This window comes from Cornus florida, unplaced genomic scaffold (genome assembly GCF_030987335.1).
Source record: "Cornus florida cultivar Cherokee Brave unplaced genomic scaffold, ASM3098733v1 CherokeeBrave_3.0.0_Hap2_Chr07, whole genome shotgun sequence".
Lineage (NCBI taxonomy): Eukaryota > Viridiplantae > Streptophyta > Magnoliopsida > Cornales > Cornaceae > Cornus > Cornus florida.
Window position 1 is genome coordinate 21637084 of NW_026775577.1, and position 72089 is coordinate 21709172.

General features: G+C 35.5%; 4 protein-coding genes across 6 annotated transcripts; 3 read left to right on the top strand and 1 right to left on the bottom strand.

The window, feature by feature from the left end:
* Positions 1-4259: 4259 nt before the first annotated feature.
* On the bottom strand, positions 4260-6495 carry LOC132266770 (uncharacterized). Of its 3 annotated transcripts, XR_009468713.1 has the most exons (4): positions 6088-6495; positions 5783-5837; positions 4800-5079; positions 4262-4711 (listed from the first exon to the last, which is right to left on the bottom strand). XR_009468713.1 is itself a non-coding variant. In XM_059767755.1 (3 exons), the coding sequence occupies exons 1-3, from the start codon at positions 6142-6144 to the stop codon at positions 4500-4502; spliced, it is 324 nt and encodes a 107-aa protein (XP_059623738.1). In that variant the 5' UTR covers positions 6145-6495; the 3' UTR covers positions 4264-4499. The 3 variants fall into 3 exon arrangements, 1 of the variants encoding a protein (XP_059623738.1); XR_009468712.1 differs by having other exon boundaries at positions 4260-5079; XM_059767755.1 differs by lacking the exon at positions 4800-5079 and having other exon boundaries at positions 4264-4711.
* Positions 6496-17712: 11217 nt separating this feature from the next.
* On the top strand, positions 17713-18441 carry LOC132316403 (uncharacterized). Its single transcript, XM_059814884.1, has one exon. The coding sequence runs from the start codon at positions 17713-17715 to the stop codon at positions 18439-18441; it is 729 nt and encodes a 242-aa protein (XP_059670867.1).
* Positions 18442-18990: 549 nt separating this feature from the next.
* On the top strand, positions 18991-19491 carry LOC132316404 (uncharacterized). The gene has a single exon (XM_059814885.1). The coding sequence runs from the start codon at positions 18991-18993 to the stop codon at positions 19489-19491; it is 501 nt and encodes a 166-aa protein (XP_059670868.1).
* Positions 19492-23683: 4192 nt separating this feature from the next.
* LOC132316405 (protein FAR1-RELATED SEQUENCE 5-like) lies at positions 23684-30158 on the top strand. The gene is made up of 7 exons (XM_059814886.1): positions 23684-24608; positions 24898-25138; positions 25388-25802; positions 26048-26149; positions 26232-26294; positions 26384-26455; positions 29949-30158. Exons 1-7 carry the CDS (start codon positions 23684-23686, stop codon positions 30156-30158), a joined length of 2028 nt encoding a protein of 675 aa, XP_059670869.1.
* Positions 30159-72089: the final 41931 nt, after the last annotated feature.

The window sequence follows — 72089 nt, forward strand, 5'->3', positions numbered from 1 at the left end:
TAAGTTGATAATCCCAAAGAGCCCTTTCAAGATCTCATTAGGAATCTTGACCTAAGTATTTTAATATCCTTAAAGCACGAGTTTCTACTTTCAAATATGCCTTGGAAACATAATTATTATCAAAAGACCGTAACTTCTATTTCACACTTTTTCTTGAATCTAAGGAGAAATCCAAGGCTCACATTCGAGCAAGTCAACCTATCAGTCTAACCTAATCAACTCCTCAAATATCTAAGATGCATATGAGATTATGAGGTCTCCGTGTTTAATTTATTTACAAATGTTTCTAGGTCAATTTGTTGGAGATTTTATGAAACAAAATGTCAGTCTTTACAGTTTTGAACATTTCGTTGTTGAATTATTCGTTGTTGAATTATCATGATTGTCATCATGACGGCACAATAATTTTCTTTCCCGTTTTCCAAATTTCTCAATTTTGTCGTCTTTAATTTGAAAGTCTCAAACAATGATACATAATATTTCAATGTAGTTATTATTAAATTTCTAGAATGGAGTCATTTGTATTAACGGTGCCGAAAAATAATTAGCTTTTTTTTTTGCACAATGGCCTCATTTAAAATTATAAAATTTTCATTTTAAAGTATTTGTATAATTTGTGAATTTTGTCTTTTATTATCAAGGGTCCTTCAAATAAGCCCTTATGCTATCTGAGGGAGTATGGTGGTTTGAATTTAGGATTGAAGAAAATTTAATTTAAAATTTATACTAAATTTTCTTTAATCTCAAAATCAAATTACGAATTTAATACTTTCAAACGCAAAAGCAACATTAATAAAATTTTGACATAAAAGTTAACAAGAGATGAACAATTAAACATGTTAATAGTGTCTAAAGAAGGAATAGTTGTGTTGACATGACTAGGATTGATTTTTCAACTCTTAAAATTGACCAAAAGAATAAATAATAGGAGCCAAACAAAAATAAAATTAAAATAATCATTCAACTCAAATTCAATGATTCAAAATTGTCATTTATTTTTTGTTAATACATGTTGCACAATTTTGAACTGTTAGTAATATTTTGTATACAAGTGCATGTCTATCTCTATATGAGATAAATATATATATATATATAGATACATCATTGACAACTTGCGAGTGTAGATTGTTAATAATTATGTAGTACCAAGTTGTTGTTGGAAAATAAATTCCCAATAGACTAAAAAACACCGTAAGAAACAAACCATCATAAATCTCACATATGCTCCCAATAACATAGAACCAATGTAGAAGATCATGATTTAAAATATAACGTTAATATAATTTGTAAAACTCTAGTGAGACAAAGATGGAGTTGTCAAGAATGTAGAGAAAGTCTTTACCAAAAAAAAAAAAAAAAAAACTTTACTAAAAAAAGGAATGTAGATATATTGTATGGATTGTACATGAATGGCAATTGTAGTCGGTAGCTCCGCTAGAGCTCCCTCATTTTGGGATCGGCTCATTTCCTGAAATTATTTTACGCTAAAAAAAAAAAGGAGTGTTACATCAAGGTGCCAAACTTTTCCGTCAATGTGAGCACTTGGAAAGATCGGCCTAGTCCTAAAATAACTTTCGACTTCTGATTAATGCAGACGACTATTTTATTTTGGACCGAATATTTTCTGGCCAACAACGTTTTTTCTCGTTAGCTAATGGATTAAAACATTTTTTTTAGTTAGTCTACACATTTTGAAATGAGTTTTTAGACATTATACAGAGGAACAACATTATTTAAAATAAAAGCGCACCTTGTTTCACAAAATATAAAACAATTATTCATACAAAAGAAACTCATTGCTGTTGTACCAAACCAGCAGTTTCTCTTCTAGCTTCTATTTCATTTTCTATATTGCAAGCCATAGAAGTGGGCCTCCTAAAGAAATGAACCTTAAAATTGTTTCAGGCCTCAGCCCATGGGCTTCCTAAAAATTGTTTCAGGCCTCAACCCATGCGTAATTTTGTGGGCATTTTAATTGTTCCATATTACTAGTATGTATGCATATATATTTCATATTTATATCAAACTTTATAGAGAAAACTAAAGTTAATGTGGTACGGTCTATGCTTTCAATATTATCCAATAAATTTGAGAAAAAAGTTAAGAGTGGGTGAGTCACATTGTACTGTTTACATAGATGAGAGTTTAAAAATAAAGTTGTTCCGTCGCGTTTGTACATGCACGTAGAGCCGTCGCAGTTAGTCTCGGTTTGTTTTATCTCACCCTTAATACTTTCTTCTCACCAACAGGCCTGTGGCCTAGACCTGTCAATGGATTGAATTCTGATCCGAATCCGATTCGATTATCCGGATATGAATTGAATAAAATATCCAATAACCCGATAACGATCCGAATCCGATAACCCGTTAACTTAACAAATCAAATATAAATTAGGCTGATCTGATCTGTTAATAATCCAATCCGATTACAATAATATATATTTATATATATATATATATATATCAACACCAGATTTGTACTAGATGTAACGACAAAAAAGGAATCACTTCAGGTACAACATTAGGGTGTTCTGACCCATAGAGTAATAAATCTTATAGTACCTATCACTTATTCAATTGATACCAGACACGAGAGAGAAAATTCGTATTTGGCTTGAAGACTTGAGACAAACAATGAGTGAAAGCAGTGTGATAGTCTGATAGATCGATGGCAAGAAGGAAAAAGGAAGAGCTAGCTATCGATTGTCTAACCTTGCGGAGTAGTTTATTCTATTTTTCTCTTTTATTTTTTCAATTGCAAACCCTAATTTTTCATCTTTCAAAGCAATTCCCCCGCTCAGATCCAACAAGGAATCACGAGGCCAAGAAGCTCAGATCATGCATTATATTTAGTAAGGTGTTATTTACTCATTTTGTAATTCTTTGTTCCATAAACTAAATTATCTTCTCTTTTCTTACCCTAATACTGGATCAATGTGCTTAATCTCTATATCTAAATTGCAAAAGGGTATAACTGATAATCGGATCGAACTTATCGGATCGGACATCCGATAGAGTGGATACCAGATATGGATTGACTAGAATCCGTCAGATTATCGAATTAGATCGGATCGCTTAATATACTTATCAGATTCGAATCGGATTGACTCTGATCCAGTCCAGATCTGATTCGTTGACGGGTTTACTTTGGCCTAGTGGCCTAGTGATACAAGGCTCCTACTTCCCAAATGAAGGTTAGTGGAGACCGTATGTGTGAGTACCAACTAAAAAATAAAATAAATAAATAAATAAAACCTTTCTTCTCATCCAATCAACTTCTGAAAAAATTAATAGAAGAAATTTCACCTGGGCATCCACTGACTCCGCCTCTGTACACACTCTCAGTGGTCAACAGCTATATTATAGTGGTTGCTGCAAACAGCCTTTTCAGTGTGTGTTAAATGAGTTGGTGTTATAAAGATGAAAATAACTTACTCTCTCACCCATAGTTTGAGATATTCTATTTCATAGTACAAGATTTCTTTTTTTGAAAAAATTGTCAATATAGCTCTTTATGAGTTCGTGCCCAATTGGTATTGCTGTTGTAATGATAAAAACGTTTTTGTGAATAGAACTGTCATAAAAATGCTGTTAGTAAAAACATGTTAAGTGTTTAGTGATGCATTATATAAAGTACTTTTTATACTAGTATTGCTTAAAACATTTTTATTAATAATTTTATTGTATTACCTATACAATAATAAAACTGTGCATTAGCCAAATACAATTTCATTCTCTTAAATCAATGGTTCGAAAAATACTTTTATACACTTTTATAGAGAATTCTTAACAAATAAATAAATACAAAATCTTCAAATACTAAGTATGTCTTTGAAAAATCCAAGTTATATATATATATATATATATATATATATATATAATATGTAGGATATGTGTTATTCGATGATAAAGTCTCAACTAAATACTTTTAATTACTTTTAAAAATGAGAAGATTATATTGTAAAAAAAAATTAAATACAAAAAACTCTACTCGAACACAAACGCTCATATTTCCAACCTTATCAACTCGCATTTTTTCATTTTTCATTTTTCAAATTCAACGTACTTTTACAGGCTACAAACATAATCCCAAACAGGCTAGTGTACAGGGGTATTTGAAAGTTGTAATTTCTTGTTGAGAAAGGGCAAGTGTGTAATTTCAATTTTTATTTAGACGGTTTAAATTGTAAATTGCATTTTCCTGGTAAGCAATTATATAATGACACTTGACACCAAATGTCCCGTCCTTGCTACATATTCTCTGCCGCACAGTACCATTATCACGTTATGTATTAGCTGCATATTCTCCCCCACGCAATGGCACCGTGGCACGCGCGACTTTATTATTCAAACAAATTTATATATATATTTTTTTAACTCAAACAATTGAAGACATAAAAATTTAATTATAACTGATTAAAAAGAAGAAAAATAAAATAAAAAAACAAAGAGAAAAATGATAGATTCATGCCTTCAGTGTTCTAATGTTTATTAGTGATTTTAGTGTATCAAGCAAGAACTGAACCTTTTTGCCATTGATAGATCAGAAGAAATTAAAAAGTTATATAAGTAACACACCCCCACACAGCAATAAATAAGTAATATAACTAAAGCATATTCCCACACTTCCCCATACCCCAAATCTCTTCTCAGTCCTCCCTTCTGGTCACTACCATCCATTTTTCTCGTCTTCCATACGCCCCGTCTGCCTCCTGAAGTCCAACCAAAGAAAATTAAAACCAAACACAAATTAAAATTTAATCACACAAAATTTAACGGTTAATGCATTATTGTTCATACAGAAGGTGTCCACGAAACGTGCGTTCCTCCTTACTGTGCCACCCTGCACTACTCCCCACGCCTCGTCGGCGTTGTTGTGGGGTGGGGTGGGGTGGGGTGGGAGGAGGATCTTCCTCATCCAACTCCGGTGAGAAACAACACATGGTTCGCTAATTCAGTCAACGGTAAAATCCATAAATCTAAATCCAAATTCAACAATTTCATCCAGCGGTTCAGAATGAACCGAACAGGTGCGTCTGCGGCTGCGGCGACAGCGAGGGCGGCGGGGACGTCCTAATGACTGTAAGAAAAAAATATAGTTAGTTCACGATAGTGATTAGCTATACTCCATTATCACGTACTGGTGTATACGTATTAGCTGCATATTCTCTCCCACGCACTGGCGCGCGACTTTATTATTCAAACAAATTTATTATTATTATTTTTTTAACTCAAACAATTGAAGACATAAAAATTTAATGATAACAAATTAAAAAGAAGAAAAACAAAATACAAAAACAAAGAGAAAAATGATAGATTCATGCCTTCATTGTTCTAATGTTTTATTAAGAACATTAGTTGTATTCCTAAGCTCTAAGAAAGAGAACACTCACAAAAAAAAAAAAAATCTCATTATTGAAGCTAAATGCTCAGGGCTCAAAAATTTTGTAGCAATAATATAATATTGGGTGCAAATCATTACATCCATAAGTGGAGTCTGTAAAGAAATTCATAAAGAGATAAAAGTCGAAAATTGGGTGGAAACATAGAGGGAAAAGAAATTCAGATGAAAAGCAAGGGAATCAAAAGAAAATAAATGAAGCCCAGAAGACTAGTTTCCACTAACAGCACACAAGTTCATAATGCAATCAGTAACTACTACTTCAGTAAAGGAGTTCCAACCAGAACATTAATTGTATCTCACAAAATTTTAACATAAATTTAAGTAGACATTTTATGAGCAATAAATTCTAATTAAACAAAAAAAAAAATTTATTATATACCTTTACCGATACTGCTCATTCCAATTATTTTCCTCTCACAAGATATAAATCTAATCTGCATTCAAAAAAAACTTCGTCACATAAAAATTTCAGAGCTCACAAATAAATAATCATAAATAAGACAGACTTGAAATACAAAACTTATCAAGGAATACAAATAAGAGATCAACCAATGTACAATAAATGTTAAAGAACCCATTATAAAGAGAGCAAATGCTTGTAATATGGAGTTGTAATAATGTAATAAAATGATTCGAAATAAAAATAAAAATGACTGTAAATAGAATGAGAGAAAAGATACTTACCGGGTCTACCAGATGAAAAGCAGAGAGAGCAAATGAATGCTTGAACAAGTGAACCATGAGGGCATGGAGAGAGATTGAGAATTTTAGAGAGAGAAAATGTGGTAGTGGTGGGTGGGTTTTGTTAATGGGCCTTACCTCCAAATTTTAGAGAGAGAAAGATAATGTGTGAGAGGAAACGGAGAGACAGGTGGAAATACACCGCCGGCGAAGCTGATCGGAATAGACAATCGGAGAGAATACAAACCGGCACCGAGAGATCTGTTCAGAACACAAGGGCATCGGCGAGGCAGGTAGAAAGTTGTGGTCTTTGCTCAAATCTGTGGAGAAGAAACAGAGACAGCTCCTTTCTTTGCTTTACCACCAGTCTTCATTTCCTTGCACCAACCGACGAGAGAGAGGAAAAGGGCAAACAACGGACTTTCTCTAGAAACGAACATATCCATCCATCATATATGGGGTGTGCTTTCTTATTCTTCCGTTGGATTTGGAACTAATCGACGGCTGTGGACGGGTAGATTGGTGATCCGTGTGCTCTGAAATGAACCAATCAGATGAGAGGATGTGAAAAATCATTGAAAATAATGACCCTCCAAAAATGCATTATATGAAGTGTAGTGTACTAGCTCCATTTATTTATTTATTTTCCAATATTAAAAAATAGTGAATAAAGATTGTGATTACAAATACATCATTAAAGTAAGGGTTAAATGCTTGGATACCGGCAAGTTTGCCTTTATTATTTACATATTAAAGTAGTGGAAAAACTAAGCCTAAACCATTACGTTTGGTTAATTTTGCGTGATACCTCTTTAGTTATTGAATAGTTATAAAAGTCAAAAGTCAACTAACTAAAAAAATATAATCTATAAAATAATAAAATAAGATAAAGTTTAGATAGTTATTTTGAAACTTAAATAAAAATATATTTATGACACGTATAGTTAAGCGGGTGTAAACAGATTACACAGGTTGAACTCCTCAACTCAAACATGACGCGATTAATTTAGTTCTCCAGCAAGTGTGGAGAAGGAAAAAAAAAAAATTAGTGTTCTTCAGCAAGCATGGAGAAGAAGAAAAAATATATATACATATTTTTTGGTGTTCTTCATCAAGTGTGAAAAAAAAAAATTCATACCAATTATTTGTTCTAATAGATGTCGCAATTTAACACAATCTTCAGAGGTTATAATCTTACAAGTCCTTCAGAGCCGATTGAAATTGATTTCAAACCCTATGACTTAGGTGATATATATAGGTAAGGAATTTGTATAAATTGGAAAGTAAAAAATCTAATTAAAAAAAAAAAAAAAAAGTTGGATACTTCAAGTCCCACTTGAAAAAGGAGACAAGTTCTGTTGAGCGTGGGACTCGAAGTGGGGGCAATTTGTAGACATTAAAATTTTAGTGGGTTTTAATTTTGACAAATGGATCCATTAATTAATTAAGTTATTTAATTGGACCGAGGCTGGTCCACTTAAATTATTTAATTAGCCCAGCCTAGATGATTAAATGGAAAGATAATTATTCCTAATAAAATATATTTGGAATAATTATTTTTAAGGATAATTATCATAATATAACCGGCCCAGCCCAGTTATGATATTTTTCTTATCAGAAAGGACACGTGTCATCATCCTATGGATCCGAGAAGCTTATAAATAGAAGCCTGGAGGAAGGGAGAAGGAGGACAGAAATCCAGAGTCCAGAAATCTAGAAATTCAGAAATTCAAGAGACACAAATTCAGAGTCTAAAAATCCAGAGACTCAGAAATCCAGAAGGTCCTGAGGGCAAACCTAAAAGCGAAGAATACCATGTACCATGCACATCCAAAATCGTGCCGTTCTTCACCAAATTCGACAAATCCTCTCTGAAGATAAAGCACAACAAGCACATCCAAAGACGTGCCGTTCTTCCTCAAATTCAACAAAGGACACAAATTCAGAAGTCCAGAAATTCAGACACAAAGTCAGAATTCAGAAGTCCAGAAATTCAGACACAAATTCAAAATTCAGAAGTCCAGAAATCCAGAGACTCAGAAGACACAAATTCAGAATCCAAACCCAAAAGCGAAGAACATCAAGCAATCCAACGACGTGTCGTTCTTCATTAAATTCCACGTTAATTAATTAATTTTAAACCAACAAAGTAATTAAGAACAATAAAGCTGTACAAAATCTAAAAAGTAATGTTACATATAAACATAACTCAATTCAACATATCATTTATGTTATTATTTGAAATTAAAAGTGGTAATGTTTCATTTTACAAATGGTTATATTAGGCATTCATTATATAGCCCAAAATCCTAACCCAGTAATGTAAACTGCTACAATAAATTGGTTTCTGTAAGTCTGTTTACATTTCATAGTTCTTATTATTGTCATTCTTAGTATTCTTATTATACTACGACCCTATTACTATTTTGTATATAGGTCCGATAAGGTGGTAGCCAAAATCGAGGACTTCATCGTCAACAAGGTGGTAAGCCCAAATTCCCTCGAATAACCACGAGGGCTCGCCTTGTTGGGATGGCCGGAAGTCGGAAGATTCCGGCGAGAGCAGCAAGACTTCTACGGCAAAAGATCGGAGAGGATGTTACAAAAGAAGGTGAACAGTTATTTCTTTTGATTCATTAAATTCCACGGTGATCAACAACAAGCACATCGAACGACGTACCGTTCTTCATCAAATTCCACGGTGATTCAAGAATGAGCTCGTGCAGCCCTTGGATCCAACGAACTAAAGGAGATCGAATCAGATGACTGTCTTATTTGTAAAGAATATTATTATAGAGGATTGTACTCAAATTTTTTAAATTAATAAATTATTATTTGCTCCATATTTTGTTTCTATTTGCAGACTTACAAAATTTGTGTGTACAGTGTCGTGTTAACGAATTGTGTCAAACTTTTACCACCCTAGGCGTGGCCACCTTCCTAGCTTTAGAGAGCGCTCTCATGCTCTCAATTTGAATTACGTTCTTCCATTAACGGCTAATCTTGCCGTTAATGGTGGTTAACTGGTTACCATCTTGTTTTAGTTTGGGCTTGTCCCTAGGTTGGGCTTTGCCCTTGTTTGCCTAAGGCATGTAATCTTCATTTTTTCAGGCCTAAGGCCATCCATTGTATATCCTAATCCTAATACTTATCTATGGATGTTGCTTAAAGTTTCGATAAAAACAAATATATAAAAAATATATATATATATTTGCAAAAAGTGTCAGACCATACCGCTTTTATTGAATACAATGTCTCTATGACATTGCCAAAAAAATTGGGTTGAAAGAATTACACATAAAAATGAAAAAGGCATAAAATTGATTGCCAATATCTTTCGAGATTTGGCTTTGCTGATGAGCAGGGAAGAGAAAGACAAAAGTGGAGTGATGGTTAACTTGTAACTCAATGGAGGCTCACAGTAGCTGGAGTTGGTTAAAGTGAGCTGGTGTGGTTAGATTACAACTGGAGATGGACCTTTACAGCACTTGTAGCAGTAAAAAGTATTCGTACATGCAAAATAGAGCTTGGTGAGTAATTAATACAGATAGAGTAATTATTTATAAAATCAACAATGAAGATAATTTCTTGTCAGAAAAATTTTAAAAAAAAAATAGAAAAGAGATAAACAATTTTTAATCAAAATACGTATATAGCACACAAATAAACAAATACGAGTAGAAACAAAGGTCAAATTGAAATACGTGTAAATAATTTCAACAAAAATTCACCGACTTCAAATAAACAGGTTAACTTGAATTATCATTTAATTTCAAAATTTTTATTCAATTCAAGTTCTCTAAACATGATCCATATAAATTTAAAAAATGATTAGGGCAAATTGCATAAAACCCTCATCTCCTTTCAATTTTTTGCAGGAAACCCCCTTCCATTTTTTGTTTTTTATTCACATAAAACCACCCCAACTTCTTTGTTTGTTGCAACACTATCCCTTAATGACCAAAATGTCCCTTAATAATATATATCTATAAGAAAATGGTGCCCCTAATCTAAGATTAAAATTAATATAAATAACTCATTCAACATGGTTTTATTAAAAATTATTTTCAAAAAATAAAAATTAATTTGTGCATCTATAAAAATTAAAAAAAAAAAATACCTTGGATTTTTAAATTTTTCTTAATTTTTTTTTCTTTTCAAAATAAAAAAGGAAAAGAAAACTTAAAATGAAAATTATTTTAAAGAGAACCTAAATTTTCTTAAATTTATATTAAGAGGCATTTTTATCATTATTACATCACTTTTATGGTGTGTAATTTTCAAAAAAAAAATAGTAATTTTCGGAGGCCAAAAGTAATATTTCATGGATATATTACTAAAAATAAATAAATTATAAGATTATATTACTAAAAAAAAAAATTAGGAGGGCGGGGGGAAATTAGCCCCACTGACTTCCATGTAACTCCGTCTCTGCCCGTGCTCCACCCATCATCACATATTTGTAGTTTTTTGGTTTTTTCTTTCAGAAATCAATACAGGGTCCTTAATTAGCAGAGAGCAGGTTCTGAAACAGGGGATGGGGTCCATTCTAGGGATGACATATAATCGTTTATAAGGTATATCTGCATTTGTAGTTTATTTTTTTTTTATTTTTTTATTTTTTTTAATACTTGCTTAAAATTCCAAAAAAAAAAAAAAAAAAAAAAATCTGAGAGGGTGTATTTTGTAAATTTACAAAAAAAACACACAATAAAAAATTAAAAATAAAATAAGGAGAAAGAAAGAAAAAAAAAAAGTCAGGGAGCAACTGCCCCAACTTAGCTGCCTCCGTCCCTGAGTTACATTCATCCCGTCTTTAGCTGCCTCGTCTCTAAGTTGCATCTACCGACAGTAATAAGGAAGGGAATATATAGAGAGATTAAAGAGGGAGATTTGGGTAAATAGCAATGGCAAAATTCGATACCATTGTCAACATGACTGAAAATGAAATGAAATTAATTGTGTTTGTGTCGAACTTAATCATGTTGGCATCGTAATCGTTTCATCTCATTTAACCCATTAAATTTTGTTCTTTGTGTACCAACTCCTAATCAAATTGTTCGGTATTCAGAAGTGAATGAATTTTTATACTAACAACCGTCAAGTTGGCTTATTAGTAAATCGAGTGTTTTGGAGCCCAACCCATTTAATTAATTGTATCACCTCAACCTGATCAACTTGTACATTTTTTTTAACCCAATAACCATGGACTATAAAAATATATTTTTTCAATATAAATCCAATATATATGGGTAAAGTACAAAAAACATATTTGTAGTTTGAAAAGTGTGCAAATAACACCCATCCTTCATGTTCAAATTACACCTCTGTATTATGAAAAATGAGTAAATAAGAACTTATTGTCAATTAAATACAGTGAGATCCGCAAAAGTAAAAAAATGCCCCTCAAAATTCTCTTTACAAAAATAATAAAAGATGAGTAGAAGTAGAAATTACTTAAAAGGGCTTACACAAAATTAGAGAGTAAAATCAAATGTAATATAATGTAAATTTTTTTTTTTTTTTTTTTTTTTCCTAGTTAGTACTTACACACACACGTCTTTTCTGAGACTTAAACCCCTGACCTCCTTTTGAGAAGTAAGAGGCCGAATGAATAATATATATATATATATATATATATATATATATATATATATATTTATTTATATTTAAATCAAATAAATAATTTTTATTGTTATCTTTATTTAAAAAATCAAACGAAATATAATATATATATATGAAGTCAAGTGCCAAATCATATTCCTATGAATAATTACTGAATAATAATATAAATAAATATAAAAATATTATATGTTTTTAATAAACTATTTTATTTTATACAAATGACAAACCCTTAATGCTTGACCAAATATCATTTAGGAAAAAAAAAAATGCTTGACCAAATATTTCATTCTTAAAAGAATATATAATGGGTATAGACATTTAGGTATATATGTCTTATTTTTATTGATATTTAATTTTATTCGTTTTTTGATAAATTAATATTTAATTATTTAATCACATGAATATAAAAAAATAAATTACTAGCATGATATGTAAGTCACTTTTATGTTTTTGAAAATATTATTATTTCTATAAAACAAATATTATTCTATATACTACGTATATTGAAAGGTATATTGAAAGGGAGGGTGTTGTGTCTTCACTCTTCATGTTGGAGGTGGTTGTAATCAATCACTCTGCTCAACAACTCAGCAAGAGCAACTGCAATGCTCTCTCATTTGGGCCTTTTAAATTCAAAATATGAGAGTTGGATAAAACAAGACCTCTCCAATGGGCTCTTATTTAAGCTCTCAAAATTTGAGATTCTTAAATTTCTTTTCATATATAGCAGCTGCCAAATTTTTTTGGCAAGTCTCTCATTTTTCCAAACAGTGCCGTTTCTCACCAGTCATCACCCACTCGCATCTCTATATGTATATTATATATTATAATATTTAATATACATATATATTATATATAAATTTTCGAAAAAAAATTATATAAAAAATTAATTCACAAATAGTGGTAAAAAAAATTATAAAAAATTTATTATTATTATTATTTTTAATCCTTTTTTGACTAGATATTTTAGATTTGTACTTATTTTTAATTAGGTTTAATTTTAGTTTCCTTCTAATGTCTATAACTTGACTTAAAATGTGTATAATATTAATATTACTGATGCAAATATGAATGTTAGGAATGGTAGTTGAAAAAGAATAGTGGTTGTGTTAAAAAATAGCATTTTGCGTGAAATGTACCATTAGAGTAGAATTGCTAAAATGTAACATTTTGGTACTGTAGCACCTGTCAAAATATAGATTTGGCATGCGAAAATAGGTTTTAACATTGGAGATACTCTAATCAATGATTCAATTATGGCTTTCGCATTGCTTCGCCGCAATGGAACTGGAACATCATTGTCTAGGAAACCTTACCTAGACTAGAACTGTTTTATAAGGCCTTATGGGCTTGTTAAACTTAAGGCCTTATGGGCTTGTTAAACTTATGGCCTGGGCCATTGTTTGAGGCTTAGGCCGGTTGTAAATTCTTTTTCTATCTATACAATATGTTTACTGTCCCATAAAATAAAAATAAAATTAAAAAGGTAAAAATATTGTTAGCATGAAAATCTTCTATTTTACATGGCTATGGTATGTTTATCTCTGTTTTGTTTCATATAATAACATGCACGTACAACATTCAAATAAGAAAATTATAAGGTAAACACAGAAAACACCTATATATATATTGTGATACCCCTCGATTCTAGAGCCACGGGTGATCAAGTCCGAGCACAGATTCGAGGGATATCAGACAATTAATATGTAAACAAGCAGGAATAAAATTTGAATTAAGAATAAAATAACAAAACACTGAAAGAATTCTAAAATAAAAATCCTCAACTTAAAATAATAAATTAATAACATTTAAATCCTTCAAATCTGTACAACTCGGGAATCCATCTAGTGGACCCCTAAAAATTCCAACTGGTAAAACATTTACAGAATTAAAATCCAAAACCAAAATAAGAAAGAAAATCCTATGTAGTCGGAAGAGTGAGTGACTGTATCTGCATCACCACGATCAAACCCTAAGCCTGGTACTCACGAACACCTGAAAAATAAAGGTGGGTCAGGCCCACATGCAAGTTCCATTCTACTACAATCCGTACATAAACCCGATACGCAGATACATCCTAGATAGCTCGACAATATCTACAATAGTCCATAGATATATAAATACACACTATAGGATGCTCACTAGCCTATAACATAGTTCAGCCTGGGTAGAAGGTGACATATAAAACACGCTTTTCAGCGGCCAAGTACCTAGACCTACCAGGGAACATTAGCTATATCTAGCTACTCAACATTTGCAATATACGCACCCTAACCGTGATCAAGAGACTCAAGCTCGTATCACGGTACCATAAATATATATATAAATTCTTTCCTAATGCAAAAAAATAAAACAAACATCCGTTATGTCGTTCAACTGTTTTAGTTGACAGGACATGCATCCATGTAGGATTTAACTATTTTATTTAATACATTCCGTATATATGAAGAGGTAGGACTTAGCTTTTTGATCTAATCCATCCCTGATATGTCACCGTCCCATACCGGTACATATAATGCAAATGATCCACCAGTGATGTACATTCAAATGAACATCAAATATATCCAGAAACCAGCATAATAGAAAACATATATTATTAAAATCTCATCATGCATCCAGTATATGATTATAATCATAAAACCTCCATTTAAATTGCTAAAGCGTAATCAACAATTTAAATCATCCATATCCACATAATTGAATGAACAGTAATTTTAGCAGTTCCTCAATTAACCTATATAGCATGACATAATAATATTCAGAATTTTAACCTGAACATATTACATTAAATTTCATGACGTCTAATTCATCCTCCAATAATCCCAGAGTATAACATAATGATACACAGAAAATATGAGCTGAGCACATTATATGAAATTCCAGACCAGTCCATTTAGATCACTAAATCCAAACTGGCAACAAAAGTTTCTACAACTCCCGACAGCATGCAACTCAACATCTAAAGTTCATGTGGTCAATAACCATATCCTAAACCAATATTTTTGGTCTTTATTAAGTTATATACATCCGTTATATAACATTAAATAAGAAATTTCACAGTTCGTTTAGGTTGCTAAACAAATTAACAACTTCATCCTTCCTCCTTCTTTAACAGTATGTATAATCACGTGTTTATTTTTCATGATCCACCTTTTAAGGTTAGCACACTAGCTTATACTAACTGGTTTCAAGCTTCAATAGGTTAATTTTAAACCTTTAAAACCTCCCACAACTTTCCCAAAATCACATCCAAGTCCCTGAAACCCAGAAAACCGCCTGAAAACACCCGTAGGTGTTAACAACCAGGGGAGCCGGCTCTGGAAACCCTTGGAGCCGGCTCCTAAGCTTCTAGAGCCAGCTCTTCCTCATGAAGAGCCGGCTCTCTCTTCATGGGAGCCGGCTCCCATCATTAGGGAGCCGGCTCTCTCCCTGAGAGCCGTCTCTGCTTGCCTCTGCTTCGTCCGTTCACCCCCTTCACTTCCGACGAAGGTTCCAGTCACTGTCCCAATTGTTTTTAAACTTCTTAGGGTCTAATTTAAATCTAAACAATACTAGAAACTCCTCACATTCCATTAGGAAAATAATTTACAGAAGTTTAATACATAATCCAAAACAGTTTATGCACGAACCGATTTCAGTTATTTAAAACCGGCAAAATTCCAAGTCTCTGTCTGAATTGTTTTTTTAAACTTCTTAGGTTCTACTTTAGATCCAAACAGTCCTAGAAACTCTTTAAAATCCCTTATGAATTTTTTTGACAAAAGCTTAGCCACAATCGAAATAGTTACAGTTTAAACAAAGGCATACTACAGATTACAATTTGATTTAATCATGCATAACACATCCGTTTTAATGTTTAATTAACTTCCTGTAGACCATTTAGAATGCACAGAACACAAGTTTACAGGAGAGGAATAGACTGAAACTTGCCTTAAGATTCCGGTTTGAAACCTTCATCGCTGTTGCTAAATTCTGCAACGAACTGTAGACTACCTGCAACTCTCCCACTGTTCCAGTTTTATTCCACAAGCCATCGACTCTTTCTTCCTTGATCCCACCTTCAATCCATGGATGTAATCCTAATTGATTCTCTCAATTTCCCTCTGTTTTTCTTTCTCAAGAAACCTCTCTGTTTTTCCTCTCATGAACCCTTACGTGAATTGAGTTTTAATTTCCTCACCCTAGCAAACATATAAGATTTATATATATACGTCCCAACCTTAAGTCAAATTATATAACCGTATATTTATAAGATTTACGTAAAACCTAATTTAAGTCGGCGACTACACGAAAATAAAACCCTAAATCTAAACCATAAATACAACACACCTAAATTATATAAGTTACCAAAAACTACACGTCAATTAAGTCACTAATAATCAAAACTTTAAATTAACCAATAATTAAATTAAAAACAATTACAATGAATTTAAACAAACACAATTATCAATTAAGCAAATAAAAACCCTTAAACACATAGCCAGATAAATCATATTTAAATGCACATAAATCAACTAATCAATAAATCAATAAAATACACATAAAATAAATAAAGAAATTCCAGTTATATCCTTTTAAAAATTAGGGGTATTACATATATATATTTATATATATTTATAGTGTGTATTAAACTTTTTATGTACAAAAAACACCTTTAACATTTTAATTTGTGCAAATAAATTTCTCCTGATACATTTATGCATTTATAAATACATTTTACATATTATTTAAAAATAATTATTTTTTAAAATGACGAAAATGTTCATTTAGCACATGAAGGGTGTGATACGCACTGTAACCATACTATATTGGTGTTTTTTGCACTTAACCCTATATACTATTATTGTATAGAATCTTTTGATCTTAACAATTATGTTTAATTGAGATCGTAATTTAATCGCGATTTAAATAGTCTAATGACAGTATGTGATTGAATAACCATTTGTTAATTTTTCGCTCAATAAAGATTGGACACATATTTGTTGCTATGTAACAAATTATATATGTAGATGTATATCTGTGAAAATTTAGTGCAAATTCTAAAGTTTAAAAATAATTAAATGTATAAATATATATATATATATATATACGTATATATAATAAGTATCTTTAATTTAATTTTTAATTATATATTTAATAAAAACGATAACTATATTAAAATTTAATTGAAAATCATTTTTATTCTTTATAATTATAAACAGAACAAAGGTTTTTATTTCATATGATATGTGCATTAATCTAACAATTGTTACAATAAATAAAATACATATCTCACTCTAACGATATAGATGTACGATTTATAATATTTTTAAACTATCATTTTAACATTGACTTATTTAAATAAGTGCACTAGTTATGAAATACTCCTTATCCTTTTAATAAAAGATAAATTTAAAAATTCACTTTTATTAATTCGATCAACAAAAAGTATTAAAAACCCATGTCATAACAAATTGGATCCCATAAAAAGTTAAAAAATTATGGGAAAGAATATATATATAAATTAGTGACTTAAAAATTACATTACTAAAAAGCTACACCAGCTGTGCTAAAAAACATATTTGGTAAAAAAAGGGGTGAGGGTTCAAGTTCTGGTAGAGATTAAAAAAAAAGGGGGTTCGGGTAATAAAAAAAAAAAAAAAAGTTGAGTATGTTATTTTCATGTCATAATTAAATAATAATAATAAATTTACGAATGCATTTCCAAGCTTCTTGCAAACAAGCTCAGCCTTGTACTCCCATCAATTATCAATCCAGCACATAATGCATTTGTAAAGGACAGACAGATCACTGATAACATATTACTCGCCCATGAACTCCTAAATGGTTACCATAGGTCTAACCATTCACCATGTTGTACAATGAAGATTGACCTTAGGAAGGCCTTTGATACACTACATTGGCAATTCATATTTGATATACTCCATTTATTTGGTTTCCCTCCTCAATTTATACAATGGATTGCCCAATGTATCTCAACACCTTCTTACTCCATATCACTAAATGGGGAACTTTTTGGTTTTTTCAAGGGGAAAAAGGGGGGTTAGACAAGGGGACCCCATCTCTCCTATGCTATTTGTTCTTGCTATGGAGGTACTGTCCTTATCCCTTGGCAATGCAGTTTCCAACAACCCAAGTTTTAAGTTTCATTGGAGGTGCAGTAAGCTTTCCATTACTCACCTTGCCTTTGCTGATGACTTACTACTTTTCTCATTTGGTAATCATATATCTGTCAATGTGTTTCACAATGCATTAACAAGGTTCTTACAATGGTCTGGCCATGTTTTCTTCTCTGGGGTAGATAACCAAACCAAAGCAGCTATACTCTACCTCCTACAATTTAATACTAGTGTATTGCCAATAACTTACCTTGGTTTACCTTTGATTTCATCTGCAATTAGTGCAACAGATTGCCAATCCCTAGTTCAAAAGATCACAGCTAGAATTTGCTTTTGGACTTCAAAATTCCTCTCATACGCAGGTAGAGTTGTATTGATCAAATCCATCATTCACTCCATCCAAACTTATTGGTCTCAAATATTCATCTTACCTCTAAAAGTCATTGAACAAGTCAACCAGATCTTGAGAAAATTCTACTGGTCTAGAGTTGAATTGAGGAAAAGTGGTGCTAAGGTTGCCTGGGCTGCCATTTATAGGCCTAAATACAATGGTGGTTTGGGTTTTGATTGTATTGATTTAGCTAATAGAGTTGCAGGTCTCAAGCATATTTAGAAATTATATACAAAGAAGAACAGTTTTTGGGTGGATTGGACCTACAAGTATCTCATCAAGAATAAGAGCTTTTGGACTATTAAACCAACTTCACTAAGTTCTGGGTTTTAGAGGAAATTATTGAAGTAAAAGGAAATGGCTAGAGGGGTAATCAGGCATAAGATTAGAACAGGACTTGATACTATGATGTGGATTGATTTTTAGCTTCCAAATGGTCCATTTTATTCTCAGCTGGGGCTTTCTGAGGTGGAAATTCTTCAACTTGACACAAGTGTCAAGGTTGATAGCCTAATTTCCAACTCTCAGTGGTCAATTCCAGCCTCTCTTCAATAGATTCCTTTCTTTAATTCCAACTCCTTCAATTCTCAGTTATATAGCTTGCATTCCCCTTCAGCTTCACCTGACTTGATTGAATTGTTACCAAGTTTAACCACTGACTTTTCACAGAGGACCACAATGGATTACTTCTGCCCTCCCTCACTGTCATTTAGTTGGCATAAACTTGTTTGGTTCAGGCACAACATTCCAAAACACGGTCATATTTTCTAGATGGCTATCAAAGAGAGACTTTACACTCTTGATTCAAAGCTTATGCAACATAAACACTACACCAATAGATGCTACCTTTGTATGTCTGGTTGGGAGTCATTGGATCACCTATTCTTCAAGTGCTCATTCAGTAGCTCAGTTTGGGAATTCATACAGAATGTTGCTGGGTTCTACATTAGGCCAAATTGTTGGACTGATCTCATTTCATGGTGTTCATCCAACTGGCAAATGAATCATTTCACACTGCATAAACTCTTGCTCTCGACTGCTTTCTACTTTATCTGGTTTGAAAGAAATGCAAGGGCCTTCAGAAATAAGGCTTCCAGTGCTCAACATATCATTCAACTCATCAAAAGTTGCATCAGATCAAGACTATCATCACTGGTTTTGAAGAAGGAGGCTGAGCTTAACCAAAAACATTCAATGGAGGATATGCAGAAGATGTTCCTTGATGGATGTGCATTTGTTGGCTGCCACACATGGCTTCTTTCAGATGATTAATCAATTCTGGAGGTTGTTTTATAGGTTTTAGAGATGTTCAATCCAAGTTGGTGTTGATGTATACTACTGTTTGGTGATGTTTTTGTTTGTTCATTTTTGGTTTTTGTTTTGCTGTTCACTCCCCAAGTATGGGGGTATCCTGTATATTCTATTCTTTTCTTTCTTAATATATGCTTACCTTTTAACTAAAAAAAAATAATATAAAATTGTCTTTGATTACTAAATATTTTATTTCCTTATATTATTAATTCTAACTAATTGTAGCTAATTCCATATTATAAGGACCTAAGTTACACAATCCGTCCAAAAAGGCCTCGCGAATTTACTTTGTATACCTAAATTTGTTAGAGTCACAGTAATATGCAATACTTATATTACCATATATGCATTTATTACTTATACTATTACTCAATATATACATTAATTACTTAAATTTCATGTGTGCCCCAACTGTATAATTAATATATATATATTAATTATACATGTTTGAAAATATATTACTAAAAAACTTCCCAATTAGAGAATATTACAAATAAATCACCCATCTATTAGTGAGAAAAGTTAGTTTATTTATTACATATATTATTAATGGAATAAATAATAATGAATATATTTGCATATGTATTTAAAAAATAAAAAATATATATATCATGACTTGATATAATTTTATTTAAACCTAATATATAGACGCTCTCAAGACATCTCCGATTTTAAAATATTTAAACTTTGACGCTTCCCGCTCTCGCTTTCGTTCCCGTTATTTGTGACTTAGATAAGGACACTAAAATTATTTCTTCCTTGTTGTTATTATTCTTTTTATTTTTAAAGTAATTTTTTTTTTTTTTTTTTTTTTTCCACGTTTCTATTGAATATATATTTAAGGACTAATAATAAGATTAAAAAAATAACTAATAATTGTGGAAATTAATTTTTAAATAATTTAAAAATTATAAAATAGTGAAAAAAAAAATTATTCACTTAATTCATAATATTAATAAAATGTGTGTCCCCTACTCACAAATAGTTTCATTGAAATAACATTATTAACACAATAAAATGTCACTTTTATAATTTTCGTCCAAGACATCAAATTTTATTAAACCGACCTTACTCCCTTTTCCTATTTTTTCAAAATAAAAAATATAAATAATAAATAATAAAGCTTTCAGAATCTCTGCTCCCGTAATCAAGGTTCATCAACTTCAGGCAGCATATTATGCTGGTGAATGCGCGCGCACACACACATATATAATTTTAAATTTTGTAGTTACTAGTAATTAACATTATTGTGAGATAATTGTCGCATTAAATATAAATTTATTTATTTTTCTTGGCTGAAGGCCCGAGTGTGGTTTCTGGTTGAGTTTCACTTTTCTTTTAATTTTACAAATCACAAGCCATCATAGTTGAGTTTCACTTTCTTTTAATTTTACAAATCACAAGCCATCATATATTTCTCATTAATGTTGATCTTTTTAGAAGTCTTCCCAATGACATCACAGAAATCTTCATCCATCACATCCTCATTTCCATTGAATGATCTTTTGAACGAACATATATGTTAACATCACACCCTGTTATAACCAAATTGCATGATATATCTATATCTATATCTATATATATATATATATATATATGATAATGAAAATTTCACTTTTCTTTAATTTAATTTTACAAATCACAAGCCATCGTATCTTTCTCATTAATGTTGATCTTTTCAGAAGTCTTCCCAATGACATCACAGAAATCTTCATCCATCACATCCTCATTTCCATTGAATGATCTCTTGAACAAACGTATATGTTAACATCACACCCTGTTATAACCAAATTGCATGATATATATATATATATATATATATATATATATATATATATATATATATGATAATGAAAATTTTAGCATCTCATGATGACAAAATTAGAATTACTTATGAAAGCATTTTGTGGATGCATGACTGCATGCACATGGAGGGAAGGAATATCCTTGATCTAGAATCTACTTTAACACATTATTGTAACAATATATATATATACAAACACATAATTTCATGAAATTATAGATTGCTGGTATACACATAATTTACAGGCAATTGCGTGTCTATAATTTGTAAACTATGTGAGAGTTGAAAGTGAAGGATTGTATCCATTTACAATTTGTAAACTATTCAAAAGTTTAAAGTGACTAATGATAAATTATTCCTCATATAATGATTGGTATCATACCATGTGCGACTAACCTCATACCTAATGACAAGTTAATAACTCATATAACATGTGGTTTTCCTAGAAAGACAAAACATTAGACATCTAATCTTGGAATATGACAAAATCAGTCAACTGATCGAAGCTATTTTTGAGCTTGATTACATTCAATAATATCCTCTTGTGCCACCATGAAATTATGGATTTATATCTGAAGTTTTGTATTCATGCATTTTGAGGGATAGAAGCGTTTTCCTAATGAAACTGTAGTGTGTTCCACGTCTCAGATCGATAAAAATCTTTGGTTAGGTCTGCGGTCTGAGTCTCATCAATGCGAGAATTAGGTTTAACTGATGCATGTAATTTGCAAGCAGCTGTGTACATTTAGAATTTGTAAATCATCCGAGAGCCTAAAGCGAGACAATTACATGTATTTGAAATTTGTACCATCTGAAAGTTCAAATGACTAATGGGTGAATTAATTCTTTATTACAACTAAAAAATAGAAAATAAAATATTCAGAAAAATTCAAACATAACTGCTCTATAATGATTGGGATCATACCATGTGCAACTAACCTTATAATTTAATGACTAGTATACCATATGCTTTTTCCCGAAATTTATCCAAAAAACATGTGGTTTTCCTAGAAAGACAAAGCAGTATATATATATATATATATATAAACCTGCAATATGACAAAATCAGTGCAATTCTTCAAGAATATAGGAGTCCACTGAAGCTATTATTGAGCATGTTTACATCCAAATATCCAAATAATATTCTTTTGTGCCACCATGAAATTAGGGTTTTATTTGAAGTTTTGTATCCATGCATTTTTTGAGGGAAAGAAACGTTTTCCTAATGGCCAAAAGATTGAAGAGAGAACTAGAAATTAAAGCACGAGAGTGTCGGTGACTACTAGCTCTTGAAAAGGGCATGCACATATATATGTATATACACAGCACATGGGGACATAAGAATTGATATTAATAACAGGCTATATATGCTTGACACGCAGCCTTTATCTTCTGAAAATAAATATTGATATGGGTCCGGTCCTTGTTCAACTTTCCTCCTACATAGGCTGCAACAATTTGCAAGAAGCATAGAAAAATCTAGGTTGCTTTCACAGTGTGTGTTTATGTGTGTATATAGAGGGCAGCGATAGATGGACCGATGGTTTTGGCAGAATAGTTTGACTGAATATACATGACAGTTCAAGTACGTAACTTTAATAATTTAAAAAAAAATTAAAATAAAATAAAAGGAGAAACAATATACGCGTCTGTAGATTTATCTTTCTCAAGTTGTCAAGTTCTAGACTAAGTTCTTCTCTTCTGATAGTTATCAAATATCTCCCTTTTTGTTTTGTCTCTTCAAACAATATTTCTTACCATCTTAACTTGAAGAAAGAAAGAACTTTTGATTTTTAAGGTATGGTTGCAACTTCATTTCGATCATATATCAGATTTATATATATTGTATCGTATATGAATTTTTTTTTTTTTTTTTGGGAAGGTAAATATGTGTATTTATTTGTTTAATTATATTGTTCTTCACCTCTTTAAATTTTTTTCAAAGAGATAAATTGAAGTATATGCATTCCATGTGTTCGATATGTGGTTTGAGATAGATTTATGTTCTTTCTTCAAAAAAATAAATAGAATGTTTTTGATGTTGTCTGAGATGGGTTTGTTTGGGTTAATTTTGATGTGAATTATTTATACTGATATTAGATGAATTTAGACTAAAGAATGCAATACAGTGTAGTATAAAAGCAAGAAATGAAAAAAAAATTATAAAAAAAATTAATAATAATTTTTATAATCAGTGCTCTGCTTTTCATCATTAGTGCTTAACTTTGTTGTTATGTTTTTCATCATCAATATTTAACTTTGTTGCTTTACTTTCATAAGTGTTTACTACAATTTTTTTTTTTTTTTTTTTGGGAAATTCTGTTTACTACAATTTTTAATTTATTAGAAATGGAAGAAAATTCGTATGTGCAAGATGCTAAAATGCCTTATGACCATGAGATTAGTAGTAATGATAAAGGAACTGAGCAAGAGTTGGATGAAGTGGAAACATCCAAGGCTGGGATGATTTTTCAGTCTGAAGAAGAAGTACATAGTTATTATAACAACTATGCTAAATGCCAAGGTTTTGGTATAGCAAAAAGTAGCGTAAAGAACAGAAGTGATAGTAAATCAAGATACTTTTCACTTGCATGCTCTCGGAATGGTAAGTTAATATCAACTGCAAAAAACTCTTTTAACCCAAGGCCTTCAACTAAGGCAAATTGTAAGGCAAAAATCAATGTAACAGTTAAAGAGAATGGGAATTTCATTATTACTCATGTTTATCTTGATCACAATCATGCATTAAGTCTAACTAAGGCACGACACTTCCGATGTAACAAGGCACTAGATTCTGATGTTAAGAGAAGATTGGAATTAAATGACTTAGCAGGAATAAAGTTGAATAAAAAATTTCATGCACTTGTTGTTGAAGCTGGTAACTATGAAAATTTATCGTTCAGTGAGAGAGATTGTAGAAATTATATAGCAAAAGCAAGACAATTGAGACTTGGGATTGGAGATGCTGAAGCCCTTCGCAAGTATTTTTATTGCATGCAAAATCAGAATTCAAATTTCTATTACATGACTGATATAGATGATGAAGGGCGTTTAAGGAATGTATTTTGGGCGGATGCAAGATGTAGGGCTGTTTATCAGTCATTTGGAGATGTTATCGCATTTAATAGTACATACCTTACAAATAGGTATAACATGCAGTTTGCTCCATTTGTCGGGGTGAACCATCATGGGCAGTCTGTGTTACTTGGTTGTGGTTTATTATCGAATGAGGATACCGATACTTATACTTGGTTATTTGAGACATGGTTGGCATGTATGCTAGGACATGCTCCCAAAGCCATTGTAACAGACCAATGCAAAGCCATGCAAGCAATAATCTTAAAGGTTTTTCCAGATTCTCATTATCGTCTATGCCTTCGGCACATCATGAAAAAACTTCCTCTGAAGTTGGGGGGACTTGCCCAGTATAAAACAATTAAAAAGATCTTAAAAAATATTGTGTATGAATCGCTTAAGGTTGATGAATTTGAAAGAAGTTAGGTGGAAATGATTAATGAGTTTAACCTTGAGAATAATGAATGGTTGAAGTCATTTATATGCAGATCGTCATCGTTGGGTTCCAGTGTTTTTGAAATGCACTTTTTGGGCTAGAATGTCAACTACCCAACGAAGTGAAAGCATGAATGCTTTTTTTGATGAGTATGTTCACTCAAAAACCACCTTGAAGCAATTTGTTAAGCAATATGACAATGCCTTAAAAAGTAAGATTGAGAAAGAAAGTATAGCAGATTTTGTGACATTCAGTACTACCATTCCAACAATAACTCGTTTTGCTATTGAAAGGTAGTTGTAGAATGTTTATACCCATAACATTTTTAAGCTATTTCAAGATAAGTTGAAGGGTTTAATGTATTGTAATGTCTCTACTATTAAGAAAGAAGGGTCAATTTCCACATTTGAAGTGACAGAAAGTTTGACAAGAGAAAATGGCCTACGTTGGAAAGAGGTGGATTATCAGGTTTTCTATAGCGAGACTGAATGTAAAGTACAATGCACATGTCATCTGTTTGAGTTTAAGGGAATTTTGTGTAGGCATGTAGTCTCTGTGATGATCAAAGACAAGGTGAATGAGGTTCCATCTCATTATATTCTTAAACGTTGGCAAAATGATATTAAGTGCGGGTACACTTTTGTCAAAAATACTTATGATGATTTTAGCAATAATGAACAGAGGCACCGCAATAATAAGTTGATTCCACAGTTTCATGAACTTAAAGAACTTGGGACAGAATCCGATGATAAATGTGAGCTTTTAATTACATTATTGAATGAGACAAAGGAGAAGTTCATTGCAACGGACTCAAATTGTGATAGTAAACAAATTAATCAACATCTTCTAGGTGCTAACAACAAGTTACTTACTCCTTTGAAAGCGCGAACCAAAGGTTGTCCCCTTTCAAAAAGGAAAGAATCATTAGTTGAGAAAATAGCAAGTAAAGGAAAGAAGGTATTTTTATGAAAAACTTTTTATCTAATTATATTGGCATTTGATTTGTCATGTTATATAAATCTTTTTCAATACCCTGTAGGTCTCTCAAGCAAAACAATTGAAGAATCCACCTATAATTAATGATGGTGAAAGAGGCATGCAAATGCAAAAAAGGAAAAAAGTGGCATAGACATGATTTTTTATTACTTTGTTGTTTTCATTTTGGTTATATAGCCCGAAAGTGTTATATCTATAATCTACAGGTTCAAAATATTCCACTTATAATGAATGATGGAGTTGTACACATTAGTGGTCCAATTGGATTAAATATTGTTGACAGAGTTGCAATACAAGAAAATCGTGTGGTAATTAAATTGTCCATGCCAAAACTATTGTATCATTCATATATTTAGTTTATTGATTTTAATATATATTTGTTGTTAATAGAATACTTCAACTCATCTTTGGAATGCCATGCATGCTGGAATGACTGCAAATAAGACTCTAGAGGTAATTAGATAGTAATTATACTAACCATTTAATGACTTATTGCATCAATGTTGTTTGTGAATTAATTGATTATTTTTTATATAAACTAGGTGTACCCGCCATATTATATACCCATGAGCAATCCATCTTGGCAAAATCTTGCATTCTACCATCTTCAACAGGTTCATATTTTTGCATAATTTTTTGTCATGCTTGTTATATTATTGTGTATTTATGTCCATTTGTATTTGTTGACCATGTTCTCGTCGCACTACACCATCAAGTTTGAGAATGTGAATTTTAGGCGAGAGCCAAGAGTTTTACATTTATAAAAGCCACTACTACCTTTCACTATAAATATAGCTAGGGCGAGTAGGTATTGTCCCAAGGGATTGTGAGGGTCGAACAAGGTTGTGGAATCGCTATTAGGGCTAGTAGGTCGAGTGATCAAACAATTGGTTTGTTGGTTGATTAAACTAGAGAGCAACTAAATTAAACTAAGTGATAACAAAAGAATGCAAATAGGAGTAAGTAAGAGAGAGAAGAGTCTTGAGCTTTAGAGATCACCACCAAGAAATGCATTTCTATGCCATTGACAAGTGACTAATGAGGGCAAATGGTGTGTTGCAACATTGGTGTGTGTGTGTGTGTGTTTGGTTGATTCAACAAGCAAGGATGGCTAGTTAAGCATGTATTGTCTAAACATCATGTGAAAAACACAATATATCTAAGCAATGAAGGATATATTATCTAAATAACATGTGAAAGACACAATAGATCTAAACAAGTCATTAATCCTTTCATTAAGCTCACAATCTAAATACAACACAAGGTTAGAGACATATGTTACTTACATTCAAAAGCATGGATCATCAAACAACAAGCATTGATTGTCCTCCTATTTAACACTACACTACAACTACACTACATCTACACTACTAGCATGAAAATAAACTAAGGGAGAGGCACAATCCATCAACGAATAGGTATGAACTATCAAGAAAATCACAAGAGCATTCCATTAAGCACTATGTTTTGACAATCTCTAAATCTATAGCATCAATACACATAGACATGCATCAATAACACAAAATCTAGAGACAAGCACATGAACATCTATTATAACATACATAGACATATGGATAGAATGAAATGATCAATTGAAAGCATTTAACCACATAAATCATTGAACAATCAAGATCTATATATATATCAAAGTGTCAAAACATTAATTATAACACTAATCCCTCAATAATACACAAGATTGAGATATAGAAAGCATGATTGGGGTTAACTCTAGCCCCAAGAGGATGTCTAGCCACTTATGGTGATGTTGCTCCAACCCTCAAGGGCTAAGTCCATAGTTAAGATTTGCTCCTTGGATGATGAAGAGTCTTCAATGGTGTCTCTAGCCTCCTCCTCTTCTTATTCCTCCCTAAAGCTCTCCTCTTTAAGAATAATCCCTAGAATTGTATATATCTCAAAAAGTGCATCATATTCCTTTTATAGGTAGGTCAAGTGACACACAAGATGAGATGGGGTCGTGCAAAGAATATTCTCTAATGATTGGATAGAGGATGGATTGAACAAGTTGGCTTTTTAACTTTTTTGCACTGGAGGAAGTTCGATCGATCGAACTTTGGACTTGGATCGATCGAACTTGGCTGAGATCTATCGAACTGAGGCTGGATCGATCCAACTGGTTGAGCTTTTTGGGAAAAGACAAATTTGAGATATTTTGGGAGATATTTTTGGGAAAAGGACAAAAGTGGTTAATAGGGTGGTACAACTAGATAAGATCAATCATTTGAATAAGGACAAAAGTGTTCAATCGATCGAAAGGTGGTGTTGGATCGATCGAACTTGGATTTTCTGTTTTGTGTAAAGGTTTGGATCTATCTTGAGGTACTGAGATCGATCAGTGTTCGATCGATTGAACCTTGAAGCTGGATCAATCGAACTTTACTGCTTCCTATCTTTGGCTTCATTTGCTTCTTTCTTTTTCCATTTTACTCCTTTCTTTGTTTAATCCCAGAATTGCTTCGATTAAGCTTTTATTTGGCTGAGTTAGCTTATTTTCGGGATAAGTGCCTGAAAATGGAAATAATACGAAATCAATCTAAAACGGTAAGGTAAGATAGATAAAGGTACTAGAATGCCTAAGCTTAAGGGGTTTAAATACGCACTTTTCAGCGCTCATCATTTGTGATAACAGAATTATGAAAGGTTAGACTCCAACAGTTCAATGAATGGTTCTTCTTATACCAACGAAAATAATCTTGATCTTAAGATTAATTTTGAAGGTATGTTTTAATACTAGTTAAAAATAAGAGTGAATAATAAAAAATTGAAGATATAACTAACATTGGCTTATTTTGATGCTTTGTAGGTTCTCAGGGGGATGCATCTCATCACACACTTTAGTTTATAGGGTTGGGAGAACTGGCTTCCTCTACTATCCATTTTATTCAATGACACATTTGTGGTGGAAAATATTTTCACTTAATTTTAAGTTGTTTTGTAGAATCTTTTTATACTCTTCTGAATTATAAATGTTTTGGTTTGAATATTTGAGTTAGAATGGAGTTGTTTTTCTCATGTCTTTTGATATATCTTGTACTGTTTGAGTGTCGCCCTAAAAAGTACCTCATCTAACATGTCATTCAATCAAATGTACAATGCATTTTCTCTGTGAAGAAAATATGAGGTAGAGTGAAGTGAAAAAGATGAGACCACCAGTCTCCAAAAATAAAAACAAAAAAGTAAAAAAAAATAATAATAAAAGATGAATCCCATTTCACACAAAGTATTAAGCACATGTAATGGTTTTTGCTGTTTTGTGCTATCATCCAAGTTACGATTTACATACATTTTATCATCAATTTGATAACATGGAAGAGTTCTATCTGATGCAACAATTGACCCAATGGCCAAACTCAATTGATTATCATCCAAGCTACGATGCCGACATCTTGCAAAAAGTTTGGAAGAGAGAGCGTTGCCTCTCCCTAACTTTCTCTCTCTAGGACCTAACAATGTCGTCTCCTCAACAACTCGTTTGACCAATTTGAACTATTTGCGCTGCTACTGTATTTAGGCAAAATACATGTATTGGATTGAGTAAATCAAATTAGGAACTTCAAAAGGTCAATTAGTGAATACAGTTAGAAAAATTGCAGGTTATACTTGGGGGTTCGCCGTCGACACCACCTACTTCGTCTTCTCCATTCAGCTCGTCTTCGTCGTCGGAACACCACCCACCACCACCAAACCCATTATCTCTGAAAAATCAACCACCAAAACCACTGTCGCCATCCATCAACCCAAACAATCCATTTACCTTTTTTTAAAAAAAACTTAGCCCCAAGAGATTTCATGATACCAAAATTTTCCTAAAAAAAAAAATTGATGCAAGATTCAGTGTAATTCTAATTACAAGAGAGCTGCTGCTACGTCAACTCCGTCTTCTCAAGGAAGGTGGGCGAAAAACAAAGTCTTCGAGCCTTTTCGAACTCCCCTTCCACCTTGGCTTTTAGGTATGAATTTTCGCTTTCTTTCGTTAGAGCGAACGACAAAACAAACCTATTGTTGCACCTAATTGTCAGACCCTTCATAAGCTTCAACAGTTTAGGGGGAATTCGATTTTGGTAAGAAGAATTGGGTTTGGGTTTGAAGAGGATTTGGATCGGGAATCTTAGAAAGAGAGGAGCAATGGTGGTTGTGGAGAAGAAAGGTGGTGACAGTGGCGGAGGAGAGATTGCCGGTTCAATCTTCGGCAACTCCAGATCTGGACCCTTCTTATCAGGATGGTTGTGGGGAAGTTCACTCACACAGACGAACCAACTTCAGAACAAACCCACTTCTTGCTTCTTTCCCGGTGAGTGAGATATTAGAGAGAAAAATAGAATGAGAAAAAGAAAGAAAAGAGAGAGAAAGAGATGGAAGTTGCCTAGTTGGATAGGCTACGAAGTTTTTGCCAAAGTAATCGGTCAGACACTTCGATTGAAGTATCATTTTCCATATATATATTACAAGCAAATTATTACGAATTCGAATTCTCTCCTGTGTTGTGCATTGGTGGCGGGAAAGTAAAAATCACTCCACATAGGATTTTCTGTATCCATCCTTGTGGGTAATTTTCACCCTTCTCTGTGTGCTAAACTTTAGTGCACAAGAAATGATACTTACTCATTCTTAACTATGGTATGACTACATTTTTGGTCCTTCAAAATGGTTAAAAGAGGGAAGTAAAAAAAAAAAATTTCATTTGCAGGTATCATATTAAGTGAGGCAATTCGATTAAATATAGACATCAACTGTAACATTATTTGTGCAAAAAATGACCACTATTATGCTCAAATTAGTCAATCTATTCAAATTTATATCATTATATCCAAATTCCAACATAGTCTTTGAAAATGGTGTTTTCTGTTTAGCAAAAAATAAAAAAATAAAAAAAATAATAAAAAAGGGAATAAATTCAAAGAAAACACCTTATAATAAGATAATTTTTTTTAAAGGGAAAATGATAGAAGTCTTGATGGATTCAAGGAAAAAAAAAAAATGAAAGTCTTGATGGGTTTTGTTGTGGAACTTTTTGATATAAAAGTAAACAGTGTCTATTTGAGTCGAACAAAAATAATTAGAGTATTGTAGTATTAAGCATGCGTGTATGGTTAATTGAATACTATTTAAGACTCGATTTTTTTATGAATTTGATACAACTCTTTTTTATAATTTTTAATATCTGTTGAAATTTTGAAATCTTAAAAGAAAACAAATGCGAATGAGCAGAAATCTGAAGCCTAAAAGAAGTAAGTTGATAATCCCAAAGAGTCCTTTCAAGATCTCATTAGGAATCTTGAAATAAGTATTTTTATATCCTTAAAGCATGAGTTTCTACTTTCAAACATGCATTGGAAACATAATTATTAGGGTAAAGTACACTGACACCCCCTGAGGTTTGGGATAAGGACAGCCAAATGAAACTTAGCCTATTTTGGGACAAAGACACCCTCTCAAGTTTGATACAATAACCAAAGACACCCCAATGGTAATGAGTTGACATTTCTGCCCTTTGACTTTTATATTGACCATGAAATGACATTTCTGTCCTCAGATACCCGTTCCAATTTCTTTCTCTCTCCTCTGTTCTGTCTTCCGCCGCCCCAACACCAACGCACACACATACATATATACACAGACACATACATATATATATATATATATATATATACAAATACATATATATATATATATATACACACACATATATGTATGTATATACAGGTGGCGATGGTGAATGGATGCGGGCTTTCATCCTTCGATTCCATCAGTGAGCTTACCCAAAGCCGGAGTACGTAAGTCATGAGTTGGGCTTAATGGCGGCGGTGGCAATAGTTGTTCGACGAGGGCGACGGTGAGTGCTCTTGCTTAAGTTGATTCTCTCTGTCAGGTCTTGATATATCCCACGGCAGCGCAGAAAATTGGAGCCATCAGTCTGACGAAGCTTCAAACTACAAGACCCGATTCTGTTCAGCGAGCCCTAAATCCGGTGAAGCCCAATTCAGATCGACGGACCCTAAGCACGAACAGTTCCCGCGACCCAGAAGAAGAGAATGAGGTTTCAACAGATTGAAAGGGATCGCAGAGAACTGGGTGGTTGCGCCGCCTTGCGTAATCGGAGGGTATGCTGAGAAGGGTACGCAGATCTGACTCTGCTTTCTGGATGATTGAGAGGAACTCTTTCCCTCTGTGGCTCATTTCCATCACGCTCATTCTGGTTCCACGCCAATTTTAGAGCTCAGATTTGGCCATCTTGGGCACGTTTTCAGGTAGAGTGGCCGAACTGGAGGTGAAATTGAAGACCTGATCTTGGGATTGGGAGGTGGAGGTTGGGCGATCTTGGATTTGGGTTGTTGAATATGTGATCGATATGGGTTTGTTGAGGCACGAAGATAGGTTGAGGGGGAAGCCATTGAAGTGGGTGGTGGTGATTGTGTTGGGGCTTTTGAGAAGGTGAAAGTTAGGGTTTTTCAGGAGGAAAGGATGAGGTGAAGTTGTTGACGTTGCCATGGTGTTTTTGAAGTTGTTGACATTGCCATGGTGATAGACCAAAAGCTTGATCCTTCCCTTCCATTGGAGAGCTTGAAGGCATGGTGGTTTGGGGGTGGGTGTTGGTGGTTGTGGAGTTTTGGTGTGGTTGCTGCAGAATCTAGTTGTAGGGTTGATGAGGTGTTGAGGGTAATTTGGTCATTTAATTATTTTAATATTTTATAATTAAAATTAATAAAATAATGAAGGGTAATGTTGACTTTTCATATGTTTTAAGGCTCTGTTTGGCTTGTAAATATTATGAGGGGGTATCATTGTCCCAAAACAGAGCAAGTTTCATCTGGCTGTCCTTTTGACAAACCTCAGGGGGTTTTAGTGTACTTTACCCTAATTATTATTAAAAGACAGTAACTTCTATTTCACACTTTTTCTTGAATCTAGGAGAAATCTAAGGCTCACATTCAAGCAATTCAACCTATAAGTTTATCACTCTAACGCAATTAGCTCCTTAAATATCTAAGATGCACATGAGATTTTGAGGTCTTCCTGTTTAATTTATTTACTAAAGTTTCTAGTTCAATTTGTTAGAGATTTTGTTAAAAAGGACGGCTAATTGTAAATGCGATTATTCTTAGAAACAACTATAATTAATACATTGCTCGTAATTTTATGAAGCATAATTTTATAAGTTGAAATTACCCTCTTTCTTGAATTTTATTCTCTCTTCCCGTGTGTTTGTATAGGTGTGTGTGTATATATATATATATCTTTTTTCTTCTTCTTTTCTTTTCTTTTTTTTTTTTCTTTTTTTTTTTTTTTAAACTGATTTATTCTTTACTTTTTTTTATTTCTTTTCAAAATCAATCATTTATCCTCTGTTATCATCACTCATTAAACTATCTTATTTTTAAAGTGTGACTATCTCATCATCAACTTTTATCATTTACAAATATTAAAAACTCAATTATATAATTTTACTTCAACTAAAATTGAGTAAGTGTGATTATCGCATCACCACTATACTTCTCTCTCCCTCTGTCTTTATTAAACCATTCACTTATATCTTTTACAAATAAACTAAAACTCTATTATACAATTTTACTTCAAAGAAAATCTAATTCTATAATTGAAGTTTACAGTCTTGAAAATTCACATCTAAAGTATAAATAAATAATATTTAATATATACAGAATCCATCAACAGTAAAAAAAATTAAAAAAAAAATTCATTTAAAGACAATTCAAACAAAAAAAAAAAATAAAATAAAATAATGAATTAACAGAAGATTAGCTATATATATATACATGCGATGGAAGGAAAAGAAAGAAAGAAAGTCAATATACAACAGAGGTAATTTTGTCTTATAAATTTATATTTTAATACTTCATAAAAATAAGAGCAATGTATTAATTATTTTTGTAGCCAATAACAAGGGCAATTAACAGTCCTCTTTTGTTAAATAATACAGTAATCAATTTAAAATTGATCAGATATTATAGAATTTCAGTTTCTTACAGCCACCATACATGCACAACAAACAAAATAGTGAAACAAAATGTCAAAAGACTTTACAGTTTTTGAATTTTTTTTTTTGTTTTTTTTAGTTTGGTACCCACGTTCATATGTCTGGGGTTCAAAATCTTAACCTCATTCTAAAAGACAGGGACCTTGAACCACTAGACCACATACTTATTGACTAGTCTTAGACATTCCGTTTCATTATGACGACACAATAATTTTCTTTTTCGCTCTTCAAATTTCTCAATTTTGTCGTCTTTAATTTGAAAGTCTAAAACAATGATATATAATATTTCAATGTAGTTATTATTAGACTTCTAGAATGGAGTCATTTGCATTAACGGTACCAGAAAAATAATTACCTTTCTGTTTGCATAATTTGTGAATGTTGTGGTTCATTACCAAGGGTCATTCAAATAAGTCCTTATACTATGTTAGAGAGTGTCGGCAATTTGAATTTTGAACTAGAAAAATTTTTTAGTTTAAATCTATATTAAATTTTCTTTTACGCTTCTTCCAAACGCAATATTAATAAAATTTTGACATAAAAATTGACAAGAGATGAACAGTTAAACATGTTTGCCTACGGAAGTAATAGTTGTGTTGACGTGACTAGGATTGATTTTTCAACTCTTAAAATTGAGCAAAAAGAATAAATAATAGAAGGCAAACAAAAATAAAGTTAAAATAATCGTTCAACTCAAATTCAAAGATTCAAAATTGTCAATTATTTTTTTTTGTTCATACATGTTGCACAATTTTTAATTTGGAAAATACTTGAGTCTTGTCCGGGACAAATTTTGTCCTCATATATTACGTGGCCCAATCAAAATATGACAAGTGTCCAAAATAAAAATTAACCGGCTAGAAATCTAAGGACCCATCCGAATTCAACATTTCATTTTTATTTCTCACTTCTTCTCTCTCCACCAAACACTATTTTCTCTCTCTAGCAAATCCATCACCACTTGTTTCTAATTTCTTTCACTTTTCTCTCTCCAGCATACCCATCGCTGTTTCATCAGACTTCTCTGACTACTCTCTACATATACAACAAACTCATCACCACTTCTTCGATCATTGGAGTGCCAAATACTTGACCTGCTTCTCATTGTCTCCACCACAACCACCTCCTCTTTAAACTGTTTGTCATATTTTGTATACAAGTGCATGTCCCTCTCTCTCTCTCTCTCTCTCTCTATATATATATATATATATATATATACATATATAGATACATCATTGACAACTTGCTAGTGTAGATTGTTAATAATTATGTGCTACCAAGTCGTTGTTGGAAAACAAATTCCCAATAGACTAAAAAACACCATAAGAAACAAACCATCATGTATCTCACATATGCCAACAACATAGAACCAATGTAGAAGATCATGATTTAAAATATAACGTTAATATAATTTGTAAAACTCTAGTGAGACAAAGATGGGGTTGTCAAGAATGTAGAGAAAGTCTTTACCAATAGATTTAAAAAAATTAAAAAACCTTACTAAAAAAAGGAATGTAGATATATTGTATGGATCGTACATGAATGGTAATTGTTGTCGGTAGCTCGGATAGAGCTCCCTCATTTGGGATCGGCTCATTTCCTGAAATTATTTTACGCTAAAGAAGAGGAGTGTTACATTGAGGTGCCAAATCTTTCCCTCAATGCAAGCACGATCAGCCTAGCCCTAAAATAACTTTCGACTTCTAAGTAATCAACATGACCATTTTATTTTGTACAGAATGTTTTCTATAAAGGCCACAAACATTTTTTCTGGTCAGCTAATGGATTAAAACATTTTTTTTTTTGTTAGTCTACATATTTTGAAATGAGTTTTTAGACATTATACAGAGGAACGACCTTATTTAATATAAAAGCGCAGTTTGTTTCACAAAATATAAAACAATTATTCATACAAAGAAACTCATTACTGATGTACCAAACCAGCAGTTTCTCTTTTAGCTTTCTATTTATTTTTCTTTTTATGCAAGCCATAGAACTGGGCCTCCTAATGAAATGAACATTAAAATTGTTTCAGGCCTCAGCCCATTGGCTTCCTTTAAATTGAGTAATGGGTAATATTGTGGGCATTTTTAATTGTTCTATTTTACTGGGTATGTGTGTATATATATTTCATATTTATATCAAATTTTAAAGAGAAAACTAAAGTTAAAGTCCGTTTATGCTTTTAAAATTACCCAATAAATTTGAGAAAAAAGTTGAGTGGGTGAGGCTGTACTGTTTACAGAGATCGAGAGTTTAAAAATAAAGTTGTTCCCACGTTTGTGCATGTACCTAGAGCTGTCGCAGCTAGTTTCGGTTTGTTTTGTCTCACACTCTCTCAGTGAAATACTTTCTTTTCATCCAATCAACTTTTAGAAAAATTAATAGAAGAAATTCCCTTGGACATCCACTTGCTCTGCCCCTGTACGCACTCTTAGTAGTGATTGCTGCAAACAGCCTTTTCAGTGTGTGTTAAATGAGCTGGTGCTATAACGATGAAAATAACTGATACTCTCTCACACAGAGTTCGAGATATTCTGTTTCATGGTACATGAATTCTTTTTTTGAAAAAATTGTCAATATAGCCCTTTATACTGTTGTAATAATAAAAACGCTTTTGTAAGGATAGCTATCATAAAAGAGCTATTAGTAAAAACTTGTTAGGCGTTTGGTGATGCATTATATATATAAATCACTTTTTATATGTAAAATATTGTTAAATTTGTTTGGTAACAGTATTGCTTAAAATACTTTTATTAATAATTTTATTGTATTACCCATACAATAATAAAAGTGTGCATTAGCCAAATGCAATTTCATTATCTTAAATCAATAGCTCGAAAAATAATCTTATACGCTTTTATAGAGGATTCTTAACAAATAAATCTTTATATACTACATGTTTTTGAAAAATCCAAAGTTAATTTTTTTTTAGATAAATGTAATTTAAAAAATATTTATAATTTAGAATCTTATAAGCTAAATGTAAAAAGTGAAAAATTGGACTATAAATAATCAAAGAGATCGGATATGAAATCAGGCTAACAATAGTAGTCCTCACACTATTGCAATGTTTATTTTTAAATGTTCAATAAATAAATAGGGTTAATGACAAAAAATGCAAAAAAAACCTAGAACTATGCAAAAAAGTTGCAAATGACCCCATCCGGCAATGTGCCGGTTGATTCTCGCTGGTAAAATGATCACGTGACACACAATATATAATTAATGACCATAATACCCTTATTAACATGAAATGACTCTACTACCCCTCATTATGCCGTTACACCCAAACACAACCTTAACCAACTGTATCACCCAAACACAACCCCTTTTCCTTACTGTCTATACACTACTATTCATCTTCTTTTTCGCGACTTTCTCATAATTAAATATAAAAAAAAAAATTTAAAAATCTTGCGACCTTATCTTTCTATCTTCCTCTCTCTATCTCTGTGTGTGTAATATATTATAAAGGGTCGCGTGCGCTTTACACCCCTGTGATATCGAGATAGTGCGTATAACCCCCCATTTTTTGTTTACTTCCCCTATACTTTAAAAATGTTGCGAATAAATGCATTTTGGGCGTTGACCGCTATTGACCGGTACCGAAGCTACAAAAGACTAAAATAGCCTTCTATCTATAATTTAGAAAAACTAATAACATAACATAAAGTGTGAAAAGACAAAGAAACCCTTTGTCAATACAACGTCTTTTGAAGTTGGGGCATATCTAACACTTATGGTTTCAAACTTTTCATATTTCACTTTCAATTTCTGTGATACCCCTCGGATCCGAGACACGGATTGATCAGGCCCAGGCCCAAACCCGAGGGATATCAAACAATTAATATGTAATTGAACACAGAATACAAGATGAAATAAATAATAATAATAATAAGCTGAAAGAATGCTAATTGAAAATCCTTTAAATAATATAATTATTGAAATCTGTTAAATCCAAACTCTATAGGTTTACAACTTGGGAATCCATCCATTGGACCCCTTATTAAAGATTCTCAAACCAAAACTGAAATAATAGAAATAAGTCTAAAGCTAATATAAAGAAGATTCCTACATAGTCGGAGGAATGAATATTTGTATCTGCTCTGTATGTCCAAGCTCTAACCCTAGAACTGACGAACACCTGAAAAATAAAGAAGTGGGTCAGGCCCACATGCAAGTCCTGATCTACTACAATCCAAACAGTAATCCGATACGCAGATACATCCTAGAAAGACTCAACAATATCTAGAGTAGTCCATATAAGTATATAGTACACACTATAGGACGCTCGCTAGTCCAATAGGTCTGTCTCAGCCTGAATAGAAGGCAACATGCGAATATGCACCCTAAGGTGGGCATGAGTACCTAGACCTACCAGGGAACAACACCAATGTCCAGTTATCCATCCTAGGCGATATACGCACCCTAACCATGGTCAAGAGACTCAAGCTCATACCATGGCACCATATAATATATATATATATATATATATATATATATATATATATATATATATATATATATATATATATAAAGTCCGAACTCCTCCTAATACAGTATACCATCCATCTGTGTAGTGGTCTGATATATGTATAACAAATCCATCCTGAAACCATAGTAGGTCATTCAATTCACAATTGATATGACACATGTAGGTGATGGACTTAACTTTTATGATTAATCCATACCTTAATCCAGATTTAGGTAGGCTTAGGGTCTGAACTAATCCGTACCTAGTATGACACCATCCTATACCAGTGCATATCATCCTCCAGTTTACATAGTTAATAACACAGTATATCTATTTATTAACCACATCCCAGAATAATCAAAAATATAGTTTAGCATGTATACAACGAATTTATGCATCCAATATAACATTTAGATATCCCATTGCAGTTCTTTATAAAAATAAAATGACTGTACACTTAGCTCCTCCAGTTAGCATAGTTGACGAAAACAGTATCAGATACTAATCAACCATACTCCAAAATTTGCATAAATATAGTTTAACATGTGTATAACTAGATTATGCATCCGATAACAATTTTAGAATCCCAGTTCCAGTCGTTTAAATTGACAAATCAAGATTATACAATTTAGTTCTCCATGTAATACCATAACTGATGCGTTGTATGTCAATTTGTAAACATCAGTTAATTCCAACTAAGAACACATATATTTTAACAGTCATATGCTCTTAACACAACTAACAACATGATTCATAATTTAAGATCATGCAGTAAAACCAATTGCTAAAACAGTAAGCAGTGTAATGTAAATATTTAACCATTCACCTACGAGCCCTCTATTTGATCTTAAATTAATTCCCATCCTCAATAACTGAATACGAGCTTGCTTTTTAACATTATTATAAGTCTCAAACACATATTTACAACATTCAGTAGCTTCAAACAGTTCCATAAAATTCAATTTTAGCCAAACGAACCATAAAAACAGTTTCTGGACCTTTTAAGAGAGAGCAGGCTCTAGAAATTAAAGAGCCTACTCTTTGTTCCTTCAGAGCCAGCTCTAGGCTCCTTAGAGCCGGCTCCACAACAACTAAGAGCTGGCTCCAACCTTCTAGGAGCTGGCTCTAAGGGGTTTTAAGAGCCTGCTCCCTTTTTCCCTTAGCAGCTTCGTCCGTTTCGTCGTCTTCTCTGATTTCTGTGAGTACCAGTTCTTGTAGTAACTTTTAGTGCATGTTTTAAGGTCTAATTCAGTTCCAGATTGATTGAAAAATAATGGTATACCATCAAAACTTGAATTGGAAACAAATTACTATAGTTTATTTACTATCTTTCTGAAACAACGAAGAACAGGTTCAATTCTATGAATTTAAACATTGATTAAATACGCATAAAGGTTATAATTAAGACTTAGTTTAATCCTTGGAGTCTTCCTAAACATGCACAGAACACAGATTAAAGAGATAGAGAAGAACAAGACTTGCCTCTGGGAGTTTGAATCAAAAACTCTAACTGTCATCTCTATAAACTCCGGCAACGTCAACTTGTTGTTATCAACCTCTGCCACTCCTAGTTAAGACCAGAACTCCTCCTTGAATCCCTCCCTTAATCTCCTAAAGTTTCTCTCTGTAAACCACACAAGCTCCCTCTCTGTTTCTCTGCCCTCATAACTCTCTGTATGACTCTGTTACGTGACTCTGTTACTGAAGATGGTGAGTAAGGTTTACAAAAACCCTAGGCAAACGTATACCCATATATTTATAGAGTTATACCAAACCTTAAATTAATTCAACCCCTAACTAAATCCTAACCGGCCCATAGAACTTAATTAAAACCTGTATCGGCTAAATAAACTAAACCCTAAATTATAAAACAGTTAATTTACATAAGCACGTAATTAACAAAACTTAAGAAACATAATTAAATAACCAATTAACCTAAAACAGTTTTATTTAAAACAATTAATTCACGAAATGCAAATAATCAAGCAAATAATTAATTAAACAAATATTTAAAACAATTTAATTCAAGTAATGTAATTAATCAAACAAATAATTTATTTAAACAAACAAAATACAATTTAAACAATAAATTTAGTAAAAACACACATAAATAATTAAAATAAAGGGCAGGACTATCCTTTTAAAAATTAGGGGTATTACATTCTTCCCCCCTAACAAAATGAATTCCGTCCTCGGAATTCGTTCTTACCTTCTTCCCATAATTCAGGAAACTACGAGCGAATGACATCCTCCCGTTCCCAAGTTGACTCAGCCTCATTGTGATGACTCCATTGAACACGTACCAAAGGAATAACCTTGTTATGAAGAATCTGATCCCATCGGTTTACAATACGACACGGCGGCTCCAAATAAGTTGCATCCGGCTGCAACTCAATCTCCCCAACATTGATATGCGGATACCGATCCTTATTGCGCAGAAATTTTCGCAACATGCAAACATGAAACACGTTATGGACGTGATCCAAAGTATCCGGAAGTGCCAACAGATAAGCAACAGCTCCAATGCGATCCGTAATTATGAATAGACCGACGAATCACGGAGACAACTTCCCTTTCTTCCCAAAGCGCATGACCCCTTTTATAGGCGACACTTTGAGGAGAACTTGATCTCCAACCTTAAACTTCAAAACACGAGTGCGACGATCAGCATAGCTTTTCTGCCTACTCAGAGCAGTACGCATGCGATGCCTAATAAGAGCAATATTTTCAGAGGTATCCTTGATGAACTCAGGACCCAAGAATCGATTTTCTCCAACCTCTATCCAATAAATAGGTGATCGACACGGTCGACCGTACAATGCCTTAAATGGTGCCATACTAATAGTCTTTTGAAAACTATTGTTATACGCAAACTCCACAAGTGGTAAGTAATCCTCCCAATGCCCTTGAAATCAAGAACACATGATCGAAGCATATCTTCCATAATCTGATTCACCCTCTCAGTTTGTCCGTCAGTCTGAGGATGATAAGCAGTACTAAGATGTAACTTCGTACCCAAAGCCTGCTGAAAGCTCTTCCAAAATCCAGATACAAAGCTCGAATCCCTGTCCGATATAATAGACAATGGAATGCCATGTAGCTTCACAATCTCTGAAATGTAAAGCCTCGCCAACTGCTTCAAAATGTAGTCAGTGCAAATAGGCAAGAAATGAGCTGACTTGGTCAACCTATCCACAATGACCCATATGGAATTATGCCCCTTAAAAGAATTTGGCAATCATTCCAGAAAATCCACAGAAATGTTCTCCCATTTCCACTCCGGTATCAGTAGTGGCTGTAGAGCTCCTAGTGGCCTTTGATGATCAATCTTGACCATCTGACAAGTACTACATCGGGAGATAAAAAGAGCAATGTCCCTTTTCATACCTGCCCACCAAAACTGCCGTTTCATATCCTGATACATCTTATCGTCTCCCGGATGAACAGAAAACTCAGAGTGGTGAGTCTCGGTCATCACATCCTTCCTCAAATCATCCGTAGAAGGTACCACTAACCGTCCCTTGTACCTCAAACCTCTATCAGCCCCAACATAGTAGAATGGAACCTCTCCGGAAGCTATCTCTGCAACCTTGTCAATGCACTGCTGATCCGTGAGTTGTGCCTTCAAAACCTTGTGAATAATAGAAGGTGTAACTACCATACAAGTCATGAAAGCATCCGACAACTCATCCACTGTCCTCAAAGCATTCCACTCCGTAGCGAACAGAGCAGAAAGACTACCAACAGGTCGGCGACTGAGTGCATCTGCTACCATATTCGCTTTCCCTGGGTGATACTGTATCAAGAAGTGATAGTCTTTCACGAATTCCAACCACCTACGCTGTCTCATATTCAGCTCTCGCTGAGTGAACAAATACTGCAGACTCTTATGATCGCTGAATAATCTGAAGGACTCACCCAACAGATAATGCTTCTATATACGTAAAGCAAAGACCACAGCTGCCAACTCTAAATCATGTGTTGGATAATTAAGCTCATGAGGCTTAAGCTTCCAAGATCCATAAGAAATTGGTCGCTCCTCCTGTATCAAAACACATCTGAGACCTTGTAACGAAGCATCTGTGTAAACAAGATATTCGATCCCGCTCTGAGGAGTAGCCAGAACCGGTGCAGAAGTCAACTTCCTTTCGAGCTCATCAAAAGCTCGCTGATAGTGCTCATCCCACACGAACTGTACACCTTTCTTGGTCAGATGAGTGAGTGGTCCTGCTATCTTGGTGAACCCCTGGATGAACCTCCTATAATATCTTGCCAGACCGAGGAAACTCTGAATCTCAGTAGGTGATGTAGGCTGTCCCCACTCAACCACAGCTGAAACCTTGGCTGGATCAACCGCTATCCCCCTTTCTGACGCCACGTGACCCAGAAACTTCACTTCTCGCTGCCAAAATTCACACTTCTCGAACTTGGCATATAACTGGTGCTCACAAAGCGTCTGCAACACCATCCGAAGATGTCTCGTATGATCGTCCTCAGACCTAGAATAGATCAAGATATTATCAATGAAAACATTGACAAACTGATCCAAATAAGCCCTGAAGACCCTGTTTATTAAGTCCATGAACACTGCTGGTGCGTTAGTCGTCCCAAATGGTATGACACGGAACTCATAAGATCCATATCTTGTAAGAAATGCGGTCTTAGGAACATCCTGCTCCCTAACCCTCAACTGATGATATCCAGAACGCAGATCAATCTTGGAGAAGTATGTGGCTCCCATTAACTGATCAAACAAGTCATCAATCCTGGGCAAATGATACTTGTTACGAATCGTAACCTTGTTTAACTCCTTCTAATATATACACAAGCGAAGCGAACCATCCTTCTACTTCACAAAAAGAACCGGTGCTCCCAAGGTGATGTACTCCTACGAATAAAACCCTGGCTGAGTAACTGCTGAATCTGATCCCTCAGCTCTCTCATCTCCATTGGTGCCATCCTATAGGGTGCCCTAGTAATAGGCGTAGTGCCTGGAGCTAAGTCTATCACAAAATTGATCTCGTGACAAGGTGGCAACCCTGGAATCTCCTGAAATACATCCGGGAAATCCTGTACAATTGGTATGTTATCCAATGATACAGTAGTCCCCTCCCTCGTTTCCTCCTCCACATGGAACAAATAGGTGCTAGTGACTCCGCTAGTACGCGGCATAGCGACGACATATATGTTCTGACCAGGTATGGTAAACACAATAGACCTATCAAAATAATTAACTTGGGCATGGTAGTGAAACAACCAATCCATCCCAAGTATCACATCATAAGTGTGCATGTCCAGGACCAATAGGTTTGCTAGAAATCTAAGTCTGCCAATATTTAGTGTCACAGGCCCATCACTCTCATGTATAATAGCTGTATCACCCAATGGTATAGAAATACCCTGAGGTCTAGTGCATACCCTCGTCCTCATCCCAGATAAAACAACAAAAGTCCTAGCTACAAATGAGTGTGTAGCACCCGTATCAAATAAAACACGTCTATGAAAACCATGTATAGGAAACTTACCCTCAATAGCCTGAGGTTCCTGCATATTGTGTGGCTTGGGATTGTATACCCTGCTATAATATAACTGCTGTGGTGCCTGTCCCTGAGGTTGCGGCGGTGCCGGTAAAGTTAGATGTGTCTGTCCCTAAATTTGAAGAACCTGTGGAGTTGGTAAAGGCACTGGCGCCCTCTGTCTCTGCTGCACATGCTGTCCCTGTCCCTGTCTCTATCCCTCTCTGACTGTAGGACACTTCCTGGAAGTGTGACCATACTCCCCACAAGTATAGCAACTACCCTGGAAAGTACCGAATGGCCTCCTCTGTCGGTTAGCTTGTGGCTGACCTTGTCCTGCTTGTGGTCCCCCATTCTGCTGACGCTGAATAGGTGCCACATCCTTGGGAGCATCTAAACCACCCTTGTGCTTCTTCTAAGGCTGCTGTCCCTGGAATTTGCCCTTGTCATTTTGTCGGTGTCCGTTCCCATTTCCTTTCTCAGCTGATTGATTAGCAGAGTCTCTGTCACCCCGCTTCTCACCCTTGGCCTATCTGATATTCACAGTCAACTGTTACTGCTGTAGCGCGGCGTCTACCACTTGAGCATAGGTAGTATAGGCCGGACTACCTGTAATAGTTCTCTTGATAGACCACATCAGTCCCTTGATGAAACTGTTGCGCTTCTTCTCCTCTGTATCCACCCCTCCGGTGCAAAGAGAGACAAACGTGTAAACTGCTGCTCATACTCTGCCACTGTCATGTTTCCTTGTTGCAGATTGAGAAACTCAGTCTTCATGGCTGCCCTGACTGCATAAGGAAAATACTTTTCATCAAAGCGTGTACGGAACTGATCGTAAGTCAATGCCATCTTCTCCTCTGCGGTGGTAACTGACTCCCACCACTGTAGTGCATCCCCAACTAGTTTGAAGGTAGTAAACATCTGCTTCTGAACCTCCGTGCACTGAACCAAGCTCGATGTCGCTCGATGTCCTGTTTCCACTGGTGAGCTGCTTTCGCATCGGTGGAGCCTGTGAACTCAGGTGGGCTCCCCTTTGTGAAAGAACTCATTGCCTTCTCCCAAGTATCAGTCTGAACAACCGGTGCTGCTAACGGTGCCGGCTGTACCTGAGGCTGATTCCGAAGAGCACCCATTACCCCTACTTCTATAGCCCGAGCAATAAGGTCATTGAGGTGAGGAGGAAACTCTGGATCTCCTCCCTGATCCCGAGTCTGCTGAACTTCCTCCTGCTCCTTATAGAACTGACCTTCATCCACCTGACGCTGCCTACAGGCCACTTCCCTTCGTTGCCGATTGTTCCGTCTAGTTCTTGCGTTAGCCATTCTGTCAACACAGACAGACAGACATCAGTACGATTAAACCGAACCGTAAAGATTACAAAGAATCCTAAACTTAAGCTCTAAACAATAGAGAACGCTACGCGGAAGTCTTAAACGATAGAATCCTAGAGACACTTGAACTCGAAGTGCTCTGATACCAACTGTGATATCTCTCGGATCCGAGACACGGGTTGATCAGGCCCAGGCCCAAACCCGAGGGATATCAAACAATTAATATGTAATTGAACACAGAATACAAGATGAAATAAATAATAATAATAATAAGTTGAAAGAATGCTAATTGAAAATCCTTTAAATAATATAATTATTGAAATCTGTTAAATCCAAACTCCATAGGTTTACAACTTGGGAATCCATCCATTGGACCCCTTATTAAAGATTCTCAAACTGAAACTGAAATAATAGAAATAAAGTCTAAAGCTAACATAAAGAAGATTCCTACATAGTCGGAGGAATGAATATCTGTATCTGCTCTGCACGTCCAAGCTCTAACCCTGGAACTGATAAACACCTGAAAAATAAAGAAGTGGGTCAGGCCCACATGCAAGTCCTGATCTACTACAATCCAAACAGTAATCCGATACGCAGATACATCCTAGGAAGACTCAACAATATCTAGAGTAGTCCATATAAATATATAGTACACACTATAGGACGCTCGCTAGTCCAATAGGTCTGTCTCAGCCTGAATAGAAGGCAACATGCGAATACGCACCCTAAGGTGGGCATGAGTACCTAGACCTACCAGGGAACAACACCTATGTCCAGTTATCCATCCTAGGCGATATACGCACCCTAACCATGGTCAAGAGACTCAAGCTCATACCATGGCACCATATAATATATATATATCTAAAGTCCGAACTCCTCCTAGTATAGTATACCATCCATCTGTGTAGTGGTCTGATATATGTATAACAAATCCATCCTGAAACCATAGTAGGTTATTCAATTCACAATTGATATGACGCATGTAGGTGATGGACTTAACCTTTATGATTAATCCATACCTTAATCCAGATTTAGGTAGGCTTAGGGTCTGAACTAATCCGTACCTAGTATGACACCATCCCATACCGGTGCATACCATCCTCCAGTTTACATAATTAATAACACAGTATATCTATTTATTAACCACATCCCAGAATAATCATAAATATAGTTTAGTATGTATACAACCAATTTATGCATCCAATATAACATTTAGATATCCCATTGCAGTTCTTTATAAAAATAAAAAGACTATACACTTAGCTCCTCCAGTTAGCGTAGTTGATGAAAACAGTATCAGATACTAATTAACTATACTCCAAAATTTGCATAAATATAGTTTAACATGTGTATAACTAAATTATGCATCCAATAACAATTTTAGAATCCTAGTTCTAGTCCTTTAAATTGACAAATAAAGATTATACAATTTATTTCTCTATATAATACCATAACTGATGCGTTGTATGTCAGTTTGTAAACATCAGTTAATTCCAACTAAGAGGTCATATGCACTTAACACAACTAACAACATGATTCATAATTTAAGATCATGCGGTAAAACCAATTGCTAAAACAGTAAGCAGTGTAATGTAAATATTTAACCATTCATATACGAGCCCTCTATTTGATCTTAAATTAATTCCCATCCTCAATAACTGAATGTAAGCTTGCTTCTTAACATTATTATAAGTCTCAAACACATATTTACAACATTCAGTAGCTTCAAACAGTTCCAGAAAACTTAATTTTAGCCAAACGAACCATAAAAATAGTTTCTGGACCTTTTAAGAGAGAGCAGGCTCTAGAAATTAAAGAGCCTACTCTTTGTTCCTTCAGAGCCAGCTCTAGGCTCCTTAGAGCCGGCTCCACAACAACTAAGAGCCAGCTCCAACCTTCTAGGAGCCGGCTCTAAGGGGTTTTAAGAGCTTGCTCCCTTTTCCCCTTAGCAGCTTCGTCCGTTTCGTTGTCTTCTCTGATTTCTGTGAGTACCAGTTCTTGTAGTAACTTTTAGTGCATGTTTTAAGGTCTAATTCAGTTCAAGATTGATTAAAAAACAATGATATACCATCAAAACTTGAATTGGAAACAAATTACTACACAACGGAGCAAGGTTACAGAACTGCATTTTATTTACTATCTTTCTGAAACAACGAAGAACAGGTTCAATTCCATGAATTTAAACATTGATTAAATATGCATAAAGGTTATAATTAAGCCTTAGTTTAATCCCTGGAGTCTTCCTAAACATGCACAGAGCACAGATTAAAGAGATAGAGAAGAACAAGACTTGCCTCTGAGAGTTTGAATCAAAAACTCTAACTGTCGTCTCTATAAACTCCGGCAACGTCAACTTGTTGTTATCAATCTCTGCCCCTCCTAGTTAAGACCAGAACTCCTCCTTGAATCCCTTCTTTAATCTCCTAAAGTTTCTCTCTGTAAACCACACAAGCTCCCTCTCTGTTTCTCTGCCCTCACAACTCTCTGTATGACTCTGTTACGTGACTCTGTTACTGAAGGTGGTGAGTAGGGTTTACAAAAACCCTAGGCAGATGTATACCCATGTATTTATAGAGTTATACCAAACCCTAAATTAATTCATGCCCTAACTAAATCCTAACCGGCCCATAGAACTTAATTAAAACCTTTGTCGGCTAAATAAACTAAACTGTAAATTATAAAACAGTTAATTTACATAAGCACGTAATTAACAAAACTTAAGAAACATAATTAAATAACCAATTAACCTAAAACAGTTTTATTTAAAACAATTAATTCACAAAATGCAAATAATCAAGCAAATAATTAATTAAACAAATATTTAAAAGAATTTAATTCAAGTAATGCAATTAATCAAGCAAATAATTTATTTAAACAAATATTTAAAACAATTTAATTCAAGTAATGCAATTAATCAAGCAAATAATTTATTTAAACAAACAAAATACAATTTAAATAATAAATTTAGTAAAAACACACATAAATAATTAAAATAAAGGCCAGAACTATCCATTTTAAAATTAGGGGTATTACATTCTTCTCCCCTAACAAAAGGAATTCCGTCCTCGGAATTCGCTCTTACCTTCTTCCCATAATTGAGGAAACTGCGAGCGAATGACATCCTTCCGTTCCCAAGTGGACTCAGCCTCATTGTGATGACTCCACTGAACACGTACCCAATACAACACAAAGATAGAGACATATGCTAATTGTATTCAAAAGCTTAGATCATCAAACAACAAGCATAGATTGTCCTCCAATTTAACACCACACTACATCTACAATACTAGCATGAAAATAAACTAGGGGAGAGGCACAATCCATCAAGAGATAAGCATGAACCATCAAGAGAATCACAAAAGAATTTCTTTAAGCACTAAGTTTTGGTAATCTCCAAATCTATAGCATCAATACACCTAGACATGCATCAATAACACAAAATTTAGAGACAAGCACATGAACATCTATTCTAGCATACATAGACATATGGATAGAATGAAATGACCAATTGGAAGCATTAAACTACATAAATCATTGAATAAACAAGATCTATATATATCAAAGTGTCAAAACATCAATTACAACACTAATCCCTCAATAATACATAAGATTAAGATATAGAAAGCATGCTTGGGGCTAACTCTAGCCCCAAGAGGATGTCTAGCCACTCATGGTGATGATGGTCCAACCCTCAAGGGCTAATTCCATGGTTGAAATCTGCTCCTTGTTGATGAAGAACTCCAATGGTGTCTCTAGCCTCCTCCTCCTATAAGCTTCCTCTCCAAGAGATGATATGAAAATAATGTTGGCTCCTCTTTATAAAAGCAATCCTTATCCTTATATAGGCAGGTCAAAATGACACCCAAAATGAGCTGGGGTCGTGCACACAATATTCCCTAAGGATTGGATAAATGACAACTTTCAATGAGATGGAATTTTAACTTTTTCGCACTGGAGGAAGTTCGATCAATGGAACCTTGGTTTTGGATCGATCGAAAGTAAATAAGATCGATCGAATTTAGGCTGGATCGATCCAACTGGCTGAGCTTTTTTGGAAAAAGACAAATCCGAGATATTTATGGGAGAAATTTATTGGAAAATGACAAAAGTGGTTAGTGAGTGGTACAACTGTAGATATGATCAGTCATTTGAATAAGGACAAAAGTGTTCGATCGATCGAAGGATGTTGTTGGATCGATCGAACTTTTGGACTTAAATGCTTTTGGGTCAAGGCTTGGATCTATTTTGAAGTGCTGAAATCGATCATTGTTCGATCGATCGAACCTTGAACTTGGATCGATCGAACCTTGCTGCTTGCCTGCCACCTTTGGCTTCATTTGCTTCCTTCTTTCTCCACTTTGCTCCTTTCTTTGTTTAATCCCATAATTACTTCAATTAAGCTCTTATTTGGCTAAGTTAGCTTATTTTTGGGATAAGTGCCTGAAAAAGGAAATAATACGAAATCAATCTAAAACGGTAAAGTAAGATAGATAAAGGTACTAGAATGTCTAAGCTTAAGGGATTTAAATACGCACTTTTCAGTACTCATCACACCCCCAAACTTAAATATTGCTAGTCCCTAGCAATAAACTAGAAAGTAAAGGAATGAAATAAACAACTATACAAGTATGAATCTAGAAAATAATAAATGGATAACGCCACTTTCGTAGGGAACACGATTACACTTAGCATATGCAACAAGCCTTTTAAACCCCTAGGTTACCCCTAGTGGACGAGTGAAGTCTCATGAGGGTTTCCAGAAATGGTACCCATAAACATTAAGCTCATTCTTTCAAAAGAGGCACCAATATTGCAAACAAGCATTGGGAGAAAACTACCTCAAGTATGCAATTTTTCAACCTTTTCTAAGCAATCTCCCAAAATTTCAACATCAAGCAAGCAAGTATGGTCCTTCACACATCAAGAAAATGATCATGCAAATCAAAACAACTCTAGAATCCTTTTGAGTGGACCGGTATCAAATGTGTTGTTATCTAAGCCAACTAAAGAATTAATCACATTATTACCCTCAAACTAGCATACAAATCTAGTACCGATCATCAAGACAAAAAGTGGACCTTTTATTAAAGCTTTATTCATCTAGGTGCGCTTATTCTTTTCACTCGATTTTTTTTATTTATTGAGGATCAAAGATGGAAGTATAGTGCAATGTGCTGATCTATTAAGCTTTCTAGCGATTCATGAGGTTGAGCGTTAGGTCAATGACTCCCAAACCAGACAGCTTTAGGGCATTAGGCGTTCAAACACCCCTACGGACTTACAAGCTCAAATCAACTAGGCTACAAATCAAGACAATATCCATCTAATCATTTCCCACTTCTCACCTTTTGGGAGAAGTCCTCACTTTTTTATTACTTTTGCAACTTTTTATTTTATTTTTTTATAAGCAAGTTTAATTATTAACCTAGAGTTTGGGCCCTCCACCTTTCGGCGCGAGAAGTTCAGTGCTTGATGAGGCTATAATCCCAGCTACTTAGTGAAAAGAGGTTGTTATCACCTTTATTAAGAATGAAAGCTTTCACTGCACTACTAGCTCAATTAGGATATAACTAATTCAATAATTAATAAAGCATGTACCCCACAAATGAATGCTAGTGTGTGCCGGTGCTCGTGTAGAAACCTAGAATGAATCTCAAAACAATCACAAAATCAAGATGATGTGGACCACAAGTGCAAGCATGATATCAATTTTTTGAAAAAAATTACTCCTAAATGGCATTCATAAGGCATACAAGGAGTATTGGACTCTCAAGTCAAGCAATTTTTAAATTTTAAGCAATATAGTCATCAAAAGATCAAAACCATAGCTAGATATGGACCGATTATAGAAATATCCCTCAAATACACAAGTCATGCTAAAAATTTGAATTTAAAACTAACACTGTAAAACACCATTCCCTCCAAACTTAAATTGCACAATGTCCTCAATGTGCAAAGAGAACAAAGGAAAGAGTATACCAGTGCAACTAAGCAAGAATGATTGGGACTGAAGTATCCGAAGTGGGTGGCATTGCCCCCCCAAACTTAGGATGAACTGTGGTCCTGAAAATTGACACTTGGATAAACTTATCAGATAACAAAATGGGATAATCAGTGCATAGTGGACATGCAAATGTAAATAGGATAAACAGATAACGAAATGAGAGAGGTATAAGGGTGGTCCTGGAAATTGGGTAGCACTCTCTCACTGAAATCACTGTGATGCACCTGATGGAGTTAAACATACAGATATGAGAATATAATCATATGACATCCGTAGCAAAAATAGATATATATAAAATGGATAAAGTGCATGTACAATAAAAATATCAAAGCCGACAGACCGGCTGTAAAAATAATACAGTGACAATAATAAAGTATCAAAAGGAGAGAAGGATCAAAAGATAGAAAAGACTGGGAGCTCAGGAAGATGAGGTAGGACGGGCAGGTCTGGCTCCGCGGATGTCTCTGGATAAATCTCTGAACATGGTCGCGACATCCATGTAGAAGGCAGCAAACTCAGCTCTGTGGGCTATGAGGTCAGCTCGGATGGTAACAACAGCATCCTCGAGCGTCTGCAGATGTACTCCAAAGCCGGGGGTCATATCTGGAGTCTCAGGCATAGATGAATCAGAAGAAAGCTCCAGAGTCTGCTCTTGTTCATTAATGGGCGACCTGGCTAGAGAATCTTGCTCTGCATCGTCTGTAGGGCACTCTAAGTCGATGTCTAAATGCTCGGTAGCTGGATCGACTGGTGCATTGTCCGCTGCGGGATGTGCTGCTGCCTCCTCCATCTCCAACTTTGCTGCAGCCAGTACCGCGTGGTCCTGCAACCTGGTAATAAGGGAGAGGTAGGTCTTGTTCCAGTCCTTCCCGAGGAAGTGACAAGAACCTCTCTCGAGGTGCTCCCGAGGATGGATGAGATAGCGCTGGTCAAAGAGAATCTGGGTGATGAGGTGGCTGAAAGGAAGAGACTTAGCCCATCCGGGCGTCTTCTTACTGATGTACTCGTCATACAGCTTCCTCATCACGCTCCAGATGAGCGCGGGAATGGACAACCAGTGCCCGGTGTAGAAAGAGTAAAGGGCTGTTAGATAATCGCCCCTCCTCTGAATCTTGTGCCCCACGATGTAGATATTCCAGTAAAGGACGGAATCAATAAACCATAAGTCGTCTGGAAGGTATGTCTAAGTGGCGAAAGTTACGCCACTGGCACGGTGACCTGTGAGGGAAACTGCCATGTCAGCATATGAAGGCCTGAATAGCCTCGGATATGTGTCCTGAAGCTCTGGAGGACATCTGTGTGGACAACGGCAAGAGTGGGCTAAAGTGTCCACTGTAATGGTGATCGGATGGCCATCGATAGAAGTGACCATCTTGGCTGTGGTACGCGGCGATGGTCGGAGGTTCTGGTAGAACAACCGAACTAGTCGTGAGTAGACCATCTCTATAACAGGGGCAAGAATAGCGGCTAGGCCTCTCTGAATAATATCCTGGTAGGCGAATCGGGACAGCACCGATCGAGAGAAGAAGGCCGTATCAAACTCTGACTCATAATCGAGTGTCATGTGTGCATATCGAGGCGTGGGCCTATCACGCCACAGATGAGCTGGTTGAGCAGGCTGAAGTGGTATATGTGAATGCTCAGCTCCAGTCTGCGGTGGAGATGGTGATGGAGTGAAATCAGGATGAGCCGTAGAAGTGGATGGTATATGGTCATCCTCAGGCTCATGAGATGGTGACTGAGGTGGGGTAGCTTGTGCTGGCTCCCGCTGTACATAAGAGGGCTCTGCGGGCTCCTCTGTCCGTGGCCTAGTATGGCGGGTGGGCCCGTGTTGCCTGTTGGCAACGGTCTTCCTCTTGACCATGGCCTGCAAAAAGAAAAAGAAAAACTTGCAATGGGAGTTAGTGCTAGAATAAGAAATTTAAAAACACGAAATAGAACCATGTATGTCAAGTAAAATAGACAGAACAAATATGACATAAATCTATGCAAGTGGTAGAGTATGAAACATGCTAAACAATGTAAGTATGAAATGCATCCAATGTGGAATATCACAGGTATTGGGCATAGATATGATAGCATGAACATAAGATATGATGAATGAAGTGTGTGTGTGAGATCTGTAAAGTTCGATTGATCATAAAAAGAAATGAGATCGATCACAAAAGTTGGATTGATCGAAAGTAAGTGAGATCGATCTCACTACTTCGATCGATCGAAGACATGAGTTCAATCAATCTCTCAAGATATACCAGAGATACTAGTTCGATCGATTGAACTGTGCGACGATGAAAACCCAAAGGTCACAGATTTGTGACCTTAGAAGCATGGGGCCCACACGAACGTGTTCGTAGGCCCATCAACACAACAAATCAACAACTTCTAACACCTAATATGGCCCATCCTTCCAAATCAAATCAAAATACAAAAATATATACAAATATACTTCAAGCTGTAACCATGGAGGATTTGATCATGAAAATGACATGGATTCGGCATATAAAGCATAGATACATGAGATTGAAGCTTGCAATCAACGATGGTGCTTCGGATCTTACCTCAACCGAATGAGAGAAGTGGATGCGAAGAGGGGGTGAGATCCAAAATGCAAGAGAGAGATAGAGAGTCAAAGCTCACTGTGTTTCGCCGAAAAACACGCCGGAGATGATGAAGATGGTTGAGGCTCACAGCGGCGCAGAGAAGGATTGAGGGATAGGGTTTGTGATACCCCACGGATCCGAGACACGGGTTGATCAGGCCCAGGCCCAAACCCGAGGGATATCAAACAATTAATACGTTATAACGAACACATATTACAAAAGAAATAAGAATTAAGTTTTAAAAGCTGGAAGAACCTAAAATATAAAATCCTTTAATAATTAAATACTTAAATCTGATAATCCAAAACTCCATAATTTAAACAACTCGGGAATCCATCTCCAGTGGACCCCTAATAAAATCCCAAACTGAAATGAAAGTAAAGCTGAAGATAAAACCCAAATCTATTATCTGGAAAGAAGTCCTACATCGCTGGTAGAGTGGAAGATCGTCTCTGCTTAGCACGAACAAGCTCAAGCCTGGAACTGACGTACACCTGAAAAATAGAAGTGGGTCAGGCCCACGAACAAGTTCTATCCTACTACAATCTAAGTAGAGACTCGATTCGCATTCACATACTAAATAGTTCAACAATAACTAATACTCCATACATAAATATATCCACACTACTGGACTCTCGCTAGACTATGAAGAGGTTCTCAACCTGGATAGAAGGCATCACACAATACACACCTGAGTGGGCATGAGTACCTAAACCTAAACAAGGTATACCTCAACCCTCATAGTCAGCTACATATCCAATTGCATATACGCACCCTAACCGTCGACACTGAGACTCAAGCTCATGACAGGATATCATAAAAATATATCTAAACTCTGTTCCTAACCATCCACAAGGAATCCAATAAGTCATTCGGCGTATTCAACCGTACCGACTTATACATATAAGGAGGATTATATTTAATAACCCGTGCCTTTATTCCAAAATAGGTAGGACTTAGCAATTTGAGCTAATCCAAACCTAGTATGTCACCGTCCCATGCCAGTGCATACAATTCCATCCATCCAACAGTTGATAAGGTATTGCCAATTAAATAACAATATCAACAAGTCCCTACTAGGTATAGTAAAGTAATTATCAAACATGATTTAATTAAACCAGTTGATAAACATACTGACGATATGAATGTCAATCCCGAGAATTCTAAACTAAGCATGATAAAGTAGTTTAACAGACATGCTTTAATTAAATCAACACAGAAACCATAACCTGATCACACCGGACTGTAACTGTATTATAACTCCATTTCCAGTTTCTATATAACAAACAAAGCATAAATAGATATTGTTTAACTCAATTCCATGACATGTAAAAATAACTATAAGTAATTTATCATACTTGTAGTTTTCTGTCCAACAAGTTTATGCACTCAATTTTACAATAAAATCTTAGCACAAGATAGACTTAAAACATGTATATGTTTTTATACTTGCACAGACATATTCCATTAATAGTGAAATAAGCTCTCACAGAAACTTCTAATAACATTAAGAAATTTAATTAACTAAAACCATACCTCTCTGCAGAACACCTAAACTGATTCCATACAATTTTACCGTTAGATGCTCTTAGTGCAGCTTTATAATATTCTGTTCTTGGCAATTTAAATTTACTCTAAACCATTTCTCACAGTATTTAATTTCCATTTAAAACATAGGAAATCAACCCCCCATGAAGCCTTATCACTGCAATTGAAGAAAAAACAAAACAAAAAATAAAACACCAAAGAGAACACCCATGGAGCAGACTCACCACCCTTAAATCTTTATCCCCACACCAGTCCACTATTAAACCATTCATTAAAGTATTGAACTCTCTTAGGAAAAACTTAGAAACTTCATAACCAAGCCTCTGTCTCACTAAAAATCAAAAGAGAAGCCAACAGAAAGAAAAAATGGGAAAACAAAGAATGGAGCAGGCTCCAAAATCACTTGGAGCCGCCTCCAAGTGACTTGGAGCCGCCTCTAAGTCCAAAGGAGCCGGTTCTCTCCTTCCTCTTCTCCGTGTTATATTTTTCGGCATCGTCTACTTCTCCGGCACTTCACTGTGTAAGTTCCTAGAAACTGTACCTAGATCCCAGTATGTTCCAACCCTTGTTTCAGTCTTTATTATATCACTAATGTGGATTAAATAGATAACTAAACAAGAAAGTTCAACTTGGAACAATTTAACACAGGTATATCAGATTCTGTTACAGTTAAACTTTTAATCAAGTAAACAGACAACGTTTTTATTTTTATTTTAAACATTTAAATCATCCTGAAACTATTTAAGCATGCAAATAACACGAAGTCTAAGGGAGAGAGTTAAGACAGAACTTGCCTTACACCGATATTCGTCTAAATTTTCCGGCAAAACTCTTCTTCGTTTGCTCTCTGTTTTCGTGCCGTCTCTAAAACTGCTCTCAGACTTACTATGTCATAATCTTCTTCTTAAAACCCTAGGCAGGCATCCTAAGTGAGTATTTATAGGCCACACTAATCCTAGGTTCCCTCAACCCTAACCGGATTTGCTCGGCCCATACAGAAATTTAAGTTAAACAATGACGGCTACTGTGCATACCTAAAGGAACTATATAACAGTCACGTTTAAAAATCTAATTAACTAATTTATTTTAATTACCCATTAACCAAATAAACTAAATAAAACATTTAACAAATAATTAAATAGCACACCTAAGCAACTAAAATAAAATCAAATAAACAAGTCAACCAACAACTAATTCCAATTAAACCAATTAAAACATTAAATAAAACAATTAATGAAAAGAAAACAATTAAAGCATTAAATAAAATTAAAGCATTAAATAAAATAATTAATTAATACCGAGACTATCCTTTTGAAACTTAGGGGTATTGCATTCTTCCCCCCTAACAAAAGGAATTCCGTCCTCGGAATTCGCTCTTACCTTCTTCCAAAATTTCAGGAAATTGCGAGTGAATGACGTCCTCCCATTCCCAAGTAAACTCAGCCTCATTGTGATGACTCCACTGGACACGGACTAAAGGAATAACCTTATTACGAAGAATCTGATCCCGACGATCTACAATACAACACGGTGGCTCCAGATAAGTTGCATCCGGCTGCAACTCAATCTCCCCAACATCGATATGCTGATACCGATCCTCATCTCGCAGAAATTTCTGCAACATGGAAACATGAAACACATTATGGACACGATCCAAATTATCCGGAAGTGCCAACCGATAAGTGACAGCTCCAACTCAATCCGTAATCATAAATGGACCGACAAACCGCGGTGACAACTTCCCTTTCTTCCCAAAGCGCATTACACCCTTCATAGGTGACACTTTGAGTAGAACCTGATCCCCAACCTGAAACTCCAAAGCACGAGTGCGACGATCAGCATAGCTCTTCTGCCTACTTTGAGCAGTACACATGTGATCTCGAATAAGAGCAATCTTCTCAGAAGTATCCTTGATGAACTCAGGACCCAAGAATCTACTCTCACCAACCTCCAACCAACAAACAGGCGATTGACACGGTCGGCCGTATAACGCCTCAAATGGTGCCATCCCAATAGTCTTCTGGAAGTTATTGTTATAAGCAAACTCCACAAGCGGTAGGTAATCCTCCCAGTGGCACTTGAAATCCAAAACACATGACCGAAGCATATCGTCCATGATCTGATTCACCCGCTCAATCTGTCCATCAGTCTAAGGATGATAGGCAGTACTAAGGTGCAACTCCGTACCCAAAGCTCGAATCCCTGTCCGATATAATAGACAATGGAATACCATGCAACTTCACAATCTCAGCAATGTAAAGTCTCGCCAAATGCTCCGAAGTGTAGTCAGTACGAATAGGCAAAAAGTGAGCAGATTTCATCAGTCTGTCCACGATAACCCAAATAGAGTTGTGATCCTTGAAAGAGTTTGGCAATCCCTCCACAAAATCCATAGAAATGCTCTTCCATTTCCACTCCGATATTGGTAGTGGCTGTAGAGCTCCTAGCAGCCTCTGATGATCGATCTTAACCATTTGACAAGTACTACATCGTGAGACAAAAAGAGCAATGTCCCTCTTCATACCGACCTACCAAAACTGCCACTTCATATCCTGATACATCTTATCGCCTCTTGGATGAACAGAGAACTCAGAGTGGTGAGTCTCAGTTATCACATCCTTCCTCAAATCATCAGCAGAAGGTACCACTAACCGTCCCTTGTACCTCAAACCTCCATCAGCCCCAACATAGTAGAATGGAACCTTTCCGGAAGCTATTTCTGCAACCTTGTCAATGCACTGCTGATCCGTAAGTTGTACCTTTAAAACCTTGTGAATGATAGAAGGTGTAACTACCATACAAGCCATAAACGCATCCGATAATTCATCTACTGTCTTCAACGCATTCCACTCAGTAGTGAATAGAGCAGAAAGACTACCAACAGGTTGGCGACTGAGTGCATCTGCCACCACATTCGCTTTCCCTGGATGGTACTGTATAGAAAAATGATAGTCTTTCACAAACTCTAACCACTTATGCTGTCTCATATTTAGCTCCCGCTGAGTGAATAAGTACTGCAGACTCTTGTGATCACTAAATAACCTGAAGGACTCACCTAACAGATAATGCCTCCAAATACGTAAAACAAAAACCACAGCTGCCAACTCCAAATCATGCGTTGGATAATTAAGTTCATGAGGCTTAAGCTTCCGAGATCCATAAGAAATTGGTCGCTCCTCTTGCATTAAAACACATCCAAGACCCTGTAACGAAGCATCCGTGTAGATAAGATACTCTATCCCGCTTTGTGGATTAGCCAGAACCGGTGCAGAAGTCAACTTCCTTTTCAGCTCATCAAAAGCTCGTTGACAGTGCTCATCTCACACAAACTGTACACCCTTCTTGGTCAGATGAGTGAGTGGTTCTGCTATCTTGGAGAACCCCTAGATGAACTGACGATAATATCCTGCCAAACCGAGAAAACTCCGAATTTCAGTAGGTGAAGTAGGCTGTCCCCACTCTACCATAGCTAAAACCTTGGCTGGATCAACCGCTATCCCCCTTTCTGACACCACGTGACCCAGAAACTTCACTTCCCGCTGCCAAAATTCATACTTCTCGAACTTGGCAAATAACTGGTGCTCACGAAGCGTCTGCAAGACTATGCGAAGATGTCTAGCATGGTCATCCTCAGACCTAGAATAGATCAAGATATCATCAATAAAGACAATGACAAATTGATCTAAATAAGCCCGAAAGATTCTGTTCATTAAATCCATGAACACTGCAGGTGCATTAGTCGTCCCAAATGGCATGACATGAAACTCATAAGAACCATATCTCGTGAGAAACACTGTCTTAGGAATATCCTGCTCCCTAACCCTCAGTTGATGATACCCAGAACGCAGATCAATCTTGGAGAAATATGTGGCTCCCCGTAACTAATCAAACAAATGATCGATCTTGGGTAGAGGGTACTTGTTACGAATAGTAACCTTGTTCAACTCCCTATAATCTATACACAGGCGAAGTGAACCATCCTTCTTCTTCACAAACAGAACCGGTGCTCCCCAAGGTGATGTACTCCTAAGAATAAAACCCTGGCTGAGTAACTGCTGAATCTGATCCCTCAGCTTTCTCATCTTCACTGGTGCCATCCTATGGGGTGCCCTAGCAATAGGCGCAGTGCCTGGAGCTAAATTTATCACAAAATCGATCTCGCGACTAGGTGGCAACCCTGGAATTTCCTGAAATACATCCAGAAAATCCTGTACAATTGGTATGTTATCCAACGATACAGTAGTCCCCTCCTCCGTTTCCTCCTCCACATGGAACAAATAGGTGCTAATGACCCCACTAGAATGCGGTATGGCGACGACATACATGTCCTAACCAGGTATGGTAAACACAATAGACCTATCAAAATAATTAACTTGGGCATGGTAGTGAGACAACCAATCCATCCCAAGTATCACATCATAAGTATGCATGTCCATGACCAATAGATTAGCTAGAAACCTGAGTCTGCCAATATCTAGTGCCACAGGTCCATCATTCTCATGTATAATAGCTGTATCGCCCAATGGTGTAGAAATACCTTGAGGTCTAGTGCATACCCTCATCCTCATCGCAGATAAAATAATAAAAGTCCTAGCTATAAATGAATGTGTAGCACCCGTATCAAATAAAACACGTCCATGAAAACCATGAATAGGAAACTTACCCTCAACAGCCTGAGGTGCCTGCATATCCTGTGGTTTAGGGTTGTACACCCTGCCATAATGTAACTACTGTGGTGCCTATCTTTGAAGATACGGCGGTGCCGGTAAAGCCAGATGTGTCTGTCCCTGAATCCGAGGAACCCGTGGAGCTGGTAAAGGCACTGGCGCCCTCTGTCCCTACTGCACATGTTGTCCCTGTCCCTGTCTCTGTCTTTGTCCTTGTTTGACTTTAGGACACTGCCTGGAAGTGTGACCATACTCCCTACAAGTGTAACAACTACTCTGGAAAGTACCGAATGGCCTCCTCTGTCGGTTAGCCTGTGGCTGACCCTGTCCTGCCTGTGGTCCTCTATTCTGCTGTCGCTGAATAGGTACCACATCCCTGGGAGCATCCGAACCTCCCTTATGCTTCTTCCAAGGCTGCTGTCCGTGGAATCTGCCCTTGTCATTCTGTCGGTATCCGTTTCCGTTCCCCTTCTCAGCTAACTGGTTAGCAGAGTCTCTGTCACCCCGCTTCTCACCCTTGGCTTGTCTGATGTCCACGGTTAACTGATACTGCTGTAGAGTGGCGTCTACCACCTGAGCATAGGTAGTATAGGCGGGCCTACCTGTAATAGCTCTCTTGATAGACCACATCAGTCCCTTGACGAAACTGTTGCGCTTCTTCTCTTCTGTATCCACCTCCTCCGGTGCAAAGAGAGATAAGCATGTGAACTGCTGCTCATACTCCGCCAATGTTATGTTCCCCTACTGCAGATTTAGAAACTCAGTCTTCATAGCTGCCCTGACTGCATAAGGGAAGTACTTTTTATCAAAGCGTGCACTGAACTGATCATAAGTCAATGCCATCCTCTCTTCTACGGTGGTAACTGACTCCCACCACTGTAGTGCATCCCCGACTAGCTTAAAGGTAGCAAGCATCTGCTTCTGAACCTCCGTGCACTGAACCAAGCGAAGATGTTGCTCGATGTCCTGTTTCCACTGATGAGCTGCTCTCGTATCGGTGGAGCCTGTAAACTCAGGTGGACTCCCCTTTGTGAAAGAGCTCCTAGCCTTTTCCCAAGAATCCGTCTGAACAACCGGTGCTGGTAGCGGTGTCGGCTATACCTGAGGCTGATTCCGAAGTACAGCTGTTACCCTAGCTTCTATAGCCTGAGCAACAAGGTCATTGAGGTGTGGAGGAATCTTTGGATCCCTGAACCGATCCTGAGCCTGTTGAACTTCCTCCTGTTCCTCCTGAAATTGACCCATGTTATCCTGAAAACCAGGCGTTCACTACCCTTCCTCCCTCTGCTGACGCCGTAGGAGATATTGTTGCCTACGTGCTGCTCTTCTTTCCTTCCTAGTTCCTTGCATGTTCTGTCCATTTCTAGCGTTAACCATCTGTTAACATGAAAAAACAGACATAAGTACTATTTCTATAAGAACTGTAAGGAATACAATGAATCCTAATCTCAAGCTCTAATCAAGAAAAAACGCTACGTGAAAGACTTAATTCGAAACATCCTAGAGACACTTGAACCTGGAGTGCTCTGATACCAACTGTGATACCCCACGGATCCGAGACACGGGTTGATCGGGCCCAGACCCAAACCCGAGGGATATCAAACAATTAATACGTTATAACGAACACAGATTACAAAAGAAATAAGAATTAAGTTTTAAAAGCTGGAAGAAACTAAAATATAAAATCCTTTAATAATTAAATACTTAAATTTGATAATCTAAAGAACCATAATTTAAACAACTCGGGAATCCATCTCCAGTGGACCCCTAATAAAATCCCAAACTGAAATGAAAGTAAAGCTGAAGATAAAACCCAAATCTATTATCTGGAAAGAAGTCCTACATCGCTGGTAGAGTGGAAGATCGTCTCTGCTTAGCACGAACAAGCTCAAGCCTGGAACTGACGTACACCTGAAAAATAGAAGTGGGTCAGGCCCACGAACAAGTTCTATCCTACTACAATCCAAGTAGAGACTCAATACGCATGCACATACTAAATAGTTCAACAATAACTAATACTCCATACATAAATATATCCACACTACTGGACTCTTGCTAGACTATGAAGAGGGTCTCAACCAGGATAGAAGGCATCACACAATACGCACCTAAGTGGGCATGAGTACCTAAACCTAAACAGGGTATACCCGTGCCCTTATTCCATAATAGGTAGGACTTAGCAATTTGAGCTAATCCAAACCTAGTATGTCACCGTCCCATACCGGTGCATACAATTCCATCCATCCAACAGTTGATAAGGTATTGACAATTAAATAACAATATCAACAAGTCCCTACTAGGTATAGTAAAGTAATTATTAAACATGCTTTAATTAAATCAGTTGATAAACATACTGACCATATGAATGTCAATCCTGAGAATTCTAAACTAAGCATGATAAAGTAGTTTAACAGACATGCTTTAATTAAATCAACACAGAAACCATAACCTGATCACACCGGACTGTAACTGTATTATAACTCCATTTCCAGTTTCTATATAACCAACAGAGCATAAATAGATATTGTTTAACTCAATTCCATGACATGCAAAAATAACTATAAGTAATTTATCATACTTGTAGTTTTCTGTCCAACAAGTTTATGCACTCAATTTTACAATAAAATCTTATCACAACATAGACTTAAAACATGTATATGTTTTTATACTTGCACAGACATATTCCATTAATAGTGAAATAAGCTCTCACAGAAACTTTTAATAACATTAAGAAATTTAATTAACCAAAACCATACCTCTCTGCAGAACACCTAAACTGATTCTATACAATTTCACCGTTAGATGCTCTGAGTGCAGCTTTATAATATTCTGTTCTTGGCAATTTAAATTTACTTTAAACCATTTCTCACAGTATTTAATTTCCATTTAAAACATAGGAAATCAACCCCCCATGAAGCCTTATCACTGCAATTGAAGAAAAAGAAAAACAGAAAATAAAACACCAAAGAGAACACCCATGGAGCAGACTCACCACCCTTAAATCTTTATCCCCACACTAGTCCACTGTTAAACCATTCATTAATGTATTGAACTCTCTTAGGAAAAACTTAGAAACTTCATAACCAAGCCTCTGTCTCACTAAAAATCAAAAGAGAAGCCAACAGAAAGAAAAAACGGGAAAACAAAGAATGGAGCAGGCTCCAAAAACACTTGGAGCCGCCTCCAAGTCCAAAGGAGCCGGCTCCAATCCCAAAAGGAGCCGGCTCTCTCCCTCCTCTTCTCCGTGTTTAATTTTTCGGCGTCGTCTACTCCTCCGGCACTTCACTCTGTAGGTTCCTAGAAAATGTACCTAGATCCCAGTATGTTCCAACCCTTGTTTCAGTCTTTATTATATCACTAATGTGGATTAAACAGAGAACTAAACAAGAAAGTTCAACTTGGAACAATTTAACACAGGTATATCAGATTCTGTTACAGTTAAACTTTTAATCGAGTAAACAGACAACGTTTTTTTTTATTTTTTATTTTAAACATATAAATCATCCTGAAACTATTTAAGCATGCAAAGAACATGAAGTCTAAGGGAGAGAGTTAAGACAGAACTTGCCTTACACCGACGTTCGTCTAAATTTTTCGGCAAAACTCTTCTTCGTTTGCTCTCTGTTTTCCTGCCGTCTCTAAAACTGCTCTCAGACTTACTATGTCATAATCTTCTTCTTAAAACCCTAGGCAGGCATCCTAAGTGAGTATTTATAGGCCACACTAATCCTAGGTTCCCTCAACCCTACCGGATTTTCTCGGCCCATACAGAAATTTAAGTTAAACAATGACGGCTACTGTGCATACCTAAAGGAACTATATAACAGTCACGTTTAAAATTCTAATTAACTAATTTACTTTAATTACCCATTAACCAAATAAACTAAATAAAACATTTAACAAATAATTAAATAACACACCAAAGCAACTAAAATAAAATCAAATAAACAAGTCAACCAACAACTAATTCCAATTAAACCAATTAAAGTATTAACTAAAACAATTAATTAATACCGAGACTATCCTTTTGAAACTGAGAGGTATTACAGGGTTTGAGAGGGTTGGATCGATCAAGGTATCGATCTAGAAACCCTCGGTTTTATTTTTAAAAACATTCCCGACAGAGTTCGATCGATCGAACTCAACTGTGATCGATCAAACTTTGATGAACTCTCTTCAAAGTTTTTTTTTTTTTTTTAATCGAATAAACACTTAATAATTAAAAATTAATTAAGATATTTTGGGATTTTTGAAAATGTAAAAAAATAAAATGAAAATAAAATAAAGTAAAATGAAAAAATATAAAAAAAAATAAAAATGAAAATATTTTTGGATTTTTGAAAATTTGAAAAGTCAAAATAAAGTTAAAATAATGAAATGAAGATTTAGATCGATCGAAACAAGAGTTTGATCGATCAGACCGAAAGCAAAAATATGCAGGTTTTTGGTTTAAAAATTTGGCTAAGTGTTGAAACATGAGATCGATCAAACTGGGAAGTTGGATCGATCGAAGAACTTTCAGATCAATCTTGGAATGCTTCGAACGATCAGACAGAGAGCTGAAATATGCAGGTTAATGCAGGCTCAAAATTTTTCTAAGTGTTGAGTTATGAGATCGATCGAACTTGGAAGTTGGATCGATCGAAGGTCTCTTGATCGATCTTGGAGTTGGTTCGAACGATAGGACAGGAGGTGATTTGGATGCAGGTTGCTGCAGGTCGAAAATTTTTCTAAGTGTTGGATGCAGAGAGGAGTTCAATCGATCCAACTCAAGTTTGAGATCGATCGAACTTTGCAGAATGCTCAATAATGACATGAAAGCTTATGCAATCCTCACCAAAGTTCCTTGAAATGCATATGAACCAAAAACAAGTATCTAGACTTCGCAAGAAATGAAATGAAAGATAGAAATGGGGGAGGAATAGGGTTTTGACACCCTACGAATGCTTTTGTTAGTCTTTAACGTCTCTAGCAAGACATTGGGCTCTTTTATCCCAGATCAAAGATCTTATAATGTATCCCCCCGTTGTTGGGGTGATAGATGCTTTGAACTCCACCCAACAAATGGTTCTTTGAAGAACTTGTTGGATTAAGCTCAAAAGAAGTCTTTGGTCTCTTGTCTATGCAATTACAACTTTTGGGCTTCCATGCCCTTTCAAAGCAAGAGTTTGAATCAAGACTTTTAGAATGCAAGGTTGAAGATGATCCTTTGGAAGTTTTGGTTTTACACAAAAGCTCATTTCCTTGGCATTGAAGATCATGACATTCATCTACAACATTAACTTCTCCTTTATATTTGTCAAATAAATTGGGTGTGGGATTAAAGATATTCAACTTCACATTCATGTGGCCAAATGAAATCTTCATTATCCCCGTCCTGTAATTGATGTTGGCATTAGCGGTTGCCAAGAAAGGACGGCCAAGGATAACGGGAATTTGGCTCTTAGGATTGGGAACCGATTCCGTGTCTATGACAACGAAATCAACCGGGAAGAAGAATTTGTCAATCTTTATCAAAATATCCTTAATTATACCCCTAGGCTTCTTAATGGATCGGTCGACAAGTTGCAAAACTACCGACGTCGGTTTCAATTCACCTAAGCCCAATTTGACATAAACCGAGTATGGAAGAAGGTTAACACTTGCTCCTAAGTCAAGAAACGACCGATGAATGATATGATCACCAATAATTCTTGATGTAGTGGGTGAACCAGGGTCTTTAAACTTTGGAAGAGTGTTATGTTGCAAAATTGAGCTTACTTGCTCGGTCAAAATCACTTTTCTTGGTGCTTGGCTCTTGTTCTTCCGCTTTTGGGTGCACAAGTCTTTCAAGAATTTGGCATAAGCCGGAATTTGCTTGATTGCATCCAATAGTGGAAGATTAACTTTCACTTGCCTAAACATTTCCATGATTTCATTGGTTTTTGCCTTTTGCTTGTCTTTTGAAATGGATCCTTTTAAGACATCCGGAAATGGAACCTTTGGTTCAAACACTTTTTCAAAATTTTCTTTTGAACTCTCTTCAACACAAGAAGTTTTCAAATCATTTTTCAATAAAACATTTTCAACATTATTTTTCAAAACTTCTTTTCCAAACACATCTTTTAAAACTTTCTCATTTATAAGATCATGTATATGCAATGAAGGAGGAATGGGATGTGAAACGGGACGGGTGACAACTTGAGGTTGCACCAGTTCACTCTCTTCATTAGACATTCCAACTTGATTGTCCACAATCCTGCCACTTCGCAAGGTAGTCACCGTATTAACATGTTCAATGGTGTGGCCTTTCGATGAGGAATGGGTTTCCACAACACATTATTGCTTAGGTGGGGCATTTATAGGCATCTTTCCCTTCTCTCTTGCATTGAGAGTGCTTACTATTTGCCCTACTTGGGTTTTTAGCTTTGCAATAGATTGAGAGTGAGAATGAAGCAATTGAGTGTTAGCCTCTAAAGTGCCCAAAGAATTCAAAACTTTCTCTTCAAAGACGGGACTTCTAGTATTACCTTGGGAATAAGATTGGTTGGGAAAATGAGAATTAGCAAATTGATTCCCTTGTGATTAATAGGGTCTATAACCTTAGGATCCTTGGTTTTGAAGTGGAGGTGGAATGTACTTCCCTTGAAAACCACCATGGGAAGGGTTTGAGCCCTCTCATTGGTTTTTCCAAGAGAAATTCGGATGATTCTTCCAACTTAGATTATAATGAGTACCATAAGGATTGTTCCCTTGGTTCACAAAAGCCGCATTGACTTGTTCATTAGGTTTACTTTGCACTTGTCCGTGAGGACAATAAGAAGTAGAATGAAGAACTGTAATGACCCAGCTCCTCATGGATCCGGATCATTAAACGGGTCCTAACCCGGCCTAAAAACATCCAAGGGTAAAATGGTAATTTCACGTTAAATTAAAATGTTGAGTTCCAAAAAGGGCAAGATGGTAATTTGCCATATTTCAATAAATTAAGACCCAAAGGACGTCATAATCATTTACGTGCATCACACAATAATTAAAATGAGGTCCGGGGTAAAACAGTCCTTTTGGGGCAAAAATATAATTATGGCATTTAATTGGGTCATAAAAATAATTAATTTCAACTTCAAATGTTGCCAAAGTGTAATTTTAAGAACTTAAATTGGTAATTACATGAAAAGGCAGAACCGGTCGACGTATAACCCAAACCGGTCGACCAGTATCTTCACAGTATGTTTGAGCAATTCACGTCCAAAACCAGTCGACCGGTATCCATTGTAACTTATGTTCAGAACCAGTCAACTGGTATCCCAAACCAGTCGACCGGTATCATGGCAGTGGGTTTTCCCACTGTTCATATCCCAAACCAATCGACGTATAAGGCATATACGTCGACCAGTTCTGCCTTTTCATGTAATTACTAATTTAAGTTCTTAAAATTACACTTTGGCATCATTTGAAGTTGAAATTAATTATTTTTATAACCCAATTAAATGCCATAATTATATTTTTGCCCCAAAAGGACTGTTTTACCCCGGACCTCATTTTAATTATTGTGTGATGCACGTAAATGACTATGACGTCCTTTGGGTCTTAATTTATTGAAATATGGCAAATTACCATCTTGCCCTTTTTGGAACTCAACATTTTAATTTAACGTGAAATTACCATTTTACCCTTGGATGTTTTTAGGCCTGGTTAGGACCAGTTTAATGATCCGGATCCATGAGGAGCTGGGTCGTTACAAGAACACTAGTACAAGTCATACATGTTTCATTTGATGCACGATAAAAATGGTTAGGGAAGGAAGATACTTGGTTCGCCGAGTTTTGGTTAATCAAAAATTGATCAAACCTTTGAGACAAAGACTTCATTTCGGCGGCTATTTCATTTGAATGGTCGACTTAATGTAAGTCAACACTCTTCCTACCTTGTGAATTTCTACCATTCTTGGATGATAGTGTTCTATGCAAAGAATTTTCACTCATGCTTTCATAGAGACGCCACACGTCGTCCTCATGCCTATCAATGCATGAGCCACCCATGGAAGTATCAACCATACCCTTATAGTTGTCCGATAAGCTCTCAAAGAAGTATTGAACTAATTGCCATTTGTGCATATCATGATGTGGACACTTCCTAAGCAATTCATTGAAGCGTTCCCATGCCTCATGAAACGTTTTTCCATCCCCATGTGAAAATTCTCGAATTGAGGTCCTCATAGCATTGGTCTTAGAAACCGGATAGTACTTCTTCAAGAAGTCTTGTTGCATTTCTGCCCAAGAAGTGATTGAAAAAGGCCTAAGATTGTTAAACCAATACTTTGCCTTGTCTTTTAAGGTGAATGGAAAAAGTTTGAGTCTTAAAACCTCTTCCGGCATGTCCGTATATTTTACGGTGGAACAAACTTCAAGAAACTCATCTGAATGCTTGTAAGGTTCTTCATTTGGAAGTCCATGATAGTTAGGAAGCATTTGAATGGTTTGTGGTTTAATTTCATAATGATGTGCTCTAAATGGAGGCAATTAGATGCATGTAGGTGCATTATACTCATTAGGCACATAATGGTCTCTTAAAGCAAGAGGTGGATTAGCTACTTGAGGTGCAACATGAACACCTTGGTTTTGAATTCCTTGATTGTGGATGAGAGGTTGTGGAGCATACATTGGCCTTGTTGTTGTGGTGGTTAGTGAATGAATGGCCCAGGCATGCCTAATGGTACTTGTATGTTCTCATTGTGCACATTGGGATGAAGGATATCTTGTTGGTCTATGTGACCAATGTCCTCAACATGATTACCATTATGGTCATTCATTGAAAGATTGGCTCTATTTGAACTTCATCTTCCCCTAGGATTTCTAACGATAGATTCAAGATGCAAATCAAGAGGGACAAGAGTTGGTCTCAATGAACAATGCCCATGCATGCACAATACAAAACACAACAAACACAAAGAATGAAAAACACTATGCCTTCATAACAATGCAATTAAACTTCTTCCACAAACATTTAATTCATACTCCCATACTTTAACAACAATGATGCAAGACAATAAAAAAAAAGCCTCCAAGCGGGCCGATGATTTAACTAAGGGATTGAGTAAAGAAAATCTCACAAAGGTCCTTTAGCACTTCAACTCCAAATTTTAAAGCTTGGCTTAGTAATTTTAGAATTTTTAGCTTTTTGCTTTCTTTGCTTGCTTGAATTGAATGCTCAATAGCTCCTTTGCTTGTTTCCTCTCCAACAATGCACCTAGTTAAGTAATCAACACAATAAATAACCAAAAAGAAAAATAAAAATAAAGTAAAGACACGATCAAAAGAGTACTAATCCTAATCAATACCACAAATCCGACGTTGCCAAATCTAATCAACAAATCCCCAGCAACGGTGCCAAAAATTTTTGACGGGCAAGGCCGTTCCTACACGCCAAATTGATGTGGTGAATGTGCGGTTCAGGAAAAGCCTTTTTGGTCAAGTTTAAATTTACAAAAACTACTACCACCACTACTACTAACGTAACAAGAGTGAGTAGGGATCATCCCAAGGGATTATGAGGATCGAGCAATGTCGTGGAATCACAATTAAGGCTAGTAGGTCGAGTGATCAAACAATTGGTCAGTTGGTTGATTAAAGAGCAACTAAATTAAACTAAGTAATAGAAAAATAGTGCAATTAAGAGTAAATAAGAGAGAGAGAGAGAGATCTTGGGGTTTAGAGATCACCACCAAGCAATGCATTTCTATATCATTGACAAGTGATTAATGAGGGCAATTGGTGTGTTGCAATATTGGTGTGTGTGTATTTGGTTGATTCAACAAGTAACGATGACTAGTTAAGTATGTATTGTCTAAACATCATGTGAAAGGCACAATATATCTAAGCAATGAAGCATATATTGTCTAAACAACATGCGAAAAGCACAATAAATCAAAACAAGTCATTAATCCTTTCATTAAGCTCACAATCCAAATACAACACAAGGATAGAGACATATGGTAATTACATTCAAAAGCTTGGATCATCAAACAACAAGCATAGATTGTCCTCCCATTTAACACTACACTACAACTACACTACATCTACAATACTAGCATGAAAATAAACTAGGGGAGAGGCACAATCCATCAAGAGATAAGCATGAACCATCAAGAGAATCACAAAAGCATTCCTTTAAGCACTATGTTTTGACAATCTCCAAATCTATAGCATCAATACACATAGACATGCATCAATAACATAAAATCTAGAGATAAGCACATAAACATCTATTCTAGCATACATAGACATATGGATAAAATGAAATGACCTATTAGAAGCATTAAACCACATAAATCATTTGAATAAACAAGATCTATATATATCAAAGTGTCAAAACATCAATTACAACACTAATCCCTCAATAATACACAAGATTAAGATATAGAAAGCATGCTTGGGGCTAACTCTAGCCCCAAGAGGATGTCTAGCCACTCATGGTGATAATGCTCCAACCCTCAAGGGCTAATTCCATGGTTGAAATCTGCTCCTTGTTGATGAAGAACTCCAATAATGTCTCTAGCCTCCTCCTCCTCTAAGCTTCCTCTCCAAGAGATGATATGAAAATAATGTTGGCTCCTCTTTATAAAAGCAATCATTATCCTTATATAGGTAGGTCAAAATGACACCCAAAATGAGCTGAGGTCGTGCACACAATATTCCTTAATGATTGGATAAAGGACAACTTTCAATGAGATGAAATTTTAACTTTTTCGCACTGGAGGAAGTTCGATCGATCGAAAGTAAGTGAGATCGATCGAACTTAGGTTGGATCGATCCAACTGGCTAAGCTTTTTTGGAAAAAGACAAATCCGAGATATTTATGGGAGATATTTATGGGAAAAGGACTAAAGTGGTTAGTGGGTGGTACAGCTGTGGATATGATCAATCATTTGAATAAGGACAAAAGTGTTTGATCGATCGAAAGAAGGTGTTGGATTGATCGAACTTTTGAAATTTAATGCTTTTGGGTCAAGGCTTGGATCTATCTTGAAGTGTTGAGATCGATCATTGTTCGATCGATTGAACCTTGAACTTGGATCGATCGAACCTTGCTACTTGCCACCTTTGGTTTCATTTGCTTCCTTCTTTCTCCACTTTGCTCATTTCCTTGTTTAATCCCAGAATTGCTTCAATTAAGCTCTTATTTGGCTAAGTTAACTGATTTTTAGGATAAGTGCCTGAAAAAAGAAATAATACGAAATCAATCTAAAACGGTAAAGTAAGATAGATAAAGGTACTAGAATGCTTAAGCTTAAGGGATTTAAATACGCACTTTTCAGTGCTCATCAAAACACACATAAATAATTAAAATAAAGGCCAGGATTATCCTTTTTAAAATTAGGGGTATTACACTTTCTCTTTCTGCCGCTGTCTCTTTCTCTCTCCCTCTCCAACAGAGACATATTTGTGTTGAAAGTGACGAGTTGTACAAGCGGCATAGATCCTTCCTGACTTCATTTTCTTTGTCGCGATATGTGGAATCCAAGCACAATGGTATGTATCCAAAAGCTAGGGCTTTTTTTTTTTGTTTGATTTTGATTATGTTGGTCGTGTAAGGTATATATTTGTTTGTTTGTAGCTTGTAAAGTCAAGATTCTTGTTGTTGGACTTGTTTTTCAGAAAAAAATTCGGTTATTTAATAATGGAGTGGACCACTTCTTTCGTTAATGGTCTGTGGGTCCTTGAATCTCCATTAAAAAGTAAGGGTTTACTATAAACTACCAAATTTGATGGCCCCAGTATGTTGGTATGTGTGATTAATGTTGATGAAAGGGTTTTTTTTAAATTTGATAAGGGTTTTTTTTAATCTGATTAGGTTTTTTTTTTTTATAATAAAATTGGGGTTTTTAAATATCTGATTAGGGTTTTGTTTTTAACGGATTAGGGTTTTTAAAAATCTAATTAGGAAAATGTGATTAGGTTTTTTTAAATATTAATTTGGTTGGTATATATATGCAGTTATGGATATTCATTTATTTTGGATTGTGTGTTATAATGAATGTCCCTGTTGACAATGTATTCATATCATCAGTGTTTTGTTGTTATATGCATGCACTTATGTGTTTAGTGGTATTTTC

Bases quoted from the DNA above. Each gene is read 5' to 3' on its own strand.
- LOC132266770 (XM_059767755.1), bottom strand. From the start codon at position 6,144: ATGGTTCACTTGTTCAAGCATTCATTTGCTCTCTCTGCTTTTCATCTG. The intron at 5,838-6,087 runs GTAAGTATCTTT...TTTTGAATGCAG, and splicing joins CTTTTCATCTGGTAGACCCG to ATTAGATTTATATCTTGTGA. The intron at 4,712-5,782 runs GTATATAATAAA...GTTGGACTTCAG, and splicing joins AATGAGCAGTATCGGTAAAG to GAGGCAGACGGGGCGTATGG.
- LOC132316403 (XM_059814884.1), top strand. From the start codon at position 17,713: ATGGGGAACTTTTTGGTTTTTTCAAGGGGAAAAAGGGGGGTTAGACAA.
- LOC132316405 (XM_059814886.1), top strand. From the start codon at position 23,684: ATGGAAGAAAATTCGTATGTGCAAGATGCTAAAATGCCTTATGACCAT. The intron at 25,139-25,387 runs GTAGTTGTAGAA...AATTTTGTGTAG, and splicing joins ACTCGTTTTGCTATTGAAAG to GCATGTAGTCTCTGTGATGA. The intron at 26,150-26,231 runs GTAATTAAATTG...TGTTGTTAATAG, and splicing joins CAATACAAGAAAATCGTGTG to AATACTTCAACTCATCTTTG.
- LOC132316404 (XM_059814885.1), top strand. From the start codon at position 18,991: ATGGCTATCAAAGAGAGACTTTACACTCTTGATTCAAAGCTTATGCAA.